This window comes from Petromyzon marinus, chromosome 54 (genome assembly GCF_048934315.1).
Source record: "Petromyzon marinus isolate PM22_M1 ecotype Great Lakes invasive population chromosome 54, UKy_Petmar_22M1.pri1.0, whole genome shotgun sequence".
NCBI lineage: Eukaryota > Metazoa > Chordata > Hyperoartia > Petromyzontiformes > Petromyzontidae > Petromyzon > Petromyzon marinus.
This window is the reverse complement of record NC_133720.1, coordinates 6,873,980-6,941,195: the sequence shown is the minus strand read 5'-3', so window position 1 is coordinate 6,941,195 and position 67,216 is coordinate 6,873,980. Positions and strand designations below refer to the sequence as shown.

The window sequence follows — 67,216 nt, the reverse complement described above, 5'->3', positions numbered from 1 at the left end:
GCTGTTGCGTTCTCAGTGCACGTGGGAACTTAAACAAACAAAACTCTCTCCAGTATCATACAAAGACCCCCCCCCATATAGCCTTAACAGACTGTAGGGGCAAGTGCTGCTAGCGAGCACACACACACGTACATAAAGTCCATTCCTAAACCTTAGAACGGTCTTAAAAATACTTGAGCCAGCCCAGAACGGCAATGACCTGGTCAACCCCCGCCCCCCGCCTGTTCTGATGAGTCCGCTTTGCACGATGTCGTCAATGCACCTGGCAATGGTGTTCAGAAGTTCAGGATGTTCCAACGTGTGATGAGGGACGATGTGCAATATTCTTGGTTCTTTCGGTAAAGTCACGTAGAAGGGAAATAATAAAATAATAAAAATATAAAACAATACAATTATCATCATCAGGTGTGAAAACCACGGCAAGAAAATTTTCCCGTGTTGCAATCGAAACGTCGTGATAATTTAATTGTTTTATTTTTATTATTTCTCTTCTACGTGACTTTACCGAAAGAACCAAGAATATGAATCCCTGCAGTCACGAAAGCTTTAAATAGAAATTTGATGTGGATGTAAACAATAGTTTCTTGAAATAAAAATAACCCCCCCCCCCCCACCTCTTGCAGTGGTAATGGTGCGACTGCGGTCAATCCAGGCCACACCGGAGTACAACGAATACCGACGAAATGATTTGAAGCTTTCGTGGCTGCAAGGATCCATACTCTTTGGTTCTATTCGGTAAAGTCACGTAGGTAAAAAATAAAATCACGACGTTTCGGCCACAACACCTGAAGGGACCGTGCTGTCACGAAGACAGCGTTGGAATGAATTTCCTACGCCGTCTTCGTGACAGCACGGTCCCTTCACCTGATGAAGGCCACTTGTGTTGTGGCCGAAACGTCGTGATTTTTTTTTATACATACCTACGTGACTTTACCGAATAGAACCAAAGAGTACCGACGAACTGCCCCGCCGATGCACAAATACGAAGGAGACATCGCAGCGACGAACACTCCGCTGACTGCTCCTGACTCGGGGTTATGTGGACTTGTCCGACCACCTGAATGTGAAATTGGACTTCGTTGCTCCGCAGCTACATCAGCAGCCGTACGACGACAACGGGATGGGGTTACAGCCAGTGCCGGATGAAGCTAGTGCGGGGTCTGTAGCATATCTTATAAAGGGGGCCTAAGTAGATACATAAAAACACACGTTTTTAACTTTCAAAGTAATGTAATTATATTTTTTCATTTCATATACAGCCAGATAATACGAACAAATCGCTAACCTTAAACACCCAGTCGTTCGTAAAAATTGAAGGCGGTATAGTACTGTAGTGATAGAGCAAGTGCGGAATCGCTGAACCGGAATTGATCGCTTGAAAGCGTTTAGCGCGGGGCCCTTGAAAGTGCGGGGCTCGTAGCTACTACAGATGTAGCTACTACGTGTGTAACTACTACATATGTAACTACTACATATGTAGTAGTTACATATGTAGTAATAGCTACTACACATGTAGCTACTACACATGTAGCTACTACACATGTAGCTACTACTACACATGTAGCTACTACGTATGTAGCTACTACACATGTAGCTACTACACATATAGCTACTACTACACATATAGCTACTACTACACATGTAGCTACTACACATGTAGCTACTACACATGTAGCTACTACTACACATGTAGCTACTACTACACATGTAGCTACTACACATGTAGCTACTACTACACATGTAGCTACTACACATGTAGCTATTTGTGCTACTGGGATAATGCGGCACTGCTTACAGATGGAGGTGTGCCCAGAGACTGCAGGTTCCCGAACCACTCGCAATGCGTCCGTCAATAGTGCCGTGCGTGCGTTGTGCGTGTAACCTTCACAGGAAACTTCTAATATAATAATAATTATTATAGTAGGCGACGTGGTGCTTGACCTTCTTTCGTTGCACACAAATAGAGAGACCAGTCGAGAGTGGATCAGAAGAGTCGGAGACTGCGTTTTGTGCCTGATGAGAATCGATTAGTAAAAAAAAATGTTTCCCTGTCACTGTTTTTTTATATCGGCATAAGAAGAGTCACACTTTGATAGTGGCACGCTCGGGTTCCAAGCAAGCAGCTCCATTGCGGGCAGCCTTCATCCTTAAACTAAAAAAAAACTCATTATGAGACCTCCTTTGCCAGTAACAAGATATAGTAATAGGTTTTACCCTTTTAACTGGCACAAAAACTGACACCTTTATTCAAGGCATCATGTTTGCAATAACCACAACACAAGCAGTCAAAATGCAAACAAAAGAGACAACTCTGATAATAATATGCACTGTCCTTGAATTTGATTGGTCCACACCCGAGACAGCTTTTCTTAGAGCCTAGTCTCCACTGGTGTTGGACCAGAAGACGCCAAAAGGCGTACAACTCAAAAACAGCGCACTATCAGAGTATTGAGGGCTCGGGGTGAGCATTTACATTATGAGACCTCCTTTGCCAGTAACAAGATATAGTAAATAGGTTTTACCCTTTTAACTGGCACAAAAACTGACACCTTTATTCAAGGCATCATGTTTACTAAAAAAAAACCTCACTCACGACCGGTGGCTCAGCACCAGAGCGCAAACGGCTCTCAGTCGGAAGGTTGCGAGTTCGCATCCTGCTCGGGGCTGTGGGAGTCGACTCACCCCCATCAGCATCTTCATCAGCTTCAAGCCACCGCAATGTAAATTAATCTTTGTCACTGCCGCATTGCAGCGGGTCACTGCCGGTCACTGATGGCCTTTAGCGAGGCCCACCGACGATACATAAACGGTGACAACATCACCATCATCATCATCACCATCATCATCGTGCTGCTGCTGCTGCTGTCAAACCCCCCAAGATTATTTCAAATGATGTGTGGCAGGCACCCTCACGCTGATGATGTCTTATCGGCTAAAGTGCAACGCCCCCCCCCCAATCGCCCCCCCCAATCGTCCCCTCAACCCCCCTCCCCCCAATCGCCCCCCCCTCTGAAAACGTGTAGCAACAGCAGCCACACCGAGGGGGGTCCATAGCCCCGCGAAGCGATGGGGGGGAGGGGGGGACGAGGGGGGGGGGGGAGTAGGGGGAGGGGTGTGGGGGGGTGGCCAGATTCAAGAAACCTTGCCACCACGTCCATGCAACCACCCCGGCTCCAGCAGTCCGCACGAATTAAAATCGCCAGAGCATGGAGGATAAAAACAAGAAGAAGAAAATAAAAACCGAGCCGAATTTAAATATCGTATTCGTTTAATTTAATTTTATTTCAACAGTGCATCAAAGTTGCAACAACCCCCCCCCCCCCCCCACCCACGCCCCCGTCGTACAGGCAATGTACAAAGTCGCAAGCAAAAATGTAAAACCTCGCGATGGCCGTGAGCTGCGGTGTGTCCACTCTGCCGTGGTGGTTGTGGCTGGGGATCCTTCGTACCGACGTCCCAACGATTCCAACGGAACTTCTCAAGAAACTCCCGGGGGGGAGGGGGGTGGGCGCGAAACGTCGGAGGGGGCGAGCGACCTGCCGAACGTTCCGCCGGCTACTCGGACGCGCGCTCAGGTCAACTCCCGATGATTATCCGTCGGTTCAACCGGGTGGAGGGGGAGTGGTGTGGGGTGTTAAACGATTAAATCAGCTCAGCCGGTCGTCGCTCCTTCCGCACGACACCTCGCCGATCTCGTCGAGAAGCCACGACCCACCACCACCATCACCACCATCACCACGATCATCATCATCATCGCGCCAACTCCGCTCATCCTCGAAGCGGCGGCGGCTTTTGGCTGCGAGCCGTCGCACCAATAGACGGCGGAGGTCGCGCCGCTTCCGCGGCCGTCTGGAACGCTCTTCCCCTCCCGACATTGGGAAGCCACTGCTGCTGGGAGCTGTGCCACGTTTAAGTCGTCTAGATTGGAGGGGGTCGACAATTAAAATAACAAGAGGCCTTATTTTGGAATCCCGGTAACAAACCCCCCCCCCCCCCAAAAAAAAAACTACAATCAACATTTCAAGAGCCGCAATGCCGTGTGAACGACGTCACGAAGCAGCCATGAAAGAGCACGCTGCTGAGCCCTGATCCAAGATTGAAAACTCCTTTCTTCAAGAAACCTTTCGTTTTCTTTGGTTCTTTCGGTAAAGTCACGTAGAATGAGAATAAAATCATAAATTGATAAAATAAAATAACACAATAATATTCTCACGACGTTTCGGCCACAACACAAGCGGCCTTCATCAGGTGAAGGGGACGAGACTGTCTCCAGCGCTGTCCTACCAGACAGTCTCGTCCCTTCACCTGATGAAGGCCGCTTGTGTTGTGGCCGAAACGTCGTGAGAATATTATTGTGTTATTTTATTTTATCAATTTATTATTTTATTCTCATTCTACGTGACTTTACTGAAAGAACCAAAGAAGATGAATCATCGCAGTCACGAAAGCTTTAAATCGAAATTTAAACCTTTCTTTCTTTCTGTCTTCCGTGCGCGGTTTCGTTTGCCGCCCTACCCTGGCACACGCACGATTGGCGCGGGTCGGACCACGTACGGCGCGAAAGAAGTTCAACGCGCGTACCGCACAACGTCCCGTGTGGCGAGAGGGCCGGGGAAAAGAGAGGCCCGCTAGTCCACGCGACAACTCGAGTGACTTTGATAGGTAAACTCCTTTGTCGAGGCTCTCCACGCCTCTCACCGAGCTTAAAAGACGCTACGAATCTTAACAGCGTTCATTCAAGCTCTGTCGTCCCCGACAGTTCTGTTCTTTCACCTGAAGAAGGCTACTTGTGTTGTGGCCGAAACGTCGTGAGAATTTTATCGTGTTATTTTTATTATTTTATTCTCATTCTACGTGGTGACTTTACCGAAAGAACCAAAGAAGATGAATCCTTGCAGTCACGAAAGCTTTAAATTGAAATGTGATTCTTTGTTGTTGTCGAAATGTGGCGAATTGTTGTTTAGTTGTTGCTGTTGAAATGCGGACAGCCCGGGCCTTTAAAAATCCCTCGCGAACTCCGATTACGGATCCCTCGTTCAGCCAATGATCCTAAACCCCCGAACCTTCTTCCCACGTGACCCCCCCCTACTCCCCCCCCCCCCATTGTCTCCGCAGCCAATCGCTTGCGAGAGTATTCCCGGTCACGTGGGGTGGGCCGACGTCCGACAGAGAACGCCACGCTAATTGCGGGACATCGGGCTTTCGCGAATTTGGAGTCGAAACATTTTGACGAGCGGCACAAAAAATATAGAGAGCCCCATTTCGCACAGCCGACCGTTTAAAAACCCCAACCTCCGCGCCGGACGAAGACCTCCGCGTGTCGCGACCACACGATTCTTTTCCCCGACCCATACTTCACCGCGCTGGTCAGTGCGGGGCTTTTGTCAAGGATGACGACCCCCGGGGAACCGGTTCAGATCATATATCGCTCGCCGCCGGTGTGAAACCACGGGTCGGGAGTCGAACTCCGGCGACCGAGCTTCATGTCGCCTTGCTGTGAATTTCCACGCGATGATGACGATGACGATGACAAAGCCGCCAACTTCATTGAGCTATCACTTGTGATGGCTGGGTCGCTTCTGAAAGAGAGCTGCATAGGCTCGGTGGGCACAACCTGCTCAAACAAAACTCGTTTTCATCTTCACTTGACGCTTTTCGTGACTGCAGGAATCCATACTCTTTGGTTCTTTCGGTAAAAGTCACGTGGGTAGAAGTAAAATAGGGCATTTATTTATTTCATTTTCTACCTACGTGACTTTACCGAAAGAACCAAAGAGTATAAAACTCTTTTTTGTTTTTGTTTAGGCTATTACGGTGCTTTCACCGCTGCGACACCGCTCGCAACGGGGGGGGGGGGGGGGGGGGGGAAGCCAAGAGCCGTGGGGACCACGAAAACGTTGCATTCGATTTGGCTCGCAAAGCCTCGCGACGGCCAGGCCCAGCTCAGAGGAGAAGAAGAGCGACCCCACTCGGCATGTTTGACCGGACTGTGCGAAAAAAACGAAGAAAAGCATCCTCGGTGAGGATTTCCCTGGTTAAATAAATAAATGATTGCCGCCATCGCAGGCAGCTATCGGGAAAAATTTCCACAAAGTATTCGGTGAATTCGAGGCAAAGTTGAGCTTTTAAGGCTCGCCAAAGTACAATAATTTAGAGCATCAAAAGGCGGATGGACAAGCCAGCCATTCAGCTGGCTTGTTAGTTTTTGCACCTTCGCTTATGGCAAATCTTCCAACGCCGGAGCTAATTAACTATTTTTTTTTGCTTTTAAAACCCCGACCACCCCACCACCACCCCCCCAACAATGTTTAGACACAAACCTCGGAAGCCAACATACGTCCAAGAAGGAGAAGACGGATCATCGCAATTTGAGATTCCAATAAGAGCCGAGGAGGAGGAGCGGAAAGGGGCTGATGAACTCCTCTTCATCATTAGACCTCCTTTGCCAGTACCAAAATGTAATAATAAGGGTTTTTCCCCATTTTTCTGGCAACAAAACTGAAACCTTTTTACAAGGATTCATGTCTGCATTAACCACAATACCTGCAGTCAAAATGCAAACAAAAAACACACTCTGATAATATATCATGCATTGTCCTTGAAACTGATTGGTCCACACCAAGGGACGGCTTTCTTTTGAGCCTCGACCCAATTGGTGCTCGACCAGATGAACCTTGTAAGGAGGTTTCAGTTTTGTTGCCAGAAAAAACGGGGAAAACACCCTATTATTGAACTCCTCTTCGTCGCCCGCTTCACGACATTCCCCGGGCCCTCGATCCATACGCAAAACGCCGTCTGACTACGGCCCAAGCCACCCACCTACACACGACAACAGCGGCGGCAGCAGCAGCAGCAGCAGCCATCGACATTCGCCACCAAGCGGCTGTGACACCGCCACGGCGCCTGTGCCAGGCCAGGTGCACGCCGAGGCCACGTGAAGCGTCGAAGGCTCGCCCCTGACAGAGGGGGTCACGGGACGGACCCCAGCTGGTGCCGTGTGTTGACCGACTGAGATCACTGGCGGCGGCTAGGAGATGTTAACTACCTCGCCTGGTGTACAGGAGGTCGTGGGTACGATCCTGACCCTGACGCCCGCTGCTGTATATTTGGAGTTTGCGTGTCTCTCTCTCTCATCATCATCACGGTGGCTAGGAGATGTTAAACACCTCGCCTGATATACAGGAGGTCGCGGGTTCGATCCCGACCCTGACGCCTGCTGCTGTATATTTGGAGTTTGCGTGTCTCTCTCTCCCTGTGGTCGCGTTAATTTTTCTCTGGGTCATCCGGTTTGTCCCTCCGCATTTAGAACCAACGTCACGCGTTTACAGTATTCGGCTGCTTTAAATGTCCACGCGATAATCCACTTCGTAGAGCTATCATTTGTGATGCGCCAAGTCACTTCTGAAAAAGAGCATCAGAGCTCCGTGGGGGTTTACCTGGTCAAATAAAAAAAAGAAAGATGCAACACCTCTGTGCCCCCTACTGCGCCAACTCGCTGCATTTTTAGCGCCCCCCCACCTCCTCCGGCACTCCGCTCGTTGTTGCGAGCGTCGCTCCTCTGCCGTCCGCTGCTGCTGCTGCTGCTGGGAGTGCGACTGCCTCCGGCTGCCCAGTAGTGGAGGGGCCGGGCCCCACAGACGCCCCTGGCGGCTCTCTGAAGCGGCGCCGGGAGCAGGAAGCGAGCCGAGCCGGGGCCGGACGTGACCAGAAACGTGCATCGGCGGCGCCCGGGTCTCGTCCCTGTGGCCGTAGGAAACGCCGGATCGGGCCAACCCCCCTCGCACGAACGCGAACCGTGGCCGCGAGGCAGCCCACGCCGGGCTGCCACGGCCGCGCCACCGCCTTCACCGAACCGTCACCGCACCGTCACCGCACCGCCACCGCCGCACCACCACCTTCACCGAACCGTCACCGCCTGCCACAGCCGCGCCACCACCTTCACCGCAGCGTCACCGCCACAGCTCCCCGCCTGCCACAACCACGCAACCACCTTAACCAAATCACTTGCCGAACAATCCGTTTCTTTTCCCCGTGCCGCGGTGCCCGGTTTGCCGCCGCCGCCGGCAGCGCGTGGACACTCGCGAGACGGAGATTCATTTTTTTTGCTTCGTTTCGCTCCAACGTCCCCTCGCGTCTTCCCTCGTTCCTTCCCGGCATTGGAAATTATCAAAGGCCGCCACCCCCCCCCTCCACCCCACTACCCCCCCTCCACCCCACTACCCCCCCTCCACCCTACTACCCCCACCCACCCGACCGCCCCACCCTTTGCTCTTCGCTCACCTCCCCCCAGCAGTCCCTCCCACCACCAACCACCCCCACAAACCCCCCCCCCCCTCCACGCTAAACGATAAAATAATAAAAATCAGGCATTCAGGTTCATTATATATTTTGTTGTGTCACAGAACAATTACAAGTTCAGCCTTCGGCGAAGCGAAATACTGCAACATGCTTGTGTTTGTCTGCGTGTCTGTCTGTCTGCGTCTCTGTCTGCGTGTCTGTCTGCGTGTCTGTCTGTCTGCGTCTCTGTCTGCGTGTCTGCTCTCTTGTCCGTCTGCCTGCCTGCTTGTCTAAACCCCCCAAAAAACCAACCCCTTCATCATGAATATCCCCCGCTCGCCTGTCCGCTCATCTGCTTCGCCTGTGTCTCGTCTGCCCCTCTCATCTCTCTGCCCGTCCACCCGCTCGTCCGTCCGTCCGCCCATCTCCCCGTCCGTCCGTCCGTCTGCTTGTCTATCCGCGAGACCCGCGCGGTCTCATCGGGCTCGCGCTCCCGCAAACCAAGCGAAGCTCGGCGGCCGTGCGCTGCGCCGGGCAACGGCGCGGGGGTCGAAGGTCGCGCGGCGCCACCGGCAAAAAGGCGCCCCCCCCCCCCCCCCCGGTGCCCCAAATGGAAGAGTTCTGATTTTGTTTACTTCGGTGTGGAGTCTCTGGCGAGTGACCCCAATTGGCCGTCCCCCCGCCACTTCCAGCCCCCCCCCGCCCCCCGCCCACCGCCCACCGCCACCCCTCTCAGACCGGTGGTCGTGGCGTTTTTCAATTCCTCCGTTTCATCTTCAAAGCAACGCCAGCTCGTGACGACGACGACGACAACAACAACAAAATCTTCTCGCCCTCCTTCCGTGCGCCGGATCACCCCCCCTCCTCCCTCCCTCCCCCTCCCCTGCCGTGCCGTCTCCCGTGACCTCTCTGTGTAGGGGACAAGAGACAGACGGAGAGAGCGGGGGGCGGGGGGGGTACAAGGTGTGAGAGAACGGATCTGTCTCTACCTGTCTGTCCGTCGTGCTGTAGAGTATTGTTATTGGGCGAGTGTGGGATTGAGTGCAGTTTGTACAAATATTCTCCTCCTGCTTCTGCAGGGGTGAGAGTGTGAGAGTGTTGTGAGTGTGTGAATGTGTGACTGAGCGGAGTTTGTCAATTCTCCCCCCCCCCCCCCGCTTCTGCGTGGGTTTACGTCTGGGTTCTCCCGTTTCCCTCCCGTAGCTAAACACGCTCACTCACACCGTAGCCGACGTTGGCCAAACATCCACAATGCTGAAACGTTTACCTTGCAAACCACTCAGCAGCATCAGCATCATCACTGCCCACCTCTGTGAATCTACCGCCAGGCAGTGTCCGTGAAACTTCCTCCGACAGCGCCAACGCCGCACATACTCAATGATTATCACGACCGGACATCGGTGAAAAAGAGCTTCACGGCTCATCGGATTCCCCCAGTATGAATAAATATAGAGTCTTAATTATGATGACGTCCCACGATTTGCTCAACAGTGCTGGGAGGAGGGGGGGGGGGCGCTTTCAGTTGAGTTGAAAACCTAAAAATCACCCCGTAAGAGCCGTGCTGCACTACTGGGCCGACGGTGATAAAGAATGCGATGATGACGATGTCAAGATGTCGTCATTCTCAGGAGCCTCGATAGTATGCAGATGAAGGAGGCGGGCAGCAGCTGCAGCAGAAGTAGCAGCAGCAGCTGCAGAAGCAGCAGCAGCAACAGCTGCAGCAGCAGAAGTAGCAACAGCAGCAACAGCAGCAGCGGCAGCAGCAGAAGTAGCAGCAGTGGCAGCAGCAGCGGCAGCAGAAGTAGCGGCAGCAGAAGTAGCAACAGCAGCGGCAGCAGTGGTAGCAGTAGCTGCGGCAGCAGCGGCGGCTGCAGCTCACCGCTCTTCAGCTGAAGACGTGAGCGAAGAGAACGGAGAGGCCGATGAAGAGCAGCACCAGCATGGACGTCAGGATGGCCTTCTGCTCCTGAAGTGCAAGGGAGACACGCGGAGGCAGACACAAGGGGACGGACACGCGGGGACGCGCAGAGGCACAGACACACGGAGGCAGACAGAGACACAGAGACACGCGGTGTTGCACGGAGACACATGTTGACACAGACACGTGGAGGTACAGACACGCGGAGACACACGGAGTCACACGGAGACACAGAGAGACACACGGACACATGGGGGAGACACAGAGAGACACACGGAGACACAGAGAGACACACGGACACATGGGGGAGACACAGAGAGACACACGGACACATGGGGGAGACACACACAGACGGGCATTAACGCTGCGCAACACGACTGGCAATCATACCGCACAATTGACGCAGCGTCCACAGCACTAGGGGACCTCCTGCTGGAAGCTGACCCTATGCGGCACGAGCAGAACGGGGGCGCTGCGGTTGCGAGATGTTAACTACCTCGCTCGGTATACGGGAGGTCGTGGGTTCAATCCTGACCCTGACGCCTGCTGCTGTATATTAGGCATCTGCGTGTCTCTCTCTCCCCCTCTGCATTTAGAGTCAACATCGCGTGTTTAAGAGTATTCGGGCCGCTAGAAATTTCCACGCGATGGTAAACCACCTTGGTTGAGCTGTAACTTGCCGATAGCCAGGTCGCTTCTGAAAAAGAAGTGAGACACGCAAACTCCAAATATACAAATATACATCAGAGACGGGATCGAACCCACGACCTCCTGCATACCAGGCAAGGGAGTTAACATCTCCTAGCTACCGTGATGATGATGATGATGAGAGAGAGACACGCAAACTCCAAATATACAGCAGCAAGTGTCAGGGTCGGGATCGAACCCACGACTTCCTGCATACCGGGCGAGGGAGTTAACCGTGGCACCCTATTGTCCCCCCCCCCCCACCACGGTAATTTCAAGCGCCACGCTGGGAGGTCGCATCCAACCGGTGACCTCCGGATTGCGGCGTGTCAACTGCTCGAAGCACTGTGGGGCCAGCAGCAGCGGCAGCAGCGGCAGCAGCGGCCCCTTCGATAAGGCACCATGTGTTGGTGGTCCGTGTGAAACTCTAGGAGCGCATGGGCATGGATTAAGGGAAGGGGTCGAGAATTTGCTGAAGCAACGCGACCGGGAGGGGGAGACAGCTGCGGTAAAAAAAAAAAACAACCCGGCGAGAAACGGCAACAACACCGCCGCCGACTGCGACGACGACGACGGGATAAGCGGAATGTGCCCGTCGCGGATCGAACATCTGGGAATAAACATCTCGGCAATATTACGGAGAGCGGGAGGGAGCGAGCCAAGGGAAGGGGAGGAGGGAAGCGACTCATCAACCAACTCGACAACCCACCCACCCACTCGCTATTCACACACTCGCCCACCCACTCGCTAACCCACCCACTCGCTATTCACACACTCGCCATTCACACATTCGCCCACCCACTCGCTAACCCACCCACTCGCTAACCCACCCACTCACTATTCACACACTCGCCCACCCACTCGCTATTCACACACTCGCCCACCCACTCGCTATTCACACACTCACTCACCCACTCACTATTCACACACTCGCCCACCCACTCGCTATTCATACACTCGCCTTAACAGACTGTTGGGGCAAGTGCTGTTAGTGAGCACCTATGAAGGCCGGCACGGCACACACGAAGGGTGTGGGTGGACAACACCACGCCCGGCCGCCTTTGTCTCCCCAGTGGCGACGTTTACACTCCGCACCAGATGCTCGACCTAAGGGAGGCCCAGGACCGGTTCAGATAATCGCTATCACTGGTGTTGGCCGCGAGCGGGAATCGAACTCGGGTCGCCGGGTACGTAGCGCAGCGCGCCGACCACTACACTCACCTACTCACCCTTTCATGCAACTACCAAACTGCGTCGTCACCCACTAAGCAAATTACTCACCTCACTAACCTACCGACTCACACCTACCTATTCACTTACGAACCCATTCCCCCGCCTACTCATCCACTCACACACACACATCTACTCACACACCTAAATAGTTACTCACCTACCCACCCACCTATTCACTTACCCACTCATTTACTCACCCATCCAATCACATACCGATTCTACTCACTCGCCCAACTCACCCACAGATTCACTGGCGATGAGATAGTAAAACCGGACCTTGGAGGTATACAGGAGGTCGTGGGTTGGATCCGACCCTGGCACCTGTATATTTGCAGTTTGCAAGTCTTTCTCCTCGTCAGGGGCGGAACCACGGGGGGGGGGGGGGGGGCTGGGGGGGGCTTAGCCCCCCTGAATTTTTGGCAAAGTCGGTAATCGGAATAACCGGATATCCGGCTGCTGCAAAATGCTGCAGGCTGCCACTTTGTGCTGCCCTGCAGGCTGCCACCTTGTGCTGCCCTGCAGGCTGCCACCTTGTGCTGCCACCTTGTGCTGCCCTGCAGGCTGCCACCTTGCGCTGCCACCTCGTGCTGCCCTGCAGGCTGCCACCTCGTGCTGCCCTGCAGGCTGCTTGAGCGGCAGCCTTTCGAACTTATCGAAATTATTAGCCACATCAGCGGCTCCGACCTATTAATAAACTCCACGTTCAAATCCAATAAAATTTGTTTTACACATTTGTGGCGCCCATTGGAAAACATGAACACTGGATATCTCAGAATATTGAAGTCAGCCCCCCCAAAGTCAAGATCCTGGCTCCGCCCCTGCTTCCCGTGGTAGCATTTAGAGTATCTGGCTTCTATACATTTCCACGTGATATTGATAAGCCGCTTCTAGTCGGGCTATCATTTGCGGCCAGGTCTCTTCTGCAAAAGAGCTCTGTAGCTCAGTGAGGTTTTACCCGGTTAAAATAGGAACAGTTTTTTTGAGTTCATACTGCGGGCGTATGAACCGTAAAAACACCGTGCACCGCCTGACTTGCAGTGGACGTGAGAGATCCCCGCCACGTCTGAAAAGCAGCCAGGCTACGAGCAGGTGTGCCGAGGGCGTCACGGTCCGGATTTGAAAACAAAAAAATAAATAATTTCACCGCAAAATTTGGCAACAAAAAAACCCACATCAGCACCGGCATCACCCCCAACCCCCACCACCACCCCCCTCGCTGCGGACGTTTGGCAGCAACGGCGGCAGAAGAATCCACGCGGCAACATCGCAACGTCCCACCCCCCCCCAACCCATCTTGCTCTGAAACCACCGCCGACTGTGCCCGTCCGTGAAGAAGCACAGCGGCGCCGTGGCTCGTGGCGGCCTGTTTGCGCTGTGAGAATTTCCGGCGACGGCCCTGACCTCTCGTCGACCTCTTGACCCTGCGTATTTTTTTTGCTGGCGACGGCCCTGACCTCTCGTCGACCTCTTGACCCTGCGTATTTTTTTTGCTGGCGACGGCCCTGACCTCTCGTCGACCTCCTGACCCTGCGCATTTTTTAGTTGGCGATGGCCTTCAACTCTCATCGATCTCCCGGTGATACTCCTGACCTTGAGTATTTGTCACTCGTTTCGCCGTTTTTTTCCCCCCTTCTCGCTATCTATCTACTCTCTCTCTCTCTCGCTATCTCCCTCTCTCTCCGTTTCTTGCTATCTCTCTCTCTCCGCAACCCCCCCCCCGCCTACACATCTCTCTCTCTCTCACTCGCTCCTCCCCCCTCGCCCGGCGCCACCGCAAGCGGCAGTTGTCCCACATTCGCAAGGATCCATAAATAAGCGGAAATTTGACCTCCACATTTAAAGTGGCGCTCCGAGATCTTGTGCACGCGTAAGCACTCGCGACCGAAATAAAACGACTGCCGAGAGAAGTGTGTGCGTGTGTGTGCGTGTGCGTGAGCGCGTGTGTAAATAGGTGCTCGCTAACTGCACTTGCCCCAAGGGGCTATCAAGGCTATACGGGGGGGGGGGGGGGTGGATCTTTGTCTTTGTGTACATGGTTTGTGGGGAACGGCGGCGCAGCGGTTAGCGCTCTCCGCTACCAACTCGGCGGCCCGAGTTCGATTCCCGCTCACGGCCACCAACACCGGTGACGATTATCTGAACCGGTTCTGGGCCTCCCCTGGGTCGACTCAGCCTCAAATGAGTACCTCGTGCGCTGTGTAAACGTCGCCACTGGGGAGACAAAGGCGGCCGGGCGTGGTGTTGTCCACCCACGCCCCTCGTGTGTGCCGTGCCGGCCTTCGTGGGTGCTGCTCGCTAACGGCACTTGCCCCAAAAGTCTGTTGAGGCTATACGGGGGATCTTTGTGTATGTCAGGCAGTCAGTCTTCTTTATTTAACCAGGAGATGACGTCACCCCGTGGAGGGACACGCAGCAACATGGCCTCTTTTGCAAGGGCGACGCGGGTTACACGGAGTGTGGGTTGCGGGCGTGCACGTGTTGTGAGCACACGCGTGTTGTGAGCACACGCGTGTGTTGTGAACACACGCGTGTGCGTGCGCATGTGGCGCGGTGCGCGAAAAACAGCACCACCCACCCCCAGGTGCGCCGTGCCGGCCTTCATAGGTGCTGCTCGCTAAAGGCACTTGCCCCAACAGTCTGTTAAGGCTACACGGGGGGGGGGGGGGGGGAAGGATCTTTGTTTTGTTGGTAGTGGCGGCGGTGTTGGCAGCAGCCGGTGCCCCCCGTTCCAACTGCCGTGCCAGGCGATCGAATCGACCGGGGCGAATCCCCCTGTGCGGCAAAGCTCGCGGTGCCGCGCCGACCGTTGGGGATCCGCGGCACTGTCGCGGTGTGGCCGGGGTGCCCGTTTGCCGGCCGGCGCGCGCCGAGTAAGCGGCGGTGGTGGCGCCAACACCGACACGTAAAACCCTGCTGGCTTCAGCGATAACATTTTTTGTTTTTTTATACAAACATTAATATCCTCTCCTCTCCCTCTATCTCCACCTCTCGCCCTCTATCTCCACCGCGCTCTCTCCCTCTATCTTTCTCTCTCCACCTCTCTCCACATCTTTCGCGGTGGTCAGATCGGCGGCAGGTCGCGCCACGACCCGCCCCGTGACCCCCTCCTCCCCCCCCACTGCCACCGCCACCCCCCCCCACCCACACCTCCTTCGCCACGATCGCAAGTCGATGGACACACGCACGGCCGGCCGCCAACGGGCAGCACTGTTGTCGAAGTTGTAACGGGTGCGTCTCTTGAATCGAGAAGAAAGGCTGTTGTCGTAAGCGCTTGGCAAGAGAGAGTTTGGGTGGGTGGGTGGGGGGTGTTGATGTAAATTTTTGGGGCACTGTCGTCGTCATCCCTCTCTCAAAACGAGCTCAAGCCTCCCACGAGTCGCACGTCACTTTCTGTTGTGACCGCCCCCACTCTGAATGCCTACCCCCTCTCATCTGTAAAACTCTGTCTGTCGAAACCAGCTCAAGCCTCCGGTACATCACGTGGCTTCTCTTGTGGCCACTCCCACTCTGAACCCCTCTCCCCGCCCACTGTGAAAACAGACGCCGCTCCTCCGTGCAGCAGCAGCAGCAGCGTGGAGGCCCTGACACAGCAGCCTCCTCATCCTCATCCCTCTCCTCACCTCTCCTTGCTCTTTGCTCCCGTTTCTCCATTACTTTTCCACTACCACCGCAGCCACCACAGCCACCACCGCCACCACCACTCACCGGTGTTCTGTCTCGCACGCGGATGACCTCCTCGATGACCTCCACTTTCGGTTTCGCCGCCTTGGACACCGACGGCCTCTTCCTCCGCTCGGGCCCCTCCTTGCCCTCCTTCCGCTCCTCCTGCTCCTCCTCCGCGGCGGGGTCACGCGGCGACGCCCCGCGGGGCCTCGCCGGCGACTCCGGCCGCGGTTTCGATTCCCGCGATCGTGCCGGCGGCGACTCCGGCTCTGGGTTTTGCCGAGCGGGAGGCCGGCGCGACGCCTCGGGGGACTCCTCGGCGCCGCACCGCGGAGGCCCCGAATGGGCCGGCCGTGCCGGCTCCGGTTCCGGGAACGTGAACCGGAACTGCGGCTCGTCGTCAAACTCCCGCTCCGATTTGATGGCCCCCGCCACGTCCCCTTCGTCGCCCCTCGTCTGCCCCCGGCGCTCCCGCCTCTGTCGCCCGACGTCCTCCTCCTCCTCCTCTCCTTCCTCCTCCTCTTCCAGGACTTCCCAATCCTCCACCTCCTCCTCCGCCTCCGCCCCATGCTCTCCTGACGCCACGCGCTTCTTTCCTCCGGGCACTCGTCCGTCGTCAAAACCGGCTTCAGTGTCACGCTCCTCCTCCTCCTCCTCCTCCAGCTCCTCCTCTTTCTTCTTCTTCTTCTTCTCCCTCGTCTGAACCTCCGCTGCCACCGTCGCATCCTCCGTCTGCCGCAGCAGCAGCTCCACCTCCTCGTCCTCCTCCTCCCTCTCCTCCTCCTTCGGCACGTCGCCGCGATCGAAGAACGCCTTCTCGGCCGGCGACAGCGTCGGCGTCGCGGGCACGAAGTCGAAGGCGCCGTCGCTGATGATGGACACGCGCGTGTTCACCGGGTAGTCGTGGTAGTACGAGATGTAGTCCGCCGACTCGTGCTGCTGCTGCTGCTGATACTGCCGCTGCGGCTGCTCGCCACCTTCCTCCTCTTCCTCCTCCGCCGCTGGATAGTTCCCGTCCCTCTCGGCCCTCCGCGCCGCTGCCGCCCCCGTGGCCGACGCCGCCGCCCCCCCCGCCACCGGCTCCAGCGGCCGCATCTGCAGCTCGTAGCTGCTCGAGTGGCGGCTCCCGCTCGCCGGGTTAGGGGTCACGACCCCCGTCGCCGCCGTCACGCCGCCGCCGCCGCCGCCGGGCGACGGCGCGACCCCTGCGCCGATGTCGCCGTCGGCGCGCCGCTTCCGCTCGTCCGCCGGCGCCTCCGCGGCGGCGCGGCGGTCCGCCCGATCGGCGCCGGCTCCCGTCTCCCCGTTGTTCCCCGCCGCTCCACGGCCGCGTTGGCCATCGCCCGCGGCGCCCGACGCCGCCGCGGCGCCGCAGTGCCGCAGCTCGGGGCTGGACCGCGTGACGAACGGCGCCGGGTTCCCCCCGCGGAGCTGCAGCCCGCCGCCGCCGCCGCCGCCGCCGCCGGGGCTCGGCGGAGGGCTGGAGGAGCGCGGCGTGGAGCGGGCCGTGCCGTCGTCGCCGCCGTGGTAGAGCTCGGGGCTGTAGCGGTCGATGGGCTCGTCGGAGCCGCGGTACTTGTGCTCCTCGCCCGCGGCCTCGCGTGCCGACTTCTGCCGCTGGTACTCGAGGCCTGGGGGGGTGGGGTGACGGGGAGATTGGGGGGGGTTGTTGTTGTTGTTGTTCCGCTTGTTTACCCACGCAAGCCTCGCCAAGTCTAGAGGGTTGGTCTTTTTCAGGAGGATGCCGCCAGGGTTTTCGCAGGAGAGGGCCATGTTACTGCTCGTTGAGTGCGCGAGTGACATCCCAATTGAACAATTTGTTCTCGATGTCAGTTTATGGGTCTCAATGTATAGAGTCCATGGGTCTGTATGTATAGAGTCTATTGGTATCTATGTGTAGAGTCTATGGGTTTCAATGCATAGAGTCCATGGGTCTGTATGTATAGAATCTATGGGTCTCCATGTATAGAGTCGATGGGTATCTACGTATAGAGTGCATGGCTCTCTACGTACTTTTAGATCCAGATTCAAAACACATGTCTTGACAACTGCGATTCAGCACGGTTGGCTACGTTACAGCGCGAACGAAGTTCAACACACACGCGTACACACTCCCACGCACACGCACGCGCGCGTTGAGTTTGGAGCCGCGTCGATCCTTCGCCCATCTCTGCGGAACAGGTGCCGTTCGGCGTTAAATCACCGGGGAGGAGGAGGAGGAGGAACACTCGGCTCTCTCCGATATGGGCAGTGGGTATTGATAGAACGGCATGCATTCCCGCGGCACGCTCTCCCCCCACCGCCACCGCAGCCGCCACCGCCACCACCGGGAGGGGCCAGGCCGTGGCGTTCCAGTCAGCTGTGATACGTGGATGTCATGGCACGTGCGTGCGTGTGTGTGTGTGTGCGCGATGCAGGGAGCGGGAGTGGTACGGGGTTGGCACGCGGCGCTGCGAACCGGGCGACCCGGGTTCGATTCCCGCTCGCGACCACCAACACTGGCGACGATTATCTGAACCGGTCCTGGGGCTCCCCTAGGTCGACTCAGCTTCAAATGAGTACCTGGTGCGGTGCGTAAAATTACGTTACAACTAGGGAGACAAAGGCGGTCGGGTGTGGTGCTGATCTCCCGCCTCGTAGAGTTCCGTGCCGGCCTTCAGAGGTGCCACTCGCTAACATCACTTGCCCCGAAAGTCTGTGAAGGCTACACGGTGGATCTTTGTCTTTGTGACGTGAAAATGTCATGATGTGCGTGTGAAGTGAAGAGTGCGATGGTGATGTGTTTGATGTGTGGATATCATTGTGTGTGTGGTGGGTGGATTGTGGCAGTGTGTGCGGTGGGTGGTGTAGATTGTGACGGTGTGTGTGGTGTGTGTGGTGTAGATTGTGACGGTGTATGTGGTGTGTGTGGTGTGTGTGGTGTAGATTGTGACGGTGTGTGTGGTATAGATTGTGACGGTGTGTGTGGTGTGTGTGGGGTAGATTGTGACGGTGTGTGTGTGTGGTGTGTATGGTGTGTGTGGTGTAGATTGTGACGGTGTATGTGGTGTGTGGGTGGCGGTTCGATTCAAGGTTTTTGCCGGGCAGCTCCGAGCCAATACCGCCGGGATCCTGGCTCCCAACCCGAGCTTTCCAGCGCCGGGGGTTGAACCGGATTCTCAAGCGTGGCGAGTTCAGAATCGGAATGAACAAATCTCTCACTGGGAAGCAAAAATCCGATGAGCTGTGAAGCTCTTTTTCACAGGCGTCCAGTCGGAGTTGACGCTCTTAACCCAGGCTCTGACGACTGCACGAGATAAAAAAAAGACCTCACTCCGCTAAATGTGGCTTTGCGCCCTAATTTGGCAAGAAACATTCCAAAAAGTTTAGCGAGCAAATAAAATAATTAAGTTCAGCTTTCGCCGCCGCGCGACAGACGTTCCTCACGCCGCGTGGGAAAGTGCCTCGCGTGCCCCCAAACCATGCCCCCACCCCCCCCCCCCCCGCCTTGAAGGTATCTCAGATGTTGTTCTGTGAAATCCACTTCCGTGGGCCGTTCTTTCTCTATGACGCGGGGGGGGGGGGGCGGGCGATGCACCGCCCCCCCCCCTGGGAGCGTTCCGAAACGGAGGACTTCCTTCACCCCGCGCTGAGCGCGCGAAAACGACAGCGCGAATCGTCGTCATCGGCAGCGTCATCGTCAGCGGCCAAGGTCTATCCACAGCTGGACGAAGGCCTCCCCCCGAGCGTGGCGATCCGCGTCGCTGCATCTCCCCGGGCTCGCGGCTCCGTCCGTTGGCTGCCGTTCCAGCACCCAGTCTCATCCGCTGGTCAACATCCCTTCTCAGCCACGACGCGTCCGTTTACCCAAGCCACCGTGGGTAACACGGTGGCTAGGAGATGTTCACTACCTCGCCTGGTATACAGGAGGTCGTGGGTTCGATCCCAACACTGACGCCTGCTGCTGTATATTTGGAGTGTGCGTGTCTCTCTCTCTCATCATCATCACGGTGGCTAGGAGATGTTCACTACCTCGCCTGGTATACAGGAGGTCGTGGGTTCGATCCCAACACTGACGCCTGCTGCTGCTGCTGTATATTTTTTGAGTTTGCGTGTCTTCATGTCTGTCCCCGTGGTCGCGTGGATTTTTCTCCGGGACCTCCGGTTTCTCCCTCCACATTTAGAGTCAACGACGTGCGTTAAAGAGTATTCGGCTGCTGTAAATGTCCACGTGATGATGGGCTATCGTTTGTGGCCAGGTCGCATACCTCAGTGGGGCCTTATCTGGCAAATAAAAAATAGCAGTAAAGAATAGTGTGTCTGGGCGTGGTGCTGGCCACGCTCACAGCACTTGCCCCATCAGTCTGTTAAGGCTAGACGGGGGATCTTTGTCGTCTAGCAGAGTCATTGGCGCACCGGTCAGAGCATTTGTCCACTGCTGATACATTTCCACACGACGATACTTCGTCGCCTCTGAGAATAAAAGAGCTCCGTAGATCAGCGGGAGGGGGGGGGAGAGCCCTTACCTGGTAAAGTAAAAAAAATTAAAGTTTAAATATTCTATGGTTCTTTCGGTAAAGTGACGTGGATAGAAAAAATAATAACAATAAAATAATAAAAAATACAAATCAAGCGGTCGTCATCGTTCCCGATGACGACCGCTTGTGTTGCGATCGGAACGTCGTGATATTTTTTATTCGCCTCATTTTTATTTCGCATTATTTTATTGTCATTATTTTTTCCATCTACGTGACTTTACGGAAAGAACCGCAGAATATGAATTCCTGCAGTCACGAAAGTTTTAAGTCAAAAAATAAAAGTTTAAATCGTGCGCTTTTTTTTCCTCTCTCTCGTCTCGACGGCCAATAAGACATCGGCGGCGGCCACTCTCTCGGCGCTCCGTAGCGCCACTTTTCATACCCCCCCCCCAATCCCCCGCCACCGCCCCCCCTACCCCATTATCGACTTATTTATTCCCGTTAGCGATTACGTAACGCGCCACCGCGCCACCGGCCCCCACCGCCGACGATTACGACTGCGGAGATATTGGATGATGGGAGACGCGTCGCGGGATTAATGTTCGTGATCCTCGCTAAGGCAGCATTAACACGCGAGGCACACGCGTGTGCGTGCGTGTGCGTGTGTGTGCGTGTGTGCGTGTGCGTGCGTGTGTGCGTGTGCGTGCGTGTGTGTGTGCGTGCGTGTGTGTGTGCGTGTGTGTGCGTGCGTGTGTGTGTGTGTGCGTGTGTGTGCGTGCGTGTGTGTGTGCATGCGTGTGTGTGTGTGTGCGTGCACGTTTATCGGCCTACGTGGGCGCTGCTGCTCGCTAACAGCACTTGCCCCAACAGTCTGTTAAGGCTACGCGGGGGATCTTTGTCTCTCGGCCAACAACACTGACGATTATCCGAACCGGTCCCCTAAACTAGGTCGACTCGGCCTTAAACGAACGAGTACCTGGGTGCACTGGGGGGGGGGGCGGGCAGGGGGGGTGGGGTGGGGAGAGACAAAGGCGGCCGAGCGTGGCGGCGTTGGCGGCGTTGGCCGCACCACGCGCCTCGTGCGCCCGCGGACCCTCGTGGGCACCGCTCGCCAGCAGCAGCACTTGCCCCAACAGTCTGTTAGAGGCTACGGTGTGGAGGGTGGGCGGGGGAACCTTTGTCTTTGTCACCACGCACCGGGCTGGTGGAAGGACGGCGAGAGCTCCTTGGCGATGCCACGCGCCGTCCTCGCCTCCTCCTGCGCCACCTCGCCCGCCGAGTCGGCGGCTTCCGCCTTGCTCCGCGCGTGCCCGGCCCTGCACACGCGACCGACGCCCGACCGACACGTGACGGACACGCGACCGACACGCGACCGATGCATGACGGGACACGTGATGAAGACGCGACCGACACGTGACGGACACGCGACCGACACGCGACCGACACACCACCGACACGCAACTAACGCATGACGAAAATCCGATCAACACGCGACCAACACGCAATGAACACGCGGCGCGCGTTTTAGGTGTGAGCGCTAGTCCCGGAACGACACGCGCAGAGCCGCGTCGGGCCGGGAGTCGAACTCGGCTCGCCAGGTTCGCGTCGCGGTGTGCTAACCACTGCGCCACCACTCCACCCCCATTGTTATCTGGTTGATGCGGCTGTAACTTCGTGATCACGCTGAGATCGGTGTCAATGGCTACGGTGAATTCACCGCTTAACACCGCCACTACACCGCGACACAGCCGCTACCACCAGGAGGACCCAGCAGCCTACACCTCTACACCACACACACTACACACTCACACTACACCTCTACAACACACACACTACTCACACACACTACACCTACACCACACACACTACACCACACCCATATACCCATTACACCTCTACACCACACACTACTCACTCACACTACACCTCTACAACACACACACTACTCACTCATACTACACCTCTACAACACACACACTACACACACTACACCACACACTACTCACACACACTACACCTCTACAACACGCACACTACACCACACCCACACTACACCTCTACACCACACACATTACTCACACACACTACACCTCTACAACACACACTACTCACACACACTACACCACACCCACACTACACCTCTACACCACACACACTACTCACACCCACACTACACCACACACACACTACTCACACTCATACTACACCACTACACCTCTACAACACACACACTACTCACTCACACTACACCTCACACACTACACCACACCCACACTACACCTCTACACCACACACACTACACCTCTACACCACACACACTACTCACTCACACTACACCACACACGCTACTCACACTACACCACACATACTACACCTCTACACCACACACACTACTCACACTACACCACACACACTACACACACTACTCACACTACTCACACCCACACTACACCTCTACACCACACACACTACTCACTCACACTACACCACACACGCTACTCACACTACACCACACATACTACACCTCTACACCACACACACTACTCACACTACACCACACACACTACACACACTACTCACACTACTCACACCCACACTACACCTCTATACCACACACACTACTCACACTACACCACTACACCTCTACACCACACACTACTCATACACACTACACCACACCCATACACCCATTACACCTCTACACCACACACTACTCACACACACTACACCACACACACTACACCTCTACACCACTACACCTCTACACCACACACACTACTCACACTCACACTACACCACTACACCACACACACTACTCACACTCACCACACACACTACTCACACCCACACTACACCACACCCACACTACACCTCTACACCACACACACTACCCACACTACACCTCTACACCACACACGCTACTCACACCAACACTACACCTCTACACCACACACACTAATCACACCCACACTACACCACACACACTACTCACACTACACCTCTACACCACACACACTACTCACACTCACACTACACCTCTACACCACACACACTACTCACACTACACCACTACACCACACACACTACTCACACCCACACTACACCTCTACACCACACACACTACTCACACTACACCTCTACACCACACACACTACTCACACTCACACTACACCTCTACACCACACACACTACTCACACCCACACTACACCTCTACACTACTCACACTCACACTACACCTCTACACCACACACACTACTCAAACCCACACTACACCACACACACTACTCACACCCACACTACACCTCTACACCACACACACTACTCACACCCACACTACACCACACACACTACTCACACCCACACTACACCACACACACTACTCACACCCACACTACACCTCTACACCACACACACGACTCAAACCCACACTACACCCCACACACTACTCACACCCACACTACACCTCTACACCACACACACTACTCACACCCACACTACACCACACACACTACTCACATCCACACTACAACTCTACACCACACACACTACTCACACCCACACTACACCACACACACTACTCACACCCACACTACACCACACACACTACTCACACTCACACTACACCACTACACCACACACACTGCTCACACCCACACTACACCTCTACACCACACACACTACTCACACCCACACTACACCACACACACTACTCACACTACACCACTACACCAAACACACTACTCACACTACACACGCTACTCACACTCACACTAGACCACACACGCTACTCACACTACACCTCTACACCACACACACTACTCACACCCACACTATACCTCTACACCACACACACTACTCACACTCACACTACACCTCTACACCACACACACTACTCACACCCACACTATACCTCTACACCACACACACTACTCACACTCACACTACACCACACACACTACTCACACTACACCTCTACACCACACACTACTCCACACCCACACTACCCCTCTACACCACACACACTACTCACACTCACACTACACCTCTACACCACACACTACTCACACTCACAATACACCACTACCCCACACACACTGCTCACACCCACACTACACCTCTACCCCACACACACTACTCACACCCACACTACACCACTACACCACACACACTACTCACACTACACACGCTACTCACACTCACACTACACCACACACGGTACTCACACTCACACTACACCTCTACACCACACACACTAATCACACTACACCTCTACACCACACACACTACACACTACTCACACTACACCACTACACCACACACACTACTCACACCCACACTACACCACTACACCACACACACTACTCACACTCACACTACACCTCTACACCACACACACTACTCACACTACACCTCTACACCACACACACTACTCACACTACACCACACACACTACTCACACTCACACTACACCACTACACCACACACACTACTCACACTACACTTCTACAACACACACACTACTCACACTACACCACTATACCACACACACTACTCACACTCACACTACACCTCTACACCACACACACTACTCACACTACACCACTACACCACACACACACCCACACTACACCTCTACAACACACACACTACTCACACTCACACTACACCTCTACACCATACACACTACTCACACCAACACTACACCACACACGCTACTCACACTCACACTACACCACACACACTACTCACACTACACCTTTACACCACACACACTACTCACACTCACACTACACCTCTACAACACACACACTACTCACACTACACCTCTACAACACACACACTACTCACACCCACACTACACCTCTACACCACACACACTAGTCACACCCACACTACACCACACACACTACTCACACTACACCTCTACACCACACACACTACTCACACCCACACTACACCACACACACTACTCACACTACACCTCTACAGCACACACACTACTCACACCCACACTACACCTCTACACCACACACACTAGTCACACCCACACTACACCACACACACTACTCACACTACACCTCTACACCACACACACTACTCACACCCACACTACACCTCTACAACACACACACTACTCACACCCACACTACACACACTACTCACACCCACACTACACCTCTACAACACACACTACTCACACCCACACTACACCTCTACAACACACACACTACTCACACTACACCTCTACACCACACACACTACTCACACCCACACTACACCACACACACTACTCACACTACACCTCTACACCACACACACTACTCACACCCACACTACACCTCTACAACACACACTACTCACACCCACACCACACACACTACTCACACCCACACTACACCTCTACAACACACACTACTCACACCCACACTACACACACTACTCACACCCACACTACTCACACTACACCTCTACAACACACACTACTCACACCCACACCACACACACTACTCACACCCACACTACACCTCTACAACACACACTACTCACACCCACACTACACCACACACATTACTCACACCCACACTACACCTCTACAACACACACACTACTCACACCCACACTACACCACACACTACTCACACCCACACTACACCACACACATTACTCACACCCACACTACACCACTACACCACACACACTACTCACACTACACACGCTACTCACACTCACACTACACCACACACGGTACTCACACTCACACTACACCTCTACACCACACACACTAATCACACTACACCTCTACACCACACACACTACACACTACTCACACTACACCACTACACCACACACACTACTCACACCCACACTACACCACTACACCACACACACTACTCACACTCACACTACACCTCTACACCACACACACTACTCACACTACACCTCTACACCACACACACTACTCACACTACACCACACACACTACTCACACTCACACTACACCACTACACCACACACACTACTCACACTACACTTCTACAACACACACACTACTCACACTACACCACTATACCACACACACTACTCACACTCACACTACACCTCTACACCACACACACTACTCACACTACACCACTACACCACACACACACCCACACTACACCTCTACAACACACACACTACTCACACTCACACTACACCTCTACACCATACACACTACTCACACCAACACTACACCACACACGCTACTCACACTCACACTACACCACACACACTACTCACACTACACCTTTACACCACACACACTACTCACACTCACACTACACCTCTACAACACACACACTACTCACACTACACCTCTACAACACACACACTACTCACACCCACACTACACCTCTACACCACACACACTACTCACACCCACACTACACCACACACACTACTCACACTACACCTCTACAGCACACACACTACTCACACCCACACTACACCTCTACACCACACACACTAGTCACACCCACACTACACCACACACACTACTCACACTACACCTCTACACCACACACACTACTCACACCCACACTACACCTCTACAACACACACACTACTCACACCCACACTACACACACTACTCACACCCACACTACACCTCTACAACACACACTACTCACACCCACACTACACCTCTACAACACACACACTACTCACACTACACCTCTACACCACACACACTACTCACACCCACACTACACCACACACACTACTCACACTACACCTCTACACCACACACACTACTCACACCCACACTACACCTCTACAACACACACACTACTCACACCCACACTACACACACTACTCACACCCACACTACACCTCTACAACACACACTACTCACACCCACACTACACCTCTACAACACACACACTACTCACACTACACCTCTACACCACACACACTACTCACACCCACACTACACCACACACACTACTCACACTACACCTCTACACCACACACATTACTCACACCCACACTACACCTCTACAACACACACGCTACTCATCACTGCATCGCTAGACACCATCCTGTACGTCCCCACCTTCCCTCTACGTCCTACAGCTCACACAGCCACACCACCACCCCCCCCCCCCCCGTCACACTCCAATGTGAGTTGAGGACACGTGGGGGGAAGGGGGTGGGGGCTGGCTCAGCTGTGGCCGCTGATCCGGCCACCCCCAGCCGGGATTCCGGGATCCCGAGCCCGGCCAACACTTCGTAACGCTCTGCTCGGGGTCCCCCGTCGTGTCGCAGCACCACAGCCGGTGGGCAGCCGGTGGGCAGGCGCCCTCAGGAGCCCAGGGGCAGCCCCGAGGGGGGCGGGGGGCGGGGTCGGGGGGTGGGGGCCAAAGGGGGCAATTCTCCCCCGGGCACCGCCCCAAAAAGAGCACAACGCATGCAGTGTGTTTTGTCGCAAGTTCATAAGTGGGTGGGTGGGGTGGGGTGAGTTTGGGTGGGTGGGGTGAGTTTGGTTGGGTGGGTGAGTTTGGGTGGGTGGGTGAGTTTGGTTGGGTGGGTGAGTTTGGGTGGGTGGGTTTTTCATGGGTGGGTTTGGGTTTGGGTGGGTGGGTTTCGGTGGATGGGTTTTGGTGGGTGGGTTTTGTATGGGTGGGTTTGGGTGGGTGGGTTTGGGTGGGTGGGTTTGTGGGTTTGTGTTTTGGTGGGTGGGTTGGGGTGGGTGGGTTTGGGTGGGTGGGGTGGGTGGGTTTAGGTGCGTGGGTGGATGTTGGTGGGGTGGGTGGGTTGGGGTGGGTGGGTGAGGGTGGGTGGGTTTGGGTGCGTGAGTTTCGGAGCGTGGGTTTGGGTGGGTGGGTGGGTGGAGATATGGAGGGACGATACGTATATATGTATAGATGGATGTATAAACTCATGAATAGAGGGACAGATAGATCAATGAACAGATGGACGGACAGACGGAGGGTCATGCGGATGGATAGATGGTTGTGTTGACAGAGACAGCGGGATAAAGAAATTAACCGATGAACGGACGGACAGACACGCGGACTAATAGATGAACGGGTGGATGTACCGACAAATCAGACGGACAGGCGAGAAGGGAAATTAAAAGATGGACGGACAGAGGGAGGGAGGGAGGGCCGAGCGTGATGGCACGGACGAACCGACCGGGGAAACGCCGCCAACAAAACTCTGCACGGAGTGGGGCCATGGGCACGGAATTCCTCGACGATGCCCCGGCGAGGGGGCAGCCTTCCCCCCCAACCCCCCACGCGGGGGAGGTAGGGGGCTGGGGGGGGTGGGGGCTGGGGGGGGAGTTCCGCTGTCCCCGGCGATTATTTGCGGACGCTGAAACGCGCGCTGGGAGGATCAACACCTTCCCCTCAAGCCCATACCCCTGGGCCGAGAGGAGACGCCCGGGGGAAATGCGACACGGGGACGCGACCAGACCAGACTTACGATGATCATGGTGGTGGTGGTAATAACAATTATGGCGATGATGATGCTGGTGGTGTTGGTGGTATTGACAATGATGGCGATGATCAAAATCACCACCAGCATAACAGCTATCACTGCCACCACCGCCACCATAATAATTACTGATTTCGGCTACGTAGCTCTTTTTCAGAAGCAAACTGACCGCAAATGATAGCCCAACGAAGTGGCTCACCACGTGGAAATGTATCGCTGCCGAATACTCGTAGCGGTGACGTTGATTATTATAAATGTGGAGTGGGCAAAAATCCACGCGACAACGGAGAGAGAGAGACCCAAACTTCAAATATACAGCAGCAGGCACCAGGGTTGGGATGGAACCCGCGACCTCCTGTACACCAGGCGAGGTAGTTAACATCTCGTCAACACCAAGCGATGCACAACAACAACAACAACAACGGTGACGATGACGACAACGACACCCGCAACCGCCCCACAGCGACCTCCACCCTCCACACTCCCCCAGCACCCCCACGGCCCCCACCCCCCCCACCGTCACCTGGACGCGGCGATGTCGGCCTTCTGGCGCGCGATGGCGGCGGCCCGGTTGGCGCCCTCGACGGCTCGCTCCACCTTGCCGCGCACCTTGCCGGCGCGCAGCGGGATGAGCGCCCGCCGGCGGGCCCCGGCGCCCGTGGGCAGGGCGCCGCGCTTGTACTTGCCCTCCTCGGCGCGCCCGTCGGCCGCGGTCGTGCGCCCGTAGCCGTGGCGCTCGTCGTCCAGCCACTCGCCCTCGTAGCGCAGCCCGTCGGAGCGCTCGGCCACGCCGAAGCCGCAGCGACGGTCGCCGCGCCACTCCCCCGCGTAGCTCTCCGTGGCCGACGCGTCGTCCAGGCGCGCCGCCTCCTCCTCCTCGTCCGCCGCCGCCGCCGAGCCGGCGCCGGCGGCGGCGGTCGTCGCCGCCGCGGTCGTGCCGGCGACGGGCGAGTCCCGGCCGACGTCGCCGAAGCTCATCTGTGGCGGAGCGAGGGAGTGTGTGCGGAGGGACGGGGTTGGTGGAGAGTGTGGAGAGAGCGTGGAGAGCGGTGTGGTGCGCATGGAGAGAGCGGGAGGTTGACTCGTTGGATGGCAACGGTGAAAACGGTTCAAGGGCCACGACAAGCCGCTTCGTCATGCAGCTCAGCGGGCCTTCACCTGGTAAGTAAAAGTAAAATTATTTGTAGTTGATACTCTTTGGTTCTATTCGGTAAAGTCACGTAGGTAAAAAAATAAAACAACAAAAATCACGACGTTTCGGCCACAACACAAGCGGCCTCCATCAGGTGAAGGGACCAGGCTGTTTCGAGGACAGCGCTGGAGTGAAACACAGCCACGCCAATCTAGTATTTGTAGTTGAGTTTACGAGCACCCGGCGCACAACCCCAACGAGCGACAACCCCCACCACCCCACCGCGGGGGGGGGCGGGGGCAGGGGGGGGGGCGGCGGGGGGGGGGCGGCGGGGGGGGGGCGGCAGGGGGGGGAGGCCTCACCTCCGACTCGGCGAGGCTGTCGCCGGCCTCGCTGCGGAAGGAGCTGCGCTTGCTCAGCTGACTCGAGAGCGACGCCTTGGAGTCCGACTTGCGCAGCTTCAGCCCGCTGAGCAGCGAGCCGCTGCGGAACAGGCCGCGCTTCTTGGCCGCCTTCTCGGGCTTGGCGTTGGCGCCCGCGGCGAGGCCGGCGAGGGCGAAGCCGGCGCGGGTCGTCAGCAAGCCGGGGGCGCCGGGCGCGGCTGCGAGGGCGGCGGTGCAGCGGTTAGCGCGACGTGAAGCCCCAGCGGACCCGGGTCCCCGATGTTTTCCCGTTCGCGGGACCGGCACAGATCGTCGGCCTCCCCCTCCCCCAACCCTCCCCACCCCCCCCCCACTAGGTCGACTTAGCCTTAAATTAGTAGCTGGGGCGGAGTGCGTAAAACACCGGCACTTGGGAGACAAAGGCGGCCCGGCGCGGTGCTGGCCACACTACTGCCCCCGTGTGCCGTGCCGGCCTTCATAGTTGCAAATCGTTAACAGCGCTTGCCCCAAGTCTGTTAAAGGTTATATGAGGGATCTATGTCTCTGGCGGTGGTGGTGATGGTGTCGGTGGTGCTATTATATCGTCATGTTCTTGGCAATTGATTCGTAACAGATGTTTTTTTGGGTGGGGCCACGTGATTAATGAATTTCCGTCATTCTGTAATCATAACAATCATCAGGGCTATCGGATAACTCCCATTCTTCAGCAAAATAACATCACAATTACCTCTTTTTTTCTCAATCATAATCATCATAACTAAATCATCGTCATATCTAAACAATTGTCATTTCCGCATCAGCATCCTTTTTAAAATCATCATTATCATCATCATCACCATGAGTTCTGAATCGTGACAATGACGGCGGTGGTGATGACAGTGCAATGGCAGCAATGGCAGTAATGGCGATGCTGCTGCTGATGAGCTTAAGAAAGCCGAGGATGGCTTTGATGATAGTGACGGCGGTGATGATTACAGTGCAATAATGGTGATGGTGATGCTGGTGATAGTGGCGGTGATCATAACATTGAGCGTGGTGATGGCGGTGGCAGTGATGATGACAGTGAGAGTGATGATGGTGGAGGTGATTATGATGACGTTGAGAGTGATGATGATGGTGGTGGCGGTGATGATGACAGTGAGAGTGATGATGGTGGAGGTGATGACAGGGCCGCCAAGTTTTCAGAGTCGGGGGGTGACAATTGCTGCCACGCGTGCGATCCCAATCGAGTCATTCGCGGTGAAATTCTTTTGCAAAATTTGGCAAACGTGGACCGTGACGCCGGCACACAACAGCCTCCTCTTGCGAATCACGTCATGGTTGCGGTGATGGTGGTTAATAATAACAATCATCGTTATCACGTCAACTCAAAACAATGCGCCAACACCACGCAGTGTTCGCTCGCTCTCGTAGATCGGAGAGGGAGGACGACGACGCGGAAGGCAGCAGGAGGAGAAACCACAGACGAGGAGCGGAAGGCAGCGAGGAGCCGGCGCCACCAACGATTGCCCCAAGCTCTGCGGTCCTCTATATACGAAGGTGCTATTGGCCAATTCATCTTTACATGTGGGAGGAAACCCACGCTCAGCCTCAGATGAGTACCTGGTGCGGTGTGTAAACATCTCCGCTTGGGAGAAAAAAGGCGGCCCGGGTGTGGTGCTGGCCACCCACCCCCTCGTGTGCCATGCCGACCTTCATAGGTGCTCGCTAACAGCACTTGCCTCAAACAGTCTGTGAAGGCTACACGGGGAATCTTTATCTTTTGGTGGTGATCGTGATGGTGGTGGCGGTGGTGATGATGATATGGCGATGGTTGCGGCGGTGGTAGTGGTGGTGGCAGCGATAGTGGTGGTGGTGGTGATGGTGAGTGGTGGTGGTGATGGTTGCAACAGTGATGGTGGCGGCGGTGATGACGATGACAATGGTTGGCGGCGAGAGTGGTGGTGATGATGGTGGCGGTAATGGTGGCGGTGGTGATGGTGGCAGCGTTAGTGGTGGCGGTGATGGTGGCGGTGATGGTGGTGATGGTGGCGACGGCGGTGATGATGGTGGTGATTGTGGTGGTGGTGATGGTGGCGACGGCGGTGATGGTGGTGGTGATGGTGACGGCGGCGGCGGTGGTGGTGGCGGCGGCAGTGACGGTGACGGTGATGGCGGTGCGTTCACCGTTGGGCTGGGGCTGCTCGGCGGTGCCGTTGCTCTGCTCGCCGGCGCTACGGATGGAGAGCAGGGAGGAGCGGTGGGCCGCGCGGTACACCGACGCCATGCCGTACGGCACGCTTTGCCGCAGCCCGTAGCCATGGCGCTCCCCGTTCACCCACTGGCCCTGGTAGGTGCCTGCAGGGAGACAAAGGTAAAGGTAAAAGATTCGCCACCACGCTCCCCCCCCCACCACCACCCCACTGTGTCGAGGCAAGTGCTGTGAGTGAGCACGGCAACTCACTATTTGCCGGCCGGCAAGGCCGTGACCACACGAGTTGGAAGTGTGGATGGTGCTGCGTCCGGGCCGCCTTTGTCTCCCCAGTGTTGATGTTTGTACACACTGCACCGGGTGTCCCTTTTTTGAGGCCCAGTTGAGCTAGCGGTGGTCCAAAAATCATTTCAGATAATTGCCACCAATGGTAGCCGCGAGCAGCCGTGAGTATGGTGCGCCAATGACTATGAAAGACGACAAAGATCCTCCGTCAAGCCTTAACAAACTGTTGGGGCAAGTGCTGTTAGCGTGGCCAGCACCACGCCCAGACACACTATTCTTTACTGATATTTTTATTTTACCAGGTAAGGCCCCAGTGAGCTATGTAGCTCTTTTTTCAGAAACGACCTGGCCACAAACAGCCCAACAAAGTGGCTTGTCATCATCATCATCACATGGAAATGTGTAGCAGCCAAATAATCTAAACGCGTGGTAGTTGATTCTAAATATGGAGGGAAAAACCGGAGGACCCGAAGAAAAATCCACGCGACCACGGGGAGAGAGACACCACAAACTCCAAATATACAGCAGCAGCAGGCGGCTCGAAACCACGCCTCCTGTATACCAGGCGAGGTAGTTAACATCTCCTCGCCACCGTGATGATGATGAGAGAGAGAGAGAGACACACTGACTCCAAATATACAGCAGCAGGCATCCGGGTCGGGATCGAACCCACGGCCTCCTGTATACCAGGCGAGGGAATTAACATCCCGCCACCACGGTGACCACACAGCCACATGCAGACAGCCGCGCATGCACGCACACACACAGACGCAGACACAAAGAGGGATGGGCATCTGGCGACTCCGATTGTATCGGGCTGGCAGGCGCCAGGTTATATTTATTGTGCTGATCAATCACCCACGCCGAACAGCAAAGACAAAGATTCCCTCCCACCAAATAGCCTTAAAAGACTGTTGGGGCAAGTGTTATTAGCGAGCACCTATGAAGGCCGGCACGGCACACCAGGCGGTGGGTGGCCAGCACCACGCCCACAGCCGCCTTTGTCTCCCCGGACCCGATGTTCACTACACACCGCACCAAGTGCTAATTTGAGTCCGAGTCGACCTCGGGGAGGGCCCAGAACCGGTTCAGGATAATCGTCACCGGCGGAGTTGGCCGCGAGCGGGAATCGAACCCCCGGGTCGCCGGGCTTGTAGCGCAGCGCGCTAACGCCTTACACTGCCGCCTAACAGCACGCGCAGACGCGCACACACAACACACGAACACAACACGCCAGGGCAAACGGATGCCACACGTCGCGGTAACGGAATTATCGCGCCAGCTGCATCACGGTAACGGAATCGCAGAGGAGGTTGCGCACCCCACCCCCCCCAAAAAAAAACACACACACAGAGCGGCGACGGGATTACAGCGCGGCCTCGATTCGTGGTGACAGAGCAGACGGCGCGCGCGGACGGAAGCGCTTTCAGCAGCGAGCGAAGAATCCCCGCAACCAGCAGCAGCAGCGGCGGCGGCGGCGGCGGCGGCCTCGGTAAAGTTGCGCTAGGAGAGCGACACGGAGGCGCCCGACCGCCGACGAGGGAGCGTTTACGGGCACCATCGCTGCAGACGATAGCAGCTGCCGGCCATCGGAGCCCCGGGTCGAAAACGATTTTGTATTTTGCCTGGTACGAACCCGCCGAAGCTGCCTAGCTCTTTCCTCAGAAGCGACAAAACGAGGGCCGCAAACGATAGCTCAACGAAGTGGCTCATCGTCGCGTGGACATTTAGAGCGGCCAAATACCTTGAAACCGGAGGGACACACCGGAGGACCCGGAGAAAAAATCCACGCGACCACGGGTAGAGAGAGAGAGACACACCGCAAACTCCAAATATACAGCAGCAGGCGTCGTGAAGAGTCGGGATTGAACCCACGACCTCCTGCACACCAGGCGAGGTAGTTAACATCTCCTGGCCACCGTGCCGGCGCCCCGTTCGGGGACAGTTGCCGAATCGGCGCGGGAAGCGACCACAGACGAGGCGAGAAGGGGGCCGTGCCGTGCGAGCCGGCGTCGACAATTGCCCAAGATTTGACGGTCCTCCACGTATATTTTTTACACATTTTATTTTAACTCACTCTGTTGTCGTCGTTGTCGTTCATATTCTTAGCTCTTTCGGTTAAGTCACGTTGAAGGGAAACAATAAAATAATAAAAAATATATAAAACAATACAAAAATTATCACGACATTTCGACCATAACGCAAACGGTCATCATCAGGTGTGAAAAACCAACACCTGATGATGACTGTTTGCGTTATGGTCGAAACGTCGTGAGAATTTTTTTATTGTTTTATATATATTTTTTATTATTTTATCGTTTCCCTTCAACGTGACTCTACCGAAAGAGCTAAGAATATGAATTACTGCAGTCACGAAAGCTTTAAATCAAAAGTCGTTGTCGTTGTTGTATCCTCAAATCTTGCAAGTCAATTTTAACCCACTTCCCAATGTGGTATCGACTGCAAACTTGGTATACTCATGTCATACTGATGACAATACTATATCCTATATTAAGAAATAAAAAATATATTTTTAAACAATCTTTTGTATATGTTATGTTTCGGCTTGGGTCTAATTGTCCACGCTCAACTGACGTTGGCTGTAATTGGGCACGGTCCCCTTACGTTGTGGCAAACTTCGGGGCCACTTCCTGGAGTCGTGGAGTTCTGCCATTACTAAGTACATTTCATCCTGTGTAGGAACCTCCTGGTTACTACACCACCAGCCCACAGGGGATTATTGTGTCCGTCCGTCGTGCATCCAAAAATGGGAGGGGTGGGGCTGGGTGGGGAGGGTGGGGCTGGGTGGGGGGTGGGGGCTGCGTGGGGAGGGGCCTGTCACCCCGTGGTGCCCTTATAAAACTCAACGTTTAACCTACTCACGCCGGCTTGTGCCCGCCCTCACAGTCGGGCATATTTGCGGAATACACCACGTGGTGGTGCCGCCGTTGTTGACCCTGCCCATTGACCGAGCAACCCAACGTTCCTACCTGCTCCCTCCACAGGAATGTATTTTAAAGAGTGTTTAAAAAAAAAGTTTTTTTTTTTTTAAATATTGCATCCGCTCATGACGTGCAAAAGCGCTTGCCACGAATGAACCGCGGACACCTCGGCTTTGGGCTCGGCCATCGAACCAAACCGGCGGTGGTCGCTGCGTCGTACCGCGGCGCTTTCAGATGCGCTTCTGCGGCCGTCTGGAACGCTCTTCCCTTCCGCTCTTAGGAAGCCACTGGGAGCTGTGCGCTCTCTGTGTTTCGTTTGCCGTCCTTCCGAAGACTGTCTGTGTGTCCCCGCGCATGACGTCACTCCACGTCAACCAGCCCCACTCATTAATTATCATTATATGGTGACGTCGTCCAAATGGACACCGCCCCCCCCCCCTCCCCCATTCATAATAATTAGCGGCTGACGTCACTCCACATGGGGGGGGGGGGCGAGGCGCCTCCTCCCCCCTCTTCGACGTCAACTCACAACCCTCGCTACGAAGGCAGAACCCTCACGTCATCGCGTGATCTCCGTGACGCTGCTGCTGAGACATCAAAGTAAAAAGGACGTCACGACGAACAAGGTATCATAACCTTCAAATTAAATAGGCCTGTGTCGCCGCGCCACTTGCGAATTGCGCACGCATGGATGCGATGAATATCACGTGGCGGTCTGATTTTCGCTCGCGAGTTTCACATTTACTGCAATGCACCCCGTCCTTGGGCGGGCAAAAGGATAGTTAACCGTCAATCGACGTTGTTGGGTTGTTATTATTGTGCGTTGGCTGCTGCCCGATGATGCACTCGAATTGTTAAATGTTGTGGGTTCACTCTCCAAGACGCAAAGCGGTGTTGCCGTTCCGTTGACGTAACGGCGACCTTCACTGATTGGCTGTGCCGGGGTGGTGGTCGGGTTTAACGACGCGGTTATATGAACGCGATATTAAGGGGCCGTCCATAAATGACGTCACGCGGTTTTGGACTATTTATGACCACCCCCCTCGTCACGTGGCGTCACAAAGGTCTGACCCCCCCCCCGCTCACAACAAAACATATTTACATTATGAAAATAGAACACGCTTCAAATCGCTTTAAACTATTGCCATTGTAGTGCGTATTTAATGTGGCGCTGCACTCTGATGTTGTAGGAGAAAACATTTATTAGAAAGTCTATTTAATTAAGTTAGAACATGTTAAATTTTGGTTTAAAGCTTTCGTGACTGCAGTAATTCATATTCTTAGCTCTTTCGGTAAAGTCACGTTGAAGGGAAACAATAAAATAATAAAAAAAAATATAAAACAATAAAAATTCTCACGACGTTTGTGTTGTGGTCGAAACGTCGAGAGAATTTTTATTGTTTTATATATATTTTATTATTTTATTGTTTCCCTTCAACGTGACTTTACCGAAAGAGCTAAGAATACGAATTAGAACGTGTTGTCTATATTTATTTAAAGTTGCGCGTTTTGACGTGACGTCACATTTCTCAGACCCTGCCCCCCCCCCTTCGTCACAAATGTCTGACCCCCCCCGCCGCCGCCCGCCGCCCTAGGTGCGTGACGTCATTTATGGACGGCCCCAAACACAACAACAACACCTCCATTGTGGAGGAAAGGTCGAGTTCACGTTTTGTTTGTGGGCGCCTCCTCCTGGCGCCTCGTGGGTGAAGGAGCGGGGGAGGGAGGGGGGAGGGGGGAGGGAGGGGGGGCTTCCATCCAGCAGTGGATTGACCACGGCTGATGACGTCGATGACGAGGGGCATGGGGACAGCTACGTCACGGCGACGACGACGGGCGCGTGGGTCCCACGTCCAACCGCTCGCACTGTACAGGGGTGGAGGAGGGGGGGCGGGGGCGGCGTCAGGGGGGGGGGGGTGACCCCGCTAACGAGATGAGAACCCCGTGCAGCTGCACCCCCTAATCCACACCCCCCCACCCACCACCTGCCAACCGCCAATCACCACTAACATCGCCCCCCCCACACCTCTCCCATCGCCGGTCCCCTAGCAACACCAGCGGTCAATTAATTCCCATGGCAACCAACATCCTTGCCATGCATCATCATCAACGCTCGTCTTGCCTGGAGCCTTCTCCCACCTCCTTCATTTCCCCTCCCTCATCTCTCCCCTCTCCTTCCTTCTCGCCTCTCTCCCTCCTCATGTCTCCTCCCTCTCCTCTCCCCTCATCTCTCCTCCCGTTCCCTCTCCTCCCTCCTCCCTTTCTCCTTCCTCATGTCTCTCCTCCTCCTCCTCCCTCTCTCCTCCTCCCCCCTCTCTCCTTCCTCATGTCTCTCCCCTTCTCCCTCTCCCTCTCTCCTCCTCCTCCTCACTCTCTCCCCGTAACCCCACCGTCTCTCCGTTCCTCCGAAACGCCCAGAGCGCGCGCGCGCGGGGGGGTGGGGGGAGTTTAGAAATCCGCGGAAGCTCCCCAACACCGCAAGGGCAGGATTGTGGGAGGGGTGGGGGGGAATTTAGAAATCCGCGGAAGCACCCCAACACCGCAGGGGCAGGATTGTGGGGGGGTTTAGAAATCCGCGGAAGCTCCCCAACACCGCAAGGACAGGATTGTGGGAGGAGTGGGGGGAGTTTAGAAATCCGCGGAAGCTCCCCCAACAGCGCAGAGGCAGGATTGTGGGGGGGTTAGAAATCCGCGGAAGCTCCCCAACACCGCAAGGGCAGGATTGTGGGAGGGGTGGGGGGAGTTTAGAAATCCGCGGAAGCTCCCCCAACAGCGCAGAGGCAGGATTGTGGGGGGGGTTAGAAATCCGCGGAAGCTCCCCAACACCGCAAGGGCAGGATTGTGGGAGGGGTGGGGGGAGTTTAGAAATCCGCGGAAGCTCCCCCAACACCGCAGAGGTAGGATTGTGGGGGGGTTAGAAATCCGCGGAAGCTCCCCAACACCGCAAGGGCAGGATTGTGGGAGGGGTGGGGGGGATTTAGAAATCCGCGGAAGCTCCCCAACACCGCAGAGGCAGGATTGTGGGGGGGTTAGAAATCCGCGGAAGCTCCCCAACACCGCAAGGGCAGGATTGTGGGAGGGGTGGGGGGGATTTAGAAATCCGCGGAAGCTCCCCAACACCGCAGGGGCAGGATTGTGGGGGGGGGGGTAGAAATCCGCGGAAGCTCCCCAACACCGCAAGGGCAGGATTGTGGAAGGGGTGGGGTGGGTTATAAATCCGCGGAAGCACCCCAACACCGCAGGGGCAGGATTGTGGGGGGGGGTTAGAAATCCGCGGACCCTCCCCAACACCGCAGGGGCAGGATTGTGGGTGGGGGGGGGGGGAGGCCTCCATCCAGCAGTGGATAGACCAGGCCCGATGACGATCATGATGAGACACCCACCAACGAATCGTCCGATTCGTCCACGCACGGCCACGATTCCGGGGGTGGTGGGGGGGGGTCAACGATTCCACTCAAGGGATGTTATTGTATTTGTGTTGCTGTTGTTGTTGTTGCTGTTGTTCTGCCGCGACTGTACTGTCCGTCTCGCGTGCACTGCCCGTGTTGCGGGCATTGTGGCCATCGTGTTGCGGAGATGGAGCGGTGGCGCAGCGGTTAGTGCGCTGCGCGATTTTCACGAACCCGGCCACGACCCGAGTTCGATTTCCCGTTCGCAGGCCAACGCCGGCGGCGATTATCTGCACCGGTCACGGGCTCCCCCCTCCGTCCCTCCCCTAGGTCGACTCAGCTTCAAATGAGTAGCTGGTGCGGTGTGTAGTAAACATCGCCACTAGGGGAGACAAAGGCGGCCGGGCGTGATGCTGGCCACCCACCTCCTCGTGTGCCGATCTGGCCTTCGTAGGTGCTGCTCGCTCATAGCACTTGCCCCTACAGTCTGTTAAGGCTACACGGGGGAGATGTTTGGCTCTGGTTTTTTTTGGAGCATTAATAATGCAAAAACGAGTACTCTACATCACCGCCGACGTTTCGAGCAAACACCCTCCTTCACAGCACACACAGGGAGGCCAGAGTGGTGAGCGAGGCTCTTTCGGGCTACCTCGAGCGATTTACGCGCCCTGAAGGACCGTCGCCCGAAACGTCACCTGCCGCATGCTCATTTGTGTCTTGTTCAGACCGCAGTGTTGTTGTTGTTATTGACACGTGGAGCGTGTTGCTGCTGCTGTTGTTGTTGTTTGTGTGCACGGCGGTGGAGGCACGAGGAAGGGGTTCAAATCGTTCGTAAACAAAAAAGAAACGATCGTGACCGTCTCGGACGTAACGAGACACACACAAAAAAAAATCGTCTTTCATCGGCGCCGGGCGCGACGCTCCGTTCCATCGTCGACCGTCGTCATCTCGAATCTGAGCAGATGGGTTTCCCCAGCACCATCGCCAGTGGCGACCGTAGCAACCCACAAACAACAAAGATCCCCCGTGTAGCCTGTAACAGACTGTTGGGGCAAGTGCTGTTAGTGAGCAGCACCTATGAAGGCCGGCACGGCACACGAGGGGGTGGGCGGGCAGCATCACGCCCCGACCGCCTTTGTCTCACCGGTGGCGATGTTTACTACGCACCGCACCAGGTACTCGTTTCAGGCTGAGTCGATCTAGAGGAGGCCCAGGACCGGTTCAGATAATCGCCACTGGGTGTTGGTCGTGAGCAGGAATCGAACCCGGGTCGGCCAGGTTCATAGCGCAGCGTAGCGCTAACCGCTACACCACCGCTCCCGACAAACAACCCCCACACACATTCACACACTCACACACACATTCACACACTCACACACACACATTCACACACTCACACACACACATTCACACACACACATTCACACACTCACACACACGTTCACACACTCACACACACACATTCACACACACACACATTCACACACTCAGACACACACACATGCACACACTCACACACACACATTCACACTCACACACACACACATTCACACACTCACACACACACACACATTCACACACTCACACACACACACTCACACACTCACACACACACATTCACACACTCACACACACACATTCACACACTCACACACACATTCACACACTCACACACACACATTCACACACACTCACACACACATTCACACACACTCACACACACACATTCACACACACACATTCACACACTCACACACACATTCACACACTCACACACACACACATGCACACACTCACACACACACATTCACACTCACACACGCACACATTCACACACTCACACACACACATTCACACACTCACACACACACATTCACACACACACATTCACACACTCACACACACACACATTCACACACTCACACACACACACATTCACACACACACATTCACACACTCACACACACACATTCACACACTCACACACATTCACACACTCACACATTCACACACACACATTCACACACACACACACATTCACACACTCACACACACATTCACACACTAACACACATTCACACACACATTCACACACACTCATTCACACACACATTCACACACTCACACACACACACATTCACACACACACTCACACACATTCACACACACTCACACTCACACACACATTCACACACACTCACATTCACACACACACACTCACACACACACTCACACACACATTCACACACACACACATCGCGAAACAAAACCAGGGTGCCCATTCAGTCAATAATGAGGGCCCACGCGATTTCTAAAATTAATTTCTTTAAAATTAAACTGGAGCAAAACTTTGGTTTCGGGTTGGAATTGGTGAACATTTTCCAACCCCCCCCCCCAACACTTAGCAGCACCCTCGGAGAGTCTTGAGTCTCGGCGAGAATTCTCCAAACACCTTGCCGGATGTATCTGCTTATCCAGGAAAAGCCGCCGTCGTCATCGCACGCCAACAATCAAGCACTGCCAACCAACCAATTTGAAAGGGGATATTCCCCAAACCATTATCACAGTTTCACAAACACCCCCACGCACACACACACATCACTCGTCCTACACCCTCGCCTCCGATTAACGCGGTTGGATACGTAGTTCCACGCACAGACTAAACACCTCATCTCCTCCCGAACACGATGATCGCAACACCGACGACGTCTAAACACCATCGGAGCTCCACTCTGGTCTCCCTTCATCACCACCACCGCTCGCAAATACATCTCTAACCCGCTCGTCGTGATCTGAACAGGCCATTCATCACCAACCATCACAATCCACAACCATCCAAACACGACCACAATATTTCACCGCCACCATTAAAAAAATTACCACCACCACCAAAGATAACCCCCCCTCCCAATTTACAGCCTTAACAGACTGTTGGGGCAAGTGCTGTTAGAGAGCACCTATGAAGGCCGGTACGGCACACGAGGGTGTGGGTGGCCAGCACCACGCTCAGCCGCCTTTGTCTCCCTCGTGGCGAAGTTCACGCACTGCACCACGTGCTCATTTGAATCCGAGTTAGTCTAGAGGAGGAGGCCCAGGACCAGATCAAATAATCGTCACCGGTGTTTTTGGCCGTGAGAGGGAATCGAACTCAGGTCACCGGGTTCGTAGCGCAGCGCTCCCCAAACCAGCAAACCACACCACCACCATCAATCACCTCGCCTCCATCAGGACAAGTCTTCGCCCCACCATCACAACCCTCCACCAAACAGCTGTATATACCTCTACCACCACGACCATCATCTCATCCCCATTCGTGTAGGCCTCCCACCACCACAATCACTGCTCACCACCTACTATTCTCAACCTCCATCCGAGGTCTCCATCACCACAACCAACCACCACTATCTCACCACCACCACTACTATCTCACCACCACCAACCTCACCTCCATCCGAGTAGGTCTCCACCACCACCACTATCTCACCACCACCACGCACCACCACCAATCTCCCCTCCATCTGAGTAAGTATCCACCAACATCTCATCACCACCACCCACCACCACTACTATCTCACCACCACCAATCTCACCTCCATCCCAGTAGGTTTCCACCACCACTACTATCTCACCACCACCACCGCCCACCACCACTACTATATCTCCACCACCACCACCCACCACCACTACTATCTCACCACCACCAATCTCTCCTCCATCCGAGTAGGTCTCCACCACCACCATTATCTCACCACCACCACCACCACCCACCACCACTACTATCTCACCACCACCACCACCAATCTCACCTCCATCCCAGTAGGTCTCCACCACCACAATCTCACCACCACCACCACTACTGTCTCACCACCACCACCAATCTCACCTCCATCCGAGTAGGTCTCCACCACCACCACCCACCACCACCAATCTCACCTCCATCCGAGTAGGGCTCCACCACCACCACTATCTCACCACCACCACACACCACCACTACTATCTCACCACCACCACTATTTCACCACCAACCTCACCTCCATCCGAATAGGTCTCCACCACCACCACCACTATCTCACCACCACCACTATTTCACCACCACCACCAACCTCACCTCCATCCGAGTAGGTTTCCACCACCACAACTATCTCATCACCACCACCACCCACCACCACCAATCTCCCCTCCATCTGAGTAAGTATCCACCACCACCAACATCTCATCACCACCACCCACCACCACTACTATCTCACCACCACCAATCTCACCTCCATCCTAGGTCTCCACCACCACTACTATCTCATCGCCACCACCCACCACCACTACTATCTCACCACCACCACCACCAATCTCACCTCCATCCGAGTAGGTCTCCACCACCACCATTATCTCACCACCACCATTATCCCACCACCACCACCCACCACCACTACTATCTCACCACCACCACCAATCTCACCTCCATCCCAGTAGGTCTCCACCACCACTATCTCACCACCACCACCACCCACCACCACTACCATCTCACCACCACCACCAATCTCACCTCCATCCGAGTAGGTCTCCACCACCACCAATCTCACCTCCATCCGAGTAGGTCTCCACTACCACCACCACCACCACTATCTCACCACCACTACTATCTCACCACCACCACCATCCTCACCTCCATCCGAGTAGGTCTCCACCACCAGCACCCACCACCACCAATCTCACCTCCATCCGAGTAGGGCTCCACCACCACCACTAGCTCACCACTACCACACACCACCACTACTACCTCACCACCACCACTATTTCAGCACCAACCTCACCTCCATCCGAGTAGGGCTCCACCACCACTATCTCACCACCACCACTATTTCACCACCACCACCACCAACCTCACCTCCATCCGAGTAGGTCTCCACACCGTACCCGTCCTGCGCACCGTTCCCCCAGGTGCCCTCGTAGCTGGCGCCGCCCGCCCTGGCCCGCCTCGTCCCGTAGCGGCCCTTGCACCCGTACGTCCACTCGCCCGAGTACACCCAGCGGCTGCCCTTCTCCTCCACGCCGAGGCCGTGCCGCTTGCCCTGCGCCCAATGGCCTCGGTAGGTGTTGCCGCTGGGCCACGTGTAGACGCCAGCCACCTCGAAGCCGTGGCTCCACGAGCCGGCGAATTCGCCCTGGCCCTGGGGGCCCGTGCACACACCGTGGCCGTGCGCCTTGCCCTGCTCCCAGCCGCCGCAGAACGCGCCGCCATCGTCGAAGTCAAAGCGTCCGCCGGTCATACATGCGGCGTGGCGTGGTGGGGGAGGAGGCCTCGTGGTGGTGGTGGGTGGTGGTGGTGGTGGGTTGTGGTGGTGGAGGATGGTGGGTGGCTGGCTGGGTCGTGTTGTGGATAAGTGGTGGCTGGTGGTTTTCTGTAGAGTGGATGAGTGGTGGTGTTCTGTAGAGTGGGTGGTGGTGGTGGTGTTTTGTAGAGTGGTTGGTGGTGGTGTTATGAAGAGTGGGTGGTGGTGGTGTTCTGTAGAGTGGGTGGTGGTGGTGTTCTGTAGAGTGGATGAGTGGTGGTGTGATGTAGAGTGGTTGGTGGTGGTGTTATGAAGAGTGGGTGAGTGGTGTTATGCAGTGGGATGAATAGTGGAGGTGTAATGTAGAGTGGAATAGTGGTGGTGATGGTGACGTGTTTGTGGCTGGTGTAGAGTGGATGGGTGGTTGGTGTTATGTAGAGTGGTGGTGTGATGTAGAGTGGTTGACGAGTGGTGGTCGATGGTGTGATGCAGTGAGTGGGTGGATTGTGGTGTTTGATGGTTGATGCTGATGCTGGCGGTTTGAATGTCAGTGCGATGTGGTTGCAGTGCTGATGGTGGTTGCGGGTGTAGCTGTGGTGCCGGTGTGCTGATGATGATTAACAAGGTGGATGATGATGATGGTGGTGGATAGTTGTAGTCTGGACTATTGATGAAGTGACCACGCGTGGTTTTCCTTCGGTAAATTCTCTGTTGTGGTTGCGCTGGTGACGGCGGCGTAGCTGTTGACAGGTGAGTAGATGGTTGGTGAGGCACAGCGTGGGTATTAATGCAAAAATAAAAGCGGCAATTTACCCAAATAAAAAAAATATTGAATAAATAAACCCATTCAATAACAACAAAGACAGTCGTAACGTTAGCAATCAGTGCTGTGGCTTAATAGCCCATGTACTTAATTACTTGCTCCGGTTATACCACTACCACCCAGAGTAACAATAATTAATGATGATGTTGATGATGATGTTGTTGATGATGATGTTAACGCCGTAATCCTTCCACGTGACGGAGCATTCAGCACAAACACGGGGGACTATGCCGTCCAAACACAGGCGGTGACTGCAGAGAGAGAGAGCGAGAGAGGGGGGGACGGAGCGGGGAGAGAGAGGGGGAGGAGATGGAGAGAGAGGGGGTGGAGAGAGAGAGGAGGGAGACAGGGTGAGGGAGGGAGGGATAGGGGAGGAGATGGAGAGAGAGGGGAGGAGATGGGGAGAGAGGGGAGGAGATGGAGAGAGAGGGGGGAGGAGATGGAGAGAGAGGGGGGGAGATGGGGAGAGAGGGGAGGAGATGGGGAGAGAGGGGAGGAGATGGAGAGAGAGGGGGTGGAGAGAGAGAGGAGGGAGACAGGGTGAGGGAGGGAGGGATAGGGGAGGAGATGGAGAGAGAGGGGAGGAGATGGGGAGAGAGGGAAAGAGATGGAGAGAGAGGGGAGGAGATGGGGAGAGAGGGGAGGAGATGGAGAGAGAGGGGGGGAGATGGGGAGAGAGGGGAGGAGATGGGGAGAGAGGGGGGGAGGAGATGGAGAGAGAGGGGAGGAGATGGGGAGAGAGGGGAGGAGATGGGGAGAGAGGGGAGGAGATGGAGAGAGAGGGGGTGGAGAGAGAGAGGAGGGAGACAGGGTGAGGGAGGGAGAGATAGGGGAGGAGATGGAGAGAGAGGGGAGGAGATGGGGAGAGAGGGGAGGAGATGGAGAGAGAGGGGAGGAGATGAGGAGAGAGGGGAGATGGAGAGAGAGGGGGGAGGAGATGGAGAGAGAGGGGAGGAGATGGGGAGAGAGGGGAGGGAGATGGAGAGAGAGGGGAGGAGATGGGGAGAGAGGGAGGAGATGGGGAGAGGGGGAGGAGATGGGGAGAGAGGGAGGAGATGGAGAGAGAGTGGGGGAGGAGATGGAGAGAGAGGGGAGGAGATGGGGAGAGAGGGGGGGAGGAGATGGGGAGAGAGGGGGGGAGGAGATGGGGAGAGAGGGGAGGAGGAGATGGAGAGAGAGGGGGAGGAGATGGAGAGAGAGGGGAGGAGATGGGGAGAGAGGGGAGGAGGAGATGGGGAGAGAGGGAGAGATGGAGAGAGAGGGAGGGGGGGGGAGATGGAGAGAGAGGGGAGGGGGAGATGGAGAGAGAGGGGAGGAGATGGGAGAGAGGGGAGGAGATGGGGAGAGGGGGGAGGAAATGGAGAGAGAGGGGAGGAGATGGGAGAGAGGGGAGGAGATGGGAGAGAAGAGATGGAGAGAGAGGGGAGGAGATGGAGAGAGAGAGGGTGAAGGAGGGAGAGATAGCTGGAGATGGGAGAGGGAAGGATATGGAGGGAGAAAGAGTAGGAGAACATGGGGATGCTATGATAGGAGAGATAGTCGAGGTAGGGAGGGAGATAGCAGCATGAGTGGAAGACGAGAGCGAGAGATGTGGGACGGGTGGGGAGAGAGGATGGAGTGAGACGGATTGTGAATCTTTCGTGAAATCTTTAATTTAAAAAGGGGAGGGGGGGGGCACATAAAGTAAAGCATTGAAGAAGAAAAAAACCGAAATGATGAACGAAGCAAAGTGCCGACTACACCGAGCATCTTCTTGTTTCCTCTGATCGTACAAAAAAAAAGACGGATTGAAATCAAGAGGAGAGATAGGAGGAGGAAGGTGGGGGGGGTGAGACGGAGGAGGAGGGGGGAGATAGGGCACGAGGGAGAGAGGTGGATGATGGAGGTGGATGATGGTGGTGGGCGCGGGAGCGAGAGAGTGACGGATTGAAATGAAGAGGGAGGGGAAATGGGGGGGGGGGGGAGAAAGTGCCGGGGAGAGGATGGAGAAGGGATGGTGGGAGATAAGAAACACATCACCATCAACATCATCATCAAACATCACCACCAGCGTCTACCATCATTCACCATCGTTATCTCCAACATCACTCACCCACCCACCATCATCATCATTCACCATCAATCACTCCCCAGCACACCGCACGTCCCTCACATCACGTCCCAATCACACCGCGCGTCAGTCTGTGACATCACGCGACGCATCGTCACATCACAGAGCACTGTACAGTAGTGGTCCAGATGTCTTGTGCCCCCCCCACCCCAATAAAATGAATCCTAATATATATTTTTCACTCTTTTGCATGTGAATTTGTTTTTAATGAACCTAGTTTAATATATATCAATTACGTTTTAGAGAATTAAATGTGGGTCACGAAATATTTGGACCATCCTGTACAGTGGCGGTGGACACCCCCAATCCACCTCGCGTCACAAAATACATCCCCCCTTCCCCTCCCCTCCATCCCCCTTCCCCCTCCCTCCATCCCCCCTTCCCCCTCCCCTCCATCCCCCCTTCCCACTCCCCTCCATCTCCCTCCCCCCCTTCCATCCCCCCTCCATCTACCCCTCCTCCCCCATCCATCCCCCCTTCTCCCTCCCCTCCATCTCCCTCCCCCCCTTCTCCCTCCCCTCCATCTACCCCTCCCTCCCTCCTCCCTCCCCCATCCATCCCCCCTTCCCCCTCCCCTCCATCCCCCCTTTCCCCTCCCTCCATCCCCCCTTCCCACTCCCCTCCATCTACCCCTCCCTCCCTCCTCCCCTCCCCCATCCATCCCCCCTTCCCCCTCCCCTCCCGCCTCCCGTCCCCTCCTGATCACCCACTCCTCCCTCCCCTTCGCCTCCACAACCCACACCCCATCCCCCTTTTTAGTCTCGCCCAGGAGCCTCGGTCCAGCCAGGGGAGGTAGGAGGGGGGGGGGGGAGAAGAAGGGGGGAGGAGGAGGGGGGAGAAGGGGGAGGAGGAGAACAGGAGAGGAGGGGAAGGGGAGGAGAAGGGGGAGGAGGGGAGGAAGAGGGGGAGGAGGGGAGGAGGGCAGGGAGGAGGGGAAGGAGGAGGGAAGAGGGGAGGAGGTGGGAGGAGGGGGAGGAGAAGGGGGGAGGAGGGGGAGGAGGGGAGGGTGAAGAGGGGAGGAGGGCGGGGAGGAGGGGGGAGGAGGAAGGGGGAGGGAGGGGGGAGGAGGTGGGGGGGGGGAGAAGAGGAGGAGGTGGGATCAGCGGGGAGGAGGAAGAGGAGAGGAGGGTGTGGAGGGGAGATAGGGGGGGGGGGCGAGGACACCACGGACCCCGCACGGCCAACAAGGCGAGAGGGGGCGAGGAGTGGGTCCCGAAATAGCCCCCCGTGTCGACGGGGACCGGCGAGGGGTCTGCGGGCAAGACGGAGGAGGGTGCCGGCGGAATCCAAGGGGCAGGAGGGGTGGAGGGGGTCTGGATCGTGGTGGGTGGTGAGGTCTCGGGTTATGATTGTATGATTAATTGTATGAGTAGTAGTTGTAGTATTATTTGTTTTAGAATGACCCAGGAAATTCTATAAGAAGAAAAAAAAAACTTGAGAGTCTGGCGGCTGCTTTGCAGGAGGGTCCGGCCCCCAAGTTGAGTTTTAGTTTGTCCATCTTGCAGCAGGGGGCCACGCTGCTGCTGCGATGCAAGTCGAATGATTTGTATCTGCAGGGGGGCGAGTGGTCTTGTTGTTGTTCAGCTATTGGGGATCATTCTTAACTTAAAGCTTTAGTGACTGCAGGAATTCATATTCTTTGGGTCTTTCGGTAAAGTCACGGAGACAGGTTCAATTAAAAAAAACGTTTCGATCACACCACAGCGATCGTCATCAGGATGACGACCGCTTGTGTTGTGATCAAAACGTATTTTTTTTTTATTTTAATTGAACCTATCTACGTGACTTTACCGAAAGACCCAAAGATTATAACATTAGGGATGATGGTTAAGTCCAATTCCGGTTACAGTCTGCGTTGTGGGGCGCCGTGTTGTGAGCTGTGGGAAGAGCTTTAAAGCTCATCGGATTCATCCAGTCGAAAAAAAACATGATTCTGAAGACGTTGGAGAACCACGGAGGAAACCCATACAGAACAGGGGGAGATCATACAAACTCCACTCACTCACTCACTATAGAACAGGGGGAGATCCTACAAACGCCACTCACTCACTACAGAACAGGGGGAGATCATACAAACTCCATCACTCACTGTAGAACAGGGGGAGATCATACAAACTCCATCACTCACTACAGAACAGGGGGAGATCATACAAACTCCATCACTCACTATAGAACAGGGGGAGATCATACAAACTCCACTCACTCACTCAAGAACAGGGGGAGATCATTCAAACTCCACTCACTCAAGAACAGGGGGAGATCATACAAACTCCACTCACTCACTATAGAACAGGGGGAGATCATACAAACTCCACTCACTATAGAACAGGGGGAGATAATAAAACTCCACTCACTCACTCACTCTAGAACAGGGGGAGATAATAAAACTCCACTCACTCACTCACTCTAGAACAGGGGGAGATCATACAAACTCCATCACTCACTCAAGAACAGGGGGAGATCATACAAACTCCATCACTCACTCAAGAACAGGGGGAGATCATACAAACTCCACTCACTCACTATAGAACAGGGGGAGATAATAAAACTCCACTCACTATAGAACAGGGGGAGATAATAAAACTCCACTCACTCACTCACTCTAGAACAGGGGGAGATAATAAAACTCCACTCACTCACTCTAGAACAGGGGAGATCATACAAAATCCACTCACTCACTCTCTCACACTCGATCACTCACACTGTAGAACAAAGGGGGAGAGCTTACAAACTCCACACATACGTTAAGGGGAGGAGTGGGGAGAAAAGAATGACCTGGCCGAGTGGCTTCCCAATATCGTAAGAGCGTTCCAGACGGCCGCAGAAGCGCATCTGAAAGCGCCGCGCGATGATGCCGACCATCGCCTTTGTTCAATGGTTAGCCAAAATCCGCTACTTGACGAGATCAGCGAGGTATTGTGATTCATTTGTACAGGGTGATGATGACGACGACGATGATGATGAGAGTGAGAAGAGAGATGGAGCGATGAGAAGTTGAATTTTCGCAGGAACAGCGTCTGTTTTCACAGGGGGCGGTGGGGGGGCTCGGAGTGGGAGTGGCTATACGCAGGGGCACGTGGCTTACCACGTGGTTTACGGGAGGGTTGAGCTGATGGAGAGAGAGGTGCATCTCAGTGTACAAACTCGTCACGCTTTTATTTTTATTGCCATAAATATAAACGGTTATAATTCCATGCCATCAAGCTTGTGAACTACGTCACTCACGCCCAATATTATTGCCAAATCACTCAATTGGGATCACACATAGCAGCAGCAACAACCATCGCCTCCTGCAAACATTGGGAAACAACCCTCCCTCGAATGTAGCCACGAGACTGGGTGATCCTTTCACCGGAAACCAAGCGTAGTTGACAACTATTTACCCAAGAATGTCTGTGTGTAATGCGCGTTACGTCACTCCACGTCGACCAGCCCCACCCCCCCCACCATTAATACTCATGAGCAGGTGACGTCACTGCACATCGAACAGCCACCCTCCTGAATAATCATGAACAGGTGGGGTCCTCCACATTGACCCGCCCCTCATTAATAATCATGAGCGGTGACGTCACTCCACATGGAGCACCCTCCCCCCTCATTAATAATCATGACCAGGTTATAATCCCTCGTTCATCGTGACGTCCTTTTTACTTCGATGTCTCAACAACAGCAGTCACGGAGATCACGTGATGACGTGAGGGTTCTGCCTTTGTAGCGAGGGTTGCGAGTTGACGCTGAGGAGGGGGGAGGAGGCGCCTCGGCCCCCCCCCATGTGGAGTGACGTCAGCCGCTAATTATGGAGGCGGGGGGGGGGTCCATTTGGAGGACGTCACCTGTTCATGATTATTAATGAGGGGGGGGGTGGTCGATGTGGAGTGACGTCACGAGCATCAAGGCCATTCCTGGGTGATGATCGTCGGTATACCAGGGCCACGTGTTTAGCCTGCACGTTCGCCACGAGGAGCGTGCGTGTGATTCCTGCAGCAACTCGATTCCTTGCTAGAGGTTTCTATTCGGTTGTTGGATCATCTTAACGCAACTCCTGTGTTGCATCGCCAAGTGACTGCTCACGAGTGTAAAAAAAAACTAAAACGCGACGGAGGCTCTGCTTCGCGTGACGGAATCTATTGGCGTTCGCTGGTTCGCCTTGGAACCCGACGTTGCTTCACGACCGACGAGTCCAGAAAGGTGTTTTGATATCGTTCGAGGCCACCGTACGGATCGTGAACGTCATCGTGGTTACTTGACGTTGGCAGATTCACACAACAACGGGATCGTTCACCAGCGAATCTCGCGCACGACAGAATATCTCGCGTTTATAAACCACCCCACGTACCCCCCCACCCCCCCGGGACGTCGCCACGTACGCCCAGCTATACCCCCAGGTCTCCGTGGGCTAATACCGGGTAAAATAACGAACAGTTGAGATTTTTCGATTTAAAGCTTTCGTGACAGCGGGGATTCGTCTTCTTGGTTCTTTCGGTAAAGTCACCAAGTAGAAGGGAAATAATAAAATAATATAACAAAAAAAACAAAATAAAATTCTCACCACGTTTCGGGCACAACACAAGCAGCCGTCTCAGGTGAAGAAACAGAACAGTCGCTGAAAGACAACGCTCCAATGAACACCGCTAAGCTTGGCAGCGTATTTTAAGCTTTCCGACAGTTCTGTTCCTTCGCCTGAGGATGGCTACTTGCGTTGTGGCCGAAACGTCGTGATAATTTTATTTAACGTTTTATTTTTTATTATTTCCCTTCTACTTGGTGACTTTACCGAAAGAACCAAGGAAACAGTCGACAGTTTTAGTCGTCCGACTCCGCTGACAATTCTCAAACTGTCGCACAGCGCCCTCTTGTGTGGATACGGACACCGTATGGAACGCCCCTTCCGCCCAATATCAGGAAGCCACTTGCAGCCAAGCACTTTGAAATCTAGATTGACATACGCATTTCATTAGAACTTCTTTTTGTGCCCAGTCCGTCCTTCCCCCCGCACCTCCGTTCAACGCGGCTGGCTACGTACGGTGCGAAAGAAGTTCAACGCAAGTACGTGCAGTGGCGGTGGGTGGCGCGGTGATCGGCGCTCCGCGCTATCACACCGGCTGGTCCGACCCCCCAACTCCGGATTCCTCTGCACGCGCGGCTATGGTAAGTGGCGAGTGCTGTCCCAAGTGTGGTGTGAACCATGGTTTGCCTGACCGCAGTGCGATGTGGCACAGGATGCTGGTGTGGTGGCAGAGGATGCCGGTGTGGTGGCAAAGTTCCGTGGCTGCCCGTGGTGTGGCTGGAATGCTGTGGCGTGCCGGATTTCTGGCTTAAGCCGTGGTGTGGTATGGCATAACAGGGTGTAGCAGGCTGTGGTACAGTAGACCATTGTGCACCTGCGGCCAAACTATGGAGCGTGCAGTTAATCTGCTGCGGCCTGCGCGCTCCTTCAACAGTGGAGTAGGGACGCGAACTCTCTCTCTCTCTGTGTCTCTGTTGAAGCCCTCTCGCCGTGGCCGCCAGCAGCAGCAGCAGCAGCAGGAGACCACCACATTGGGGCATCGAGTTTCCTGGTCCACGCAGTTTCTACAAACGTCTGTACACTACAACGACGTAGGAAAACTGGATTTACGACGGGCGTCTCCCGGCACGGCCCCCGAAACGCACTTTGATACGGAGAGTCGCTCCGGTTTCCCACGCGACTCTTGGCCCGGAGGTGTTCGTTCGTTTGTTCCCGGTGTATTTCGCGCGAGATGATTTTGTTTTTTTTGTTTTACGACCTATTGAACCCCGTTTCAACACGGCCGATGAATGGGGAAGAAAAACACTCCATCGGCAAAGTGATGTCTCTCTACCGTTTCTACCGTCTTTGGGGGAAGCAGGGGGGGGGGTGTTTCCAGGAACGCGTTGAGTCACCGTGAAGAGCGGGGGGCCGCCCGTATATACGCAGCGCAATAGAATGGTGTGGCCGGTCGCGATGTGGCCGGATTTGTGGTGTGGGTGTGGGTGTGATACGCATTTTTAGCACGCTGCGGCTGTCTGCCGATGTCGTTGTTGCGCGTTATCGCGGGCTGCGGACGACGGCTGCAACGATGCAGTAAGTTCTGGTGAGGGTGTGGCTCGAATTGTTGGTCGGTGTACCCAGCTGTGACGTGGACCGACTGCGGCGGCGGCGGCGGCGGCGGCGGTGCTGCTGTAGCCGGCCACGGTGTGGCCGGCTGAGCGGGCGCGTCCCCTTCAGTATCCGCGTCTCCACGACCGCAGGTAAAGGCGGAGCGGCAGGAGCGTGTTCCTCCGCTGGAGGCTCGGGTGAAACACGTCAAAGTCCACCTTCTGGATCCTCACGAGGAAGTCCTCCACGGCGACCTTCGACCCACGGGGGGGGGCACGGGACGAGAGAATAAAGATCCCCCCCCTCCCCCAGGGTAGTTCGCTCGCACAGGCCGGCGTTAGTGGGGGAGCGACTCACAGTGGGGGTACGACTCACAGTGGGGGAACGACTCACAGTGGGGGTACGACTCACAGTGGGGGAACGACTCACAGTGGGGGAACGACTCAACTCACAGTGGGGGAACGACTCACCGTGGGGGAACGACTCACAGTGGGGGAACGACTCAGTGGGGGAACGACTCACAGTGGGGGAACGACTCAGCATGGGGGAACGACTCACAGTGGGGGAACGACTCAGCGTGGGGGAACGACTCACAGTGGGGAGGAAGGCGATGGTGGCCGCTTTTGGGACGTTCCGGCTGAACGACCGTGCCTGGGAGGGACAACAACAACAACAACGACAACAACGACAACAACGACGCCGCTCACAAAGTCCACGCTCGCGACGACGAGGACGAGAACTCATTGGCCCAGCTACGGTCGTAGGTGCTGCCCCCCCCCCCTTGCTACCCGTTGGGCTGGGGGGGGGGGGGGGGGCGAGTCATCGAATGGGGGGGGGGGCGCGTTCCTTGGGGATGGGATGGTGGGGGTTACGGGGGGGGGGGGGGTTGTGGGGGGGGGCAGCTCACGTGTTCCAGGTGAGCGTGTGCCTGGCTGGCGAGGTCGTACACGAGGTCCCGCACGGCTCTGTCACGGTTGCCCCGTAGCAGCTGCTCCTGGGACACGCCGTGCTGCGCAGAGACACGCACCACAACACAGCGAGCCGTTGGAGGCGGGGGCACGCGCGATGGGGGGCGGTGGGGGCAGTGGGGGCGGTGGGGGCGGTGGGGGCGGTGGGGGGCGGTGGGGGCGGGGCCGCGGCTTCCTTCCGCGGAGTGAGGCACGGGAAAGAAAAATAAAATAAAAAAACGATGCTCGTGAAGCGATCTCGTGGTGGCCGGCGTCCGGGGGATCGCCACATCGGGCTTCTGGTCGGCCATCGAATCAAAGGCGGCGGTGGCGGCGGCGGTGGCGGCGGTCACCGCGCGGCGCCGTCTGGAATGCTCTTCCGTCCGATATTAGGAAGCCACTTAGATGAGCGCGGTTGGCTACGTACGGTGCGTCATTATCGTCATCATGATCATCGTCGTCGTCGTCATCATCAGCGTCAGCGTCGTCGTCATCGTCAGCGTCATCGCCGCGCTGTCTCCTGTGAGCGGGTTCGGTCGAGTGCCGTCCACCGCATTCGGGGGAGGTCAAAGCCAGGGGGACCCTCTGCTGCCAGGTCGGCGATGAAGACGTCGGTTCTTGAAGCAATAATCGTCATCGTCATCATCGCCATCGTCACCATCATTACCATCATCGTCATCACCATCAGTGGATCAGATCGGAGGAGAGCGGAGAGAGGGACAGGACGGAGGACGAGGAGCCACGAGGAGCGACAAGGGAGAGGAGGAGCGAGGAGGAGGAGCGAGGAGCAAGGAGGAGGAGCGAGGAGGTGAACATCCTCACCAGGAGGCACAGGTCGAGCGGCAGGAAGATGCGGCGGCGGCGTGCGGCGAGGGGTGCCACGGCTCGCAGGCACGTGGCCACGCCCTGGGCCTTGCCGATGTGGCTCGCCGCGTGGTCCGCGTGGATGTCGCGCACCCCTGCCGGGGGGGGGGGGGGGGGAATGTGGGGGGGGGGGGGGTGGCAGAGGAGGGGTGGGAATCGGAATCGTAAAAATAACGCCGTGGCCGTCGCGAAGTCAAGCGGCGTTCGAAGAAAATCTCAAGATTACAAAACCACGCAGCGATTGCCCGCCAATTTACTTGCGGACGCGAATGACGACTCCAGTTCACGTATATCGTACACTCACGAGACAAAGATCCCCCTCCGTATAGTCTTCAAAAGGCCGCTGGGGCAAGTGCTGTTAGCGAGTAGGACCTATTTAAAGCCGGGACGGCACACGAAGGGGTGGGTGGCCAGCACCACACCTGGCCGCCTTTGTCTCCCCAGTGGCGACGTTTACACACCGCACCGGGTGCTCATTTGAAGCGGAGTCATCCTAGGGGAGGCCCAGGACCGGTTTCAGCTAATCGTCACCGGTGTTGGCCGTGAGTACGAAATCGAACTCGGGTCGCCGGGTTCGTAGCGCAGCGTAGCGCTAACCGCGACGCCATCGCTCCCCGCACAAAAAACAAAGCTTTCCCCGTGCAGCCTTAACAGACTGTTTGGGGCAAGTGCTGTTAGCGAGCAGCACCTATGAAGGCCGTCACACGGACGGACGGACGGACACGCGCAAGACGGAAACGCACAGGCAGACAGGTGCGTGCGTGTGTGCGTCTTTGCGTGCGTACCCAGAGCCTCCAGGGTGAGGTAGAGGAGCGACGACTGGGTGTTCTCCGCGTACGTCTCCAGCTCGCCGACGCTGCCGTACGCGCGGTCGCTCAGGTTCCTCTCCTGCACGCCGAGCGACAGCGGCGATCGGTCACCGGCCGAAATCGCTCGCGACTCCCGGGGAGAAGGTGGCCCTACCGTTTTAAGATGTTCCCAGTTGAGTTTCATTGTCGCGTCCGTTACTATTATGAGGCAAGCGGCGAGGAAAAGCGGAGCGCCCGGAGAAAACCCCACGCCACGCACGAAGGAGGGGGGAGGGGGGGGGGTAACGCTGTATCCCCGTACGGACGGAAACAGACGGCGATTAGTCCACTGTTGCTGCTCCGCCTTCTCCATGCGAGCCAGGGGTACGGGGGGCTCCCTCCCCCACCCAGCGGATGGGAGTTTCACAACCCATCTGTGCGGCGACCCACCAACCCTCGCTGCCTCCACGGTGCTGGGTTACAACGGGCAGCCACGGGCAGCAGCGTGGCCACCTCCGCCCGGCGGTACGTTTAACAAAATACAGCCGACTATCATGATGGTGAAAAAATAAAGCCCGTTACCCCGTGACGCAACTCGACGGGAAAGGGGAGTGGAGTCGACGATGTGATGTACGCACGTTGAACTTCTTTCGCACCGTACGTAGCCAACCGTGCGAATCGTAAGTGCGGGGGCAGGACAAGAAAGTAAACAAGAAGAAGAAGAAGCAGTTCTAAAGAAATTAGTTTTCAATCTTGATTTGAGTGCACAGCTCCCACAGTGGCTTCCTAATATGACTAACTAGCCTGAGTACCCGGCTTCGCCCGGGACTTGGATTCTTGTCTTGGATTAATACACGGCCTACGCGGAGAGTGGGGGGGGGGGATGCGTGACGTCAGCAGGCACGCTGCGTGACGCTGCCGCATGCGGGTGACATCACAGATGTGACGTCACCGCTCACTTGCCGTGCAAAATATATACATTATTGCGCCACCCCCCAAAATACCAAAGTCTATTTTTATACTTTTTGCATTGTGTACAGCCTGGAAGCTACCCACGTGCCAAATTTCAAGTTTATTGCATGTTGGGAAGTATGCTAAACATTTCGAACAGACACACACATTAAAAAATTACCCTTTTATATATATAGATAACAACAACGAGTTCACGGCATGGCTCGGAAAAGATGGCGTACAAAGGACGAGACTGGTGACAGAAGTGCAGGCAAAGGAGGGAAAGCGCCCGAGAGGGGGTCACCGTCGCGGAGATGGAGCGCTTTTCCGGATCGCCATTCGTACCCGCTCGTCGATGATACGGAGGAGCCACCGTTTCGTCAGCTTGTGCTTCTTGACGGCCTGCAACACACAAAGGTCCCCCATGTAGCCTTAACGGGCCGTTGGGGCAAGCGCTGCTATCGAGTAAGCACCACCTGTGAAGGCCGGCACGGCACACGAGGGGGGGTGGGTGGCCAGCACCACGACCGACCGCCGTTGTCTCCCTCGTGGTGACGTTTACTACGCACAGTACCAGGTACTCATTTGAGGCCGAGACGATCAAGGGAAGGCCCAGGACCGGTTCAAAATAATCGCCACTGTTCTTGGTTGTGAGCGGGAAGCGTGGTCGGGTATCGGCCGGGTTCGTAGCGCAGCGCGCTAACCGTTGTGCCACCGCTCCCCATAATGTCAACTTGGATTGTGCCGCCGCGGTCGCCGCTGCCCGCTAGCCGCTCGCTAGCCACTCTGTAGCCACTCTGTAGCCGCTCGCTAGCCACTCTGTAGCCGCTCTGTAGCCACTCGCTAGCCGCTCTGTAGCCACTCACTAGCCACTCACTAGCCACTCTGTAGCCACTCTGTAGCCACTCACTAGCCACTCTGTAGCCACTCTGTAGCCGCTCTGTAGCCACTCGCTAACCGCTCTGCAGCCACTCTATAGCCACTCACTAGCCGCTCTGTAGCCACTCTGTAGCCACTCACTAGCCACTCTGTAGCCACTCTGTAGCCACTCTGTAGCCACTCACTAGCCACTCACTAGCCACTCTGTAGCCACTCTGTAGCCGCTCTGTAGCCACTCTGTAGCCACTCACTAGCCACTCTGTAGCCACTCTGTAGCCGCTCGCTAGCCACTCTGTAGCCACTCTGTAGCCACTCTGTAGCCGCTCTGTAGCCGCTCTGTAGCCACTCACTAGCCACTCTGTAGCCACTCTGTAGCCACTCACTAGCCACTCTGTAGCCACTCTGTAGCCACTCTGTAGCCGCTCTGTAGCCGCTCTGTAGCCACTCACTAGCCGCTCTGTAGCCACTCACTAGCCGCTCTGTAGCCGCTCTGTAGCCGCTCTGAAGCCGCTCTGTAGCCACTCACTAGCCGCTCTGTAGCCACTCACTAGCCGCTCTGTAGCCGCTCTGAAGCCGCTCGCTAGCCACTCTGTAGCCACTCACTAGCCTTTCTGTAGCCACTCACTAGCCACTCTGTAGCCGCTCTGTAACCACTCTGTAGCCGCTCTGTAGCCGCTTTGTAGCCACTCGCTAGCCGCTCTGTAGCCACTCTGTAGCCACTCTGTAGCCACTCGCTAGCCACTGTAGCCACTTTGTAGTCACTCGCTAGCCGCTCTGTAGCCACTCTGTAGCCACTCTGTAGCCACTCACTAGCCACTCTGTAGCCACTCTGTAGCCACTCGCTAGCCACTCTGTAGCCACTCTGTAGCCACTCACTAGCCACTCTGTAGCCACTTTGTAGCCACTCGCTAGCCGCTCTGTAGCCACTCACTAGCCGCTCTGTAGCCACTCTGTAGCCACTCACTAGCCACTCTGTAGCCACTCTGTAGCCACTCGCTAGCCACTCTGTAGCCACTCTGTAGCCACTCACTAGCCACTCTGTAGCCACTCACTAGCCACTCTGTAGCCACTCTGTAGCCACTCACTAGCCACTCTGTAGCCACTCTGTAGCCACTCGCTAGCCACTCTGTAGCCACTTTGTAGTCACTCGCTAGCCGCTCTGTAGCCACTCTGTAGCCACTCGCTAGCCACTCTGTAGCCACTCTGTAGCCACTCACTAGCCACTCTGTAGCCACTTTGTAGCCACTCACTAGCCGCTTTGTAGCCACTCTGTAGCCACTCACTAGCCGCTCTGTAGCCACTCTGTAGCCACTCACTAGCCACTCACTAGCCACTCTGTAGCCACTCGCTAGCCACTCTGTAGCCACTCTGTAGCCACTCACTAGCCACTCACTAGCCACTCTGTAGCCACTCTGTAACCACTCACTAGCCACTCTGTAGCCACTCTGTAGCCACTCACTAGCCACTCTGTAGCCACTTTGTAGCCACTCACTAGCCACTCTGTAGCCGCTCTGTAGCCACTTTGTAGCCACTCGCTAGCCGCTCTGTAGCCACTCTGTAGCCGCTCTGTAGCCACTCACTAGCCACTCTGTAGCTACTCTGTAGCCACTCGCTAGCCGCTCTGTAGCCACTCTGTAGCCGCTCTGTAGCCACTCTGTAGCCACTCTGTAGCCACTCGCTAGCCGCTCACTAGCCGCTCGCTAGCCGTTCTGTAGCCACTCACTAGCCACTCTGTAGCCACTTTGTAGCCACTCGCTAGCCGCTCTGTAGCCACTCTGTAGCCACTCTGTAGCCGCTCGCTAGCCACTCTGTAGCCACTCTGTAGCCACTCGCTAGCCACTCTGTAGCCACTCTGTAGCCACTCTGTAGCCGCTCGCTAGCCACTCACTAGCCACTCTGTAGCCACTCTGTAGCCACTCTGTAGCCGCTCGCTAGCCACTCTGTAGCCACTCACTAGCCACTCACTAGCCACTCACTAGCCACTCTGTAGCCACTTTGTAGCCACTCACTAGCCACTCTGTAGCCGCTCTGTAGCCACTTTGTAGCCACTCGCTAGCCGCTCTGTAGCCACTCTGTAGCCGCTCTGTAGCCACTCACTAGCCACTCTGTAGCCACTCTGTAGCCACTCGCTAGCCGCTCTGTAGCCACTCTGTAGCCGCTCTGTAGCCACTCTGTAGCCACTCTGTAGCCACTCGCTAGCCGCTCACTAGCCGCTCGCTAGCCGTTCTGTAGCCGCTCTGTAGCCACTCTGTAGCCACTCTGTAGCCGCTCTGTAGCCACTCTGTAGCCGCTCTGTAGCCACTCTGTAGCCACTCTGTAGCCACTCTGTAGCCACTCTGTAGCCGTTCGCTAGCCGCTCTGTAGCCGCTCTGTAGCCACTCTGTAGCCACTCTGTAGCCACTCTGTAGCCGCTCGCTAGCCACTCTGTAGCCACTTTGTAGTCACTCGCTAGCCGCTCTGTAGCCACTCTGTAGCCACTCTGTAGCCACTCGCTAGCCACTCTGTAGCCACTCTGTAGCCACTCACTAGCCACTCTGTAGCCACTTTGTAGCCACTCACTAGCCGCTTTGTAGCCACTCTGTAGCCACTCACTAGCCGCTCTGTAGCCACTCTGTAGCCACTCACTAGCCACTCACTAGCCACTCTGTAGCCACTCGCTAGCCACTCTGTAGCCACTCTGTAGCCACTCACTAGCCACTCACTAGCCACTCTGTAGCCACTCTGTAACCACTCACTAGCCACTCTGTAGCCACTCTGTAGCCACTCACTAGCCACTCTGTAGCCACTTTGTAGCCACTCACTAGCCACTCTGTAGCCGCTCTGTAGCCACTTTGTAGCCACTCGCTAGCCGCTCTGTAGCCACTCTGTAGCCGCTCTGTAGCCACTCACTAGCCACTCTGTAGCTACTCTGTAGCCACTCGCTAGCCGCTCTGTAGCCACTCTGTAGCCGCTCTGTAGCCACTCTGTAGCCACTCTGTAGCCACTCGCTAGCCGCTCACTAGCCGCTCGCTAGCCGTTCTGTAGCCACTCACTAGCCACTCTGTAGCCACTTTGTAGCCACTCGCTAGCCGCTCTGTAGCCACTCTGTAGCCACTCTGTAGCCGCTCGCTAGCCACTCTGTAGCCACTCTGTAGCCACTCGCTAGCCACTCTGTAGCCACTCTGTAGCCACTCTGTAGCCGCTCGCTAGCCACTCACTAGCCACTCTGTAGCCACTCTGTAGCCACTCTGTAGCCGCTCGCTAGCCACTCTGTAGCCACTCACTAGCCACTCACTAGCCACTCACTAGCCACTCTGTAGCCACTTTGTAGCCACTCACTAGCCACTCTGTAGCCGCTCTGTAGCCACTTTGTAGCCACTCGCTAGCCGCTCTGTAGCCACTCTGTAGCCGCTCTGTAGCCGCTTTGTAGCCACTCGCTAGCCGCTCTGTAGCCACTCTGTAGCCACTCTGTAGCCACTCGCTAGCCACTGTAGCCACTTTGTAGTCACTCACTAGCCACTCTGTAGCCACTTTGTAGCCACTCGCTAGCCGCTCTGTAGCCACTCTGTAGCCACTCTGTAGCCGCTCGCTAGCCACTCTGTAGCCACTCTGTAGCCACTCGCTAGCCACTCTGTAGCCACTCTGTAGCCACTCTGTAGCCGCTCGCTAGCCACTCACTAGCCACTCTGTAGCCACTCTGTAGCCACTCTGTAGCCGCTCGCTAGCCACTCTGTAGCCACTCACTAGCCACTCACTAGCCACTCACTAGCCACTCTGTAGCCACTTTGTAGCCACTCACTAGCCACTCTGTAGCCGCTCTGTAGCCACTTTGTAGCCACTCGCTAGCCGCTCTGTAGCCACTCTGTAGCCGCTCTGTAGCCACTCACTAGCCACTCTGTAGCCACTCTGTAGCCACTCGCTAGCCGCTCTGTAGCCACTCTGTAGCCGCTCTGTAGCCACTCTGTAGCCACTCTGTAGCCACTCGCTAGCCGCTCACTAGCCGCTCGCTAGCCGTTCTGTAGCCGCTCTGTAGCCACTCTGTAGCCACTCTGTAGCCGCTCTGTAGCCACTCTGTAGCCGCTCTGTAGCCACTCTGTAGCCACTCTGTAGCCACTCTGTAGCCACTCTGTAGCCGTTCGCTAGCCGCTCTGTAGCCACTCTGTAGCCACTCTGTAGCCGCTCTGTAGCCACTCTGTAGCCGCTCTGTAGCCACTCTGTAGCCACTCTGTAGCCACTCTGTAGCCACTCTGTAGCCGTTCGCTAGCCGCTCTGTAGCCGCTCTGTAGCCACTCTGTAGCCACTCTGTAGCCACTCTGTAGCCGCTCGCTAGCCACTCACTAGCCACTCTGTAGCCACTCACTAGCCGCTCGCTAGCCGCTCGCCAGCCGCTCGCCAGCCGCTCTGTAGCCGCTCGCTAGGCGCTCTCTAGCGAGCAGCAACCCCGCAACTTGCAGACGTCTCTTAATGGGAAGGGGTTAATGAGTGCTCAACACGTGGGAACAAACCGGAGCACTCGGAGGGAAAACAAAAGCACACTCGCGAGGGAGCAACGCTCTATCCCACACAGACGGAATGCGTATAGTCCATATTTGCTGCGCTGACTTCCCACAGCGAGCGTGTGTATGACAGCTCCTTGACGTCCCACTGGGAGGTGGAACAGATGGAGATTAGTCCACACTTTGGCTGCACCGCCTTCTCCCGGTGAGCCAGGGCATGGCTCCTCGATACTCTCTGCTGCGGTCCATCAACCCCTCCTGCTGCGGTCCACCAACCCCTCCTGCTGCGGTCCACCAACCCCTCCTGCTGCGGTCCACCAACCCTCCCTGTTGCGGTCCACCAACCCCTCCTGCTGCGATTCACCAACCCCTCCTGCTGCGGTCCACCAACCCCTCCTGCTGCGATTCACCAACCCTCCCTGCTGCGGTCCACCAACCCTCCCTGCTGCGATTCACCAACCCCTCCTGCTGCGATTCACCAACCCTCCCTGTTGCGGTCCACCAACCCCTCCTGCTGCGGTCCACCAACCCCTCCTGCTGCGGTCCACCAACCCTCCCTGCTGCGGTCCACCAACCCCCCCTGTTGCCATCCACCAACCCCTCCTGCTGCGGTCCACCAACCCTCCCTGCTGCGGTCCACCAACCCTCCCTGCTGCGATTCACCAACCCCCCTGCTGCGATTCACCAACCCCTCCTGCTGCGGTCCACCAACCCCTCCTGCTGCGGTCCACCAACCCCTCCTGCTGCGGTCCACCAACCCTCCCTGCTGCGGTCCACCAACCCCTCCTGCTGCGGTCCACCAACCCCTCCTGCTGCGATTCACCAACCCTCCCTGTTGCGGTCCACCAACCCCTCCTGCTGTGGTCCACCAACCCCTCCTGCTGCGATTCACCAACCCTCCCTGTTGCGGTCCACCAACCCCTCCTGCTGCGGTCCACCAACCCCTCCTGCTGCGGTCCACCAACCCTCCCTGCTGCGGTCCACCAACCCCCCCTGTTACCACCAACCCTCCTGCTGCGGTCCACCAACCCTCCCTGCTGCGGTCCACCAACCCTCCCTGTTGCCATCCACCAACCCACCCTTCTGCGGTCCACCAACCCTCCCTGTTGCCATCCACCAACCCACCCTTCTGCGGTCCACCAACCCCTCCTGCTGCGGTCCGCCAACCCTCCCTGCTGCGGTCCACCAACCCCTCCTGCTGCGGTCCACCAACCCTCCCTGCTGCGTATCACCAACCCTCCCTGCTGCCATCCACCAACCCCTCCTGCTGCGATTCACCAACCCCTCCTGCTGCGGTCCACCAACCCACCCTGCTGCTGCTGCTGTCTCCAGGTTACAGTCGGCCACGTGCAGCAGCAGCGCAACCGTCACCACCGCCGCCGTCAGGAATTCTCAACCGTGGCGGTGAAGCCGGTGTTTATAAATCGCGGCACTTTGGCGTCGCCGTCGGAAGGCGGCGTTGCCGACGAGCGCGCCGGGCGCGAGCGGTTGCAACCCGGAGGCCGCCCCGGTTAATATCACGGCGTGCGTTGACCGTAGAAGATATCGCTGCCGCGACAACGACCGTCACACCAAGCGCGTCCTCTTACGCAGCGGACGTGACGCATCCCACGTGACCTCACTCGATAAACGAGAGAGCCGGCTCGATCGGCGCGCGTGCCCATCGCACGGACGGACGACGCTGCGAGCCGCTCGGTTTGGGATTTTTCACAGCAACGTCGGCGCGCTGCTGCCCCCTACCACGGAACGACCACGGAATGACTACGGAACTACCGCGGATATACCGAGGAACTACCGCGGTATCGTGGAACTACCACGGAACTACTGTGGAACTACAGCGGAATGACCGTGTAACTACAGCGGAACAGCAGCGGGCAGCGCCCGCCTGGTACTCGGCCGCCTTCACCGCTCGCCCGCGCTAACCCGGCACCCCAAGTCACCCCCCCTACCTCTTACGTGATTCTGCATCGCGATTCATCGTTCATGTCACCCGTGCGCCCGAATGGGTTTTTTCTTCCTCCCCCGCCACCCCTCCCCACCCCCCCCCCCGGTTTTTTTTCCGCGTTCCGCACCTTCCGCAGCTCCACGGCGATCGGCTGCGCCGGCGGAGGCCCCGCCGAGTAGATGGCCTCCACCGTGTCGCGCCAGAACTGCACGCGCATCCTCCCCAGCGCCGTGTCGGTCACCGCTTCCCTGATCTGCTCGGGGAGGAGGGGTGGGGGAGCAAGCAGCTCAAGCCGAGGACACGGCCGCACCTCCGGGTGGGTACAGGTGCAGTAGCTGCGTTAGGGTGGGTAGGTACAGGTGTGGTAGTGCGGGTGGGTACAGGTGTGGTAGTGCGGGTGGGTACAGGTGTGGTAGTGCGGGTAGGTACAGGTGTGGTAGTGCGGGTGGGTACGGGTGCAGTAGCTGCGTTAGTGTGGGTAGGTACAGGTGTGGTAGTGCGGGTGGGTACAGGTGTGGTAGTGCGGGTGGGTACAGGTGCAGTAGCTGCGTTAGTGTGGGTAGGTACAGGTGTGGTAGTGCGGGTGGGTACAGGTGTGGTAGTGCGGGTGGGTACAGGTGCGGTAGTGGGGAGCGGTGGCGTAGCGGTTAGCGCACTGCGCTACGAACCTGGCGACCCGAGTTCCATTCCCGCTCGCGGTCGACACCGGTGACGATTATCTGAACTGTTCCTGGGCCTCCCCTAGGTCGACCCGGCCTCAAGTGAGTAACCGGCGTGTAAACATCACCACTGGGGAGGCAAAGGCGGCCGGGCGCGGTGCTGGTCACCCGCCCCCTCGTGTGCCGTGCCGGCCTTCATAGGTGCTGCTCGCTAACAGCGCTTGCCCCAACAGTCTGTTTCAGGCTATGGTAGTGCGTGTGGGTGCGGTAGTGCGGTAGTGCGGGTGGGTCTACTGGCCTGCGCCAGCTCCACGTTGAACGCTCTGAGCGCGATGACTGCGGAGCGTGCGTGGGACGGCACGAGCAGCGAGCAGAGGAACCCCTCGTAGTCACGCTGCCTGCAACATCGCACGCACATCGTCATCGTCGTCGTCACACACACATTGTCATCGAGGTCACGCGCAGATCACCATTGATGTCACACAGCAACATCAAGGTCACACATCACCGCCATCGTCGAGGTCACACATCACCACCATCAATATAATTACTGTCACGACAGCCGCCGCTCGCCACCAAAGTGGCGGTGACGTCACCACGGCGCTTGTGCCAGGCTAGGTGCACCTTGAGGCCACGTGAAGTGCCGAAGGCTCTCTGCTGATGATGCCTGCCGGCCGAGTCCCCCTTCACTCGGGAAATACACTCCTGAACTTGAGGTCACGGGACAGGCCCAGGTGCCATGGGTTGACTGCTGTGGCAGGCTAGGTACAGGAGGTCACGGGACAGGCCCAGGTGCCATGGGTTGACTGCTGTGGCAGGCTAGGTACAGGAGGTCACGGGACAGACCCAGGTGCCATGGGATGACTGACAGATGCACCATCTGTAGCCCCCATACTGCGCCAGCGTTTTAGCCGCCTGGAGCCCCGCTCGTTGTTGCGAGCGTCGCTCCCTCTCCCCTCCGCTGTCGCTGTGAGGCTACCGGGCATCTGTGAAAAAGAGCTTCGGAGATCATCGGATTCCTCCGGTGCAAATATTTCCGATTCTGTTGCTTGAAGGCGACTTGCCTCCCAGTGCCGAGCAGCGTCCTTCACGAGCCTCCACCCCCCCAAGGTCACGCGTCAACATTATCGACGTCATCGATGTCACACGCACAGTGATCATGATCACTGTCGATGTCACGCGCGTGCATCGTTCTTGTTCTCCCTGTTTGCCCAGAAGAGCCTCACCGAGTCTCGAGACGTGTCGTGGCAAACTTTCGCAGTAGGGGGCGATGTTGCTACCGTGTGTGCAACAGAAGCGCCTGGGTTCGATCCCGACCCCGACGCCCTATGTATATATGGGAGTTTGCGGTGACTCTCTCTCTCTCTCTCCCTCTCCCTGTGGTCGCGTGGAATCAACGTCCGCGCGTTCAGAGTGTTTGCGTGCTATAAATTTCCACACGACGATGAGCCACTTCCGTTGGGCTATCATTTGTGGTGGGCCAGGTCGCCGCTGAAAACCAGCGAGGTAGCTCAAGAGGGGCCCTTACCTGGGAAAACAACAAAAATGTATAATTTAGTAATCCCAATTGAGTAGTTAGCAGGGAAGATTTCAACATTTGGATATTGTGGCCAATGCCAGTTATATTTGTGAGCTTCTTAGCGATGGGAGTAAACTTGAGAACTACGGAGGGAACGCGTGCAGACCAGGGGGGAAAGAATACAAACGCCACACAGATAAAGGCACCCTAGTGGGGAATCGAACCCATGTCCATCGTTCCCGCGAGGTTCAACGCCACGGCGCCATCAACATAATCCACGCCACACACGGACACATTAGGAACGACGAAACAAATGAATGATCACTTTTAATTCGTTTGCAGAATTAATCGGTAATGAATGACTGCACGCACCAGTGTGCACCAAGGACAGGAACTACCAAGTTAACGACCTCGTAATTCACTCATTCAATTCGGAGAATGAATCACTCCACGCAACAGTGCCTTGGAATAACGAAGTGAATTAACGACTCGATTCATTCGCAAAACAAATTGCCCGTTTCATTCTCTCTGCATATTGCAAAGTGCCCCAAGGACAGGAATGTCCTAATGAACCTCACAACTCATTCGCGGAATGAATCGCTCTTCCTCTACGCACCACGGTGCCCAGGCAAATGAATGAATCGATTAATTCGTCTCTGAAGCGGGGAATGAATCTCAGCACGCAGTGCCTAGGAATGAATTCACCAATGTGTCAATCAGAGAATGAATCTCTCTCTGCACCGCACAGAGCCAAGGCACATTAATGGATTAGTCAATCAAGAAATTAATTAGTCTCTGCACGCACCGCGAGCAGGCACAGGAATTAATGAATAAACGAATGAGTCAATCGGGGAAT

General features: G+C 56.1%; 2 protein-coding genes across 4 annotated transcripts in view; both read right to left on the bottom strand.

Annotated features, from left to right (window-relative positions):
• Positions 1-8,973: 8,973 nt before the first annotated feature.
• LOC116954211 (uncharacterized) lies at positions 8,974-46,081 on the bottom strand. 2 transcript variants are annotated; one of them, XM_076052143.1, is made up of 8 exons: positions 42,482-42,569; positions 32,396-32,566; positions 30,209-30,447; positions 29,238-29,692; positions 21,433-21,551; positions 15,821-17,409; positions 10,157-10,243; positions 8,974-9,186 (listed from the first exon to the last, which is right to left on the bottom strand). In XM_076052143.1, exons 1-7 carry the CDS (start codon positions 42,552-42,554, stop codon positions 10,163-10,165), a joined length of 2,727 nt encoding a protein of 908 aa, XP_075908258.1. In that variant the 5' UTR covers positions 42,555-42,569; the 3' UTR covers positions 8,974-9,186; positions 10,157-10,162. The 2 variants fall into 2 exon arrangements, with proteins under 2 accessions (XP_075908258.1, XP_032830642.2); XM_032974751.2 differs by lacking the exon at positions 42,482-42,569 and adding an exon at positions 43,919-46,081 and having other exon boundaries at positions 8,976-9,186.
• A 4,292-nt stretch (positions 46,082-50,373) lies between these two features.
• Positions 50,374-67,216, bottom strand: part of NDUFAF6 (NADH:ubiquinone oxidoreductase complex assembly factor 6) — a 17,630-nt gene continuing 787 nt past the window's right edge. For both annotated transcript variants that reach the window (XM_032974797.2, XM_076052142.1), the window contains exons 2-9: positions 65,140-65,239; positions 64,310-64,435; positions 57,229-57,285; positions 55,930-56,032; positions 55,103-55,239; positions 54,241-54,342; positions 53,928-53,984; positions 50,374-53,587 (exon numbers count right to left, since the gene is read on the bottom strand). In XM_032974797.2, the coding sequence (XP_032830688.1) occupies positions 53,459-53,587; positions 53,928-53,984; positions 54,241-54,342; positions 55,103-55,239; positions 55,930-56,032; positions 57,229-57,285; positions 64,310-64,435; positions 65,140-65,239 (811 nt within the window). In that variant the 3' untranslated portion in view covers positions 50,374-53,458. The remainder of the gene's footprint in view (positions 53,588-53,927; positions 53,985-54,240; positions 54,343-55,102; positions 55,240-55,929; positions 56,033-57,228; positions 57,286-64,309; positions 64,436-65,139; positions 65,240-67,216) is intronic.

Coding starts and splice junctions, on each gene's coding strand:
- LOC116954211 (XM_032974751.2), bottom strand. CDS start 44,300: ATGACCGGCGGACGCTTTGACTTCGACGATGGCGGCGCGTTCTGCGGC. Junction 21,552..29,237: donor GCCGACATCGCCGCGTCCAG/GTGACGGTGGGG, acceptor TCGCGTGTGCAG/GGCCGGGCACGCGCGGAGCA. Junction 10,244..15,820: donor GCGTGCGAGACAGAACACCG/GTGAGTGGTGGT, acceptor CTTGCACTTCAG/GAGCAGAAGGCCATCCTGAC.